General features: G+C 40.8%; 2 protein-coding genes and 1 long non-coding RNA gene across 4 annotated transcripts; 1 reads left to right on the top strand and 2 right to left on the bottom strand.

Moving 5' to 3' along the window:
• Window positions 1–6,301: 6,301 nt before the first annotated feature.
• On the bottom strand, window positions 6,302–7,158 carry LOC149323711 (uncharacterized). The gene is made up of 3 exons (XR_016280228.1): window positions 7,026–7,158; window positions 6,476–6,583; window positions 6,302–6,371 (listed from the first exon to the last, which is right to left on the bottom strand). It is a non-coding gene; the product is annotated as an uncharacterized LOC149323711 (long non-coding RNA).
• Window positions 7,159–42,632: 35,474 nt separating this feature from the next.
• Window positions 42,633–48,415, bottom strand: LOC149323710 (adenosine 5'-monophosphoramidase HINT1). Its single transcript, XM_089512154.1, has 3 exons — window positions 48,267–48,415; window positions 45,218–45,322; window positions 42,633–42,963 (listed from the first exon to the last, which is right to left on the bottom strand). The coding sequence occupies exons 1-3, from the start codon at window positions 48,375–48,377 to the stop codon at window positions 42,799–42,801; spliced, it is 381 nt and encodes a 126-aa protein (XP_089368280.1). The 5' UTR covers window positions 48,378–48,415; the 3' UTR covers window positions 42,633–42,798.
• Window positions 48,416–49,773: 1,358 nt separating this feature from the next.
• On the top strand, window positions 49,774–64,304 carry LOC149323709 (complex III assembly factor LYRM7-like). 2 transcript variants are annotated; one of them, XM_089491291.1, is made up of 5 exons: window positions 49,774–49,875; window positions 56,866–56,938; window positions 58,166–58,236; window positions 62,135–62,216; window positions 64,204–64,304. In XM_089491291.1, the coding sequence occupies exons 1-5, from the start codon at window positions 49,777–49,779 to the stop codon at window positions 64,272–64,274; spliced, it is 396 nt and encodes a 131-aa protein (XP_089347417.1). In that variant the 5' UTR covers window positions 49,774–49,776; the 3' UTR covers window positions 64,275–64,304. The 2 variants fall into 2 exon arrangements, with proteins under 2 accessions (XP_089347417.1, XP_089347419.1); XM_089491293.1 differs by lacking the exon at window positions 49,774–49,875 and adding an exon at window positions 49,958–50,007.
• The last annotated feature ends 7,785 nt before the right edge of the window (window positions 64,305–72,089 follow it).

The following is a 72,089-nucleotide window of genomic DNA, read 5'->3' as shown; positions in this document are numbered from 1 at the left end:
GCATGACATGACAGGACTCTGTAATGAAAAGAAGTCAATTTCAAGTCAAGTCTCTAAGGAAGTGTGCCTTCCCTGTAAAATACAATAGGCATGATTCATAGACAATAGCCCAAAATCTCTTGAAATTTTTTATCACTCTTTCAACACAAGAGAGCCCTTCCAGACCAGTTACACAGATTTCTTTATAATCCGGTCACGAGGCTAAATGACATCTTACATACAGTTGCCTGTTTCTTTTTCTCTGCTTTTTTAACTGAAATTTCTTGCAGTATGTAATCAAGAGTTTAGTGGTACTAAGGTCTCCTATAGCATGTGTACAACCAAGTTGTGCAACTTCTTTACTGCTTGAGTAAAAGCACAACTGCTTGAGTAAAAGCATATTCCAGTAACCTATCCTAGCAAGGATCTTTATTCAACTAGAACTGGATTTTTGATTTATATCTATATCCCTGTTAGTACAGATTAGATGGATAGTTTTGAATAGGTAAATTGGAAAGGAAAAGGGTTATTCCATTTTTGTCAGCCTACCATTGTTTTCCACTCCCAGCTTCAGCTTTTGTTTTGCTTGGTTGGCTGTTTTTTAACTGCTTTAAAGAATGAAACATGCAACTGCATGTAGCCCACACAGTCAAATACTTCTAATATTTTGTAATGGGTATAAATTGAATTGCTAGTGCCAATTGGAGTAGATCCATTTAATCAACTGCTGAGTAGTAATTGACATGAAGTTAAATCCCATTGATTCAATGAGTCTACAGTTCCACACCATTCCCTACACTGGGTAGATATTGTACCCCAACAACATCTGGTGGGCTCCTTGATTCCTGGCTCTGTTTTGAGTGTCTTTGGGGCTGTACAGACTGGCTTGAAGCACGGGCATGGGGGCAGCATGGGGGTGTGGCGTTTGGTCAATGGCATCACACTACCCAAATATCTGCATGGCGGGTGTCATCATGGCACTCCTTTGGGGTGGTGTTTATGTACTACACACCAAAAGGAGCACTGAAAAGTGCTGCCATGACCTCAAGGGTGACTTTTTGCCAGCTCTAAAAGGAGTGGCATTTTGCCGTTTCTTTTAGAGCTGGCAAAGCACCAGATCAGAGCCACAGTATTCAGTTGCCATGGCTCTGATCCGGTGTTGAAAGGTGCAGTGAGACACCGCTCTATCGTGGCAGTCTGTAGAGCCCCTTTGTCTCCTAATCCCAATAACAACCCACTTCCAAAATAACAACCATTTTCCTGTTCTTTAAAAGGTCTGGGAGAAGCCCAGATCAGGTACGGGATGAGTACTGTCCGGGAACGGAGCTATGCGATAGAATCCATCCCTGTGTGTTTACATCCCGTGGCTGGCACCAGAATAAAAGCCAGTGTGATTATCTCCTCTGATTTATAGTAACTCTGTTGAAAGGTTTTCTTGTCAAGATTTATTCAAGTTTGCTATTGTCTTTCTCTGAGGCCAACAGGGAGTGACTGGCTCAGTCATGCTCATACTCTTACTCAGCCATAGCTGAGTAAGAATTTGAATCCTGTTTTCCTAGCACTCAAATCACTCTACATTGGTTCTTCATTATAAAATACATTTTGAAAATACATGAAGTAACCATCAAATTTGATTTCCCAAAAGAATGTCATGACTTTTATTTGGCCTTCATTCTCGTAATATTGTCATTTTGTATTTAATGTCAACAGCCACCTGCCCTTTTTATTTCTGGTTCAGGCATCCAATAATTTGCTTATGTGAATGAGATCACTGATCAGACAGAAAATTCTATAACTCAGAATCCAAGCTAGGTGGGAGAATTCTGCATGTTGCCATCCAATACAGTAATTTTTCCAAGCTCTGCTTAGTACCACCTCAACCTCTCCACTTTTCTGTGGAATTACCTTACAATATTCAGAAACACGTGTAGATACCTGCTTCTAAAGCATTCTGAATATTTGCCATCTTAGATGTCAGTTACTTTGCACTGTACAGGACCTTAGATTTACAAATGTTTAAAACTCAGCTAGACTTCAGATGCTGGAAACTTGTTTCTTCCACTAATCAAAACTCCTTCATGGACTGTCAGCCTGTTTTGCTAGATGCACCATTTTGCTAAGTACAGTCATTTTAACTAATCGAGGCAAGAGCAGGATTGATCAGTCTTTTTTTGGCTGCAATACAATGGCATTTTAACTGTAGCTCCCAAAATATTACTGTCATTGCTCACTTATATCCTATTATGCCTGTAGCAAAGTGCAAGTTCCAAAGCACCAGATGGCAGCTCTGTTTCACATCGGGAGGCCACTAAAAGTCTTGGGGAGAGGGGGGGGGAGAGAAAGAGAAATGCTGGACTTATCTTCAGAATCAGTGTTGAATTCTACATGAACCACATCATTTATTTCTCCTTCCTGGGAAGTCCATTCCTCTTAGTCTAGAAAGAAAGCCAGTCACTTCAGTCACTTGAATGTGAGCAGAAGCTTTGATAAGACTGGATGTCATTTTATCAAATAAATTATCAAATAAATTATCAGTTATGCAAAGGATTCTATTCTTATTCAAGTAGAAACCCACTGCAGACCTCCCCATTCAAAGAGTTTGGGGACTGAAGGAGAAGGATTTAGTGCACATAGAATGCTGGGGTGTGGCTGGTTTTCATGACCATGGTCCTCTACTGCCAAGGAGCCAATAAACTGTTCCATCAGTTTGTTGTTGTGCACCTTCAATTTGTTTCTGATTTATGGTGAGGCTAAGGTGAACCTTTCACAGGGTTTTCTGGGCAATTTGTTCAGAGAGGGTTTGCCTTTGCCTACCAAGGGCCAACATGTTGTAGTGGTTTGAGCATTGACTATGACTCTGGAGACCAGGATTCAAATTCTTAATCAGCAAGGGAAACCCACTGGGTGATCTTGAACCCATCATACTCTCTCAGGCATAGAAGAAAGCAAAGGCACACTTCCTCTAAACAAAGCTTGCCAAGAAAAACCCATGATAGGTTCTCCTTAGGGTTGCCATAAGTCAAAAATGATTTAAAGGCTCATAGCAAGAAGAGAAGAAAATAAAAGCCTCTTCTGAAATGTGAAACCCATGTATTTTCTCAGACATGCATTACCCTGAGGATAAAAATGAAAAGCATGTTTTTCCCACTCCACTCTCAAGCCTGTGGCTCTGTCTCCCTCTCAACAGAAGAGATGAATAACAGCTGAATAGCATATTCCATGCAACAGAAGTGGGTAGCAGGTGTAAGTCCACCCCTTTGGAAAGCAGCCATACTTTCTTGTTGCTTCTGGGCTTGTCACCAAAATGGGTGGGTCTGAAAAGCATCCCTGAAAGTTATCAAGTGCCTACAGCTGCTCTGCCTGGTTTATTTGCTTTTTTCAGACAAATCAGTGACTGAAAGATCTCAAACTCAAAGGCTAAATCAGGTATTCTGCCACTTCTACCCACAGTAATGATGCTTACTGTCCATTCTAAGAAGAGCCCGTGACATGTTTTAGAGCATCTGACAAGTGTCCATTACTTTCCTAAGCAATGTGCATGAAGACATAATCTGTGGCTGAAGGTCAGTGGTGAAAGGCAAGACAAGAGCAAAGCTTAAAGTAACATGGGAGAAGATCACAGCTCCTTCATTTTTTCTGTGTTGTGGCCATTTGTGTAACACCAAAAAAGGGGATTTAAAAAGCCAGAGATTTACATTATATTGCTAGTTTATGGGTGTATAATTTTGATGGCAAGGGCTAGTAACAAGATAGTACAAATAATCAGAGCCAGGCAATCCAGAAGGGAACTTGGAATCCAACTATGTTGTACATATTTTTGTTTTTAGAAAAGAACAGCCCCCAATCATGTATTATTATTTTTTGAACTGGTGAAAGTACGAAGAGTGGGTGCCAACTGTATTTACAATAAACTGACCTGTGGGCATTTTACATGCAGGAAAACCACCTCAGATTGTATTCCATATAAAGAGGTCTATCTTTCTCTTCCTGTCCTCAGTTCTACAGACCCAGGGGGCTGAAGTAAGTAACACCTCAGGCAGGTCTATAAAGAGTTCCATACGAGGAGGGACTCTGAAGAGAGTTCCCAGCTTCTACAAGATCTCTAATGACCCAGGAGACTGGAACTCATATTGAGACACTTGAAGCAGGGTTTAGGTAGGCTGCCTCACACACACAGGCCAGTCTTAAGACGGCCTAGTAGTGTGCATCACTGTCCTTACTCCTGTTTGAAAAATCTGACAAACCGAGCTGGCCAGCGGCGGGGGGCGGGGAGGTTCACTGCAGGTTGAATCTGGCTTTGCCATTCCTACAGCTCAACATACTGGGGAAAACTCTACACACTATGTGCTTGTTGAGTTTGCTACCCACTTTCAAGACTTCTGCACTTCCATTTATTTATTTATTTTTGGTTCTTTCTCATTTATCCAGACTTTGACTAGAGAAACCTTCAAATAAAGGGCACAACTGAATACATAACTGTCTTCTAAAAGCTTTTCAAAAAGAGAAGTGACTTCTAAAACAAGAGACACGGCCACTGCTTTTGTGTAGAGTCCTATTACTTCCTTTTTTTAAAAAAAAAAGCGGTGGTAGGCATATTTTAACAACACACTTGGAAGGAACCAAGTGGAGGGGCTTGTGAATTTAATTTATTTCTCTTCCACCACAATTCATTACTGGAGAAGAGAACATTCATTAGTTCCCAGATTATATTTACTTGCCTATGAAAGAAGCTTTTGTTCTATATTACGTGCAATGGCAACAATGATAACAGGAACAACACTTTTGCAGAACATGTGTTCTGGAAGCTTCTCATTAAGATGATTAATTCAGTACTAATAGTTACTGTTTATATTAAAGCTATTACTTCAAGCTGCCTTTGAGTGCCTTTCTAGCTGTAGAGTAGGCTATCAATGTGACTAATAAATAGACCTCTGAACAAATCTTGCCAAGAAACCCAATGGGGTTTTCTTAGGGTTACTGTAAGTCAGAAATGACTTGAAGGCACACAACAACAGCAACAGCAACAACAGACATCACAACTGTCATATCCAAAACAGAGAAGCCATCAATAGATCTGTCAGCAGACTTGTAGCTCTGCTCAAAACAGAATTTGACTGGATTGAGGATCTGTTAGGATGCATAAGTCTTGGAATGCTGTGTGATGTCACATCAATGCAAGAGTGTTTTAAGTATAAGCTCCAAAAGCCACTTGAAGGTGTTAGATTCTAGGGAAACTCTCAGACAGTGAAAGGAAATTCTAGATAACTTTCCAGTATATTTCTGGATTTGCTGTGAAACCCAGTGACTGCTGGTGGGTTCCATGTCAGTGGCATGATGGATTCTCCTGGGGTTTAGTCTGGTCACCTAGAGGAGCTATCCAAGGTATTTGACCCATACTCAAAAAAGTTCAGCACTTTGGATAATACGTTCAAATCAGTACTAAAATCTACAGTGGATACACTACTCCACTGACACAGGACCCAGCAACTGCCACTGATGAAACCAAAGTGGTCCACCCATTTGTAGGAAAAGCAGATCCCTTTTCTTTGGACAGCTTACAGCTGTTGTTGTTGTTTTGTTGTTGTTGTTGTTGTTCTTGTGTGCCTTTAAGTTGTTTCTGACTTATGGTGACCCTAAGATGAATCTATCATGGAGTTTTCTTGGCAAGATTTGTTCAGAGAAGGTTGCATTACCCTTGCATTACCCTGAGGCTGAGAGCATGTGACTTGCCCAAGGTCACCCAGAAGGTTTTGTGGCTGAGTTGGGAAACGAACCCTGTTCTCCAGATTCATAGAAATTTTGCCTGCCCTTTTTCTTTTCTATTTCTAAATTTTCTATTTCTTTTTTTATTAATAATCATTTATGGGGGGGTGGGGAACATAGTTAAATTTTCTATTTCTAAATGCTCAAGTGAAGTTTTAAGTCATTGCAATGCTAGAAATTTTGGAACTGATGGATTTTCTCGGGGAGAGAGAGAATTCTTAAGGCGGGGCATCCCCAAGCTCCCCCACTGCTACAACTGGTATACTGTGTTATTGATCCAGAAACCATTCTGGAGGATGTTCTAGGTGATGAGTGGACTATAAATGCAATAACTGAAGAAATAATATTTGTGATGATGTGCATGCCTGTGTCATAGGCTGAATTCTCTCTGAAGTACTATAAGATAATACTTAGTAATCTTGTGGTTCTGTAGTGGCAAGAATGTCACTTTTCTGTGCAGCGGAGCAAGTCTAAGGGTAGGACCATTAGCTAGTAAACTACAGACTTTTATTAAGAGTACTGTGGTATAAAGCTCTTACATTCAAGCTGCAAACTGAATCCTAGTCTCCAAAATTGTAGTCCAACACTCAAAGTACTATGCCACACTGGTTCTCCAACAGTTTTACAAGCTATTAAAGAAAGAAGAGGTGGGATGAAAAAGAGCAGAATTATTTAATGAGTATGTAGTTGCCATATGTTTAGAGTGCCTCTGATATAGTCAAACTGGACTTACAAATGCTCCGAGCTGGGCATATGGTTGTTCCTCATCCATATTCTCCAAAACTGGAGATGAAAGCACAAAGTGCATTACTCCAAGAAAGTTGGGTCAACTCCAAAGAGACTGAAGAAAAATGAGATAATACATTAGGCCTCACCATGTTTACCACTTGCATATGGAGCAAGTTAACAACTATGAATATACTTAATGTGTTATAAAGATATCTGTCCTGCCTTTTAAAAAATCCTGATGCCCTCTAGGACTAAGTATGCTGATCTATCAGAACATACTGAAGAAAGTGGTCCGATGAAAAGGTCAACAGGACTGCCTACCCATCCTTAGGCCCATCTTATACTTTCAGAAACATAGCTCTGAATTAATGCTTCAAACAGACAAATGACCAAACAAACATGAGGAGGTGTGCAGGTATATGATATTGGACACCTGTCCTGTTCATATTTAGAGACAGTAAAGATGTGCAAATTAGAGTGAATAACCCATTCCCTCCCCAGGAAAGACAAGGAGAGGTGAAGGACAAAAGATTTTCTATTATACAAACAAGCACCTGTTAAGTAGTATGACCTCCTGCTAATGATAGGGTTTTCAAGCTGTTTGTTTGCAGACAAAGTCTGGCCAAATTATATTCCATTCAGAGCTCATTAAAAAGTTGATTAATGGAAGAGATCTTTGTGGCAAAGCAATGCCATAGCTACAACAGAAGAAAATATGTGTATTAGTCAAAGAAGGCAAACATTTTCCCCTTGACAAATGGTATATAGTCATTTATAGCAGTATTTATCCACAGTGGTAAAATATTTCATTTGGCACAAATATAACAAAACTAAAATGTCATGCATTTAGCAAATCAGCATCCTTCTCCACCATGTCAATGGTTATGTCACCCTGCTCATATAGGCAGCCAAGAAGTTAACTATGGCCCATGGTCTATATGCACTACCTATGAGTTCCACCACCTGCTACCTAATTTGCTATATGCTTGGCAAACATGACTCTCCCATCCCCATAACAAAGAACCAAACAAACACACAGGTATCTCCCCTCGCCCCCTTTAAAATAAAATGTACAGTCCACACATACTTTGTTTCTGGCAAAATGTCCTCCTTGTGTTGTTCCTGTAACCATCTCACACATGCTGTTTACTAGGGCTGTTCAACAGGGGCCTAACTTGGCAAAATGGATCTGAACACAACTGAGAATGGATTGATCCAAATCCAATTCATTCTAATCTGAATCAAGACTCAGGAATCCAGATTGTTAATCCTCTCTATTTCAGCGGTGGGGGGGGGGAATGAATATAACTTTTTAAAGAAATAATATTACACATCTTCATACAATTGGAAGGAACAGTAGACTTCAGACGTATAATCCCAAGGTGGTGGTAGTGATGGTGGTGGTGGTTCTTTGTGCTAAGAATTGGTAAAAATGTTCTGTTTTCAAACACCAAAAAACAGTTTTTAAAAGAAATTATTGACTGCTCATGGTTGGCAATTCATTTCATACTGCTTTTGGCCTGGCACTGTTCTTGCTAGAGCAATCAGCTAAGTCTGTTAAAGTTTTATCAATATATATGATTATGACCATGATAATAGTGACAGAATACTTAAAACAGGCTACATGTTTGTTTTAATCTACCAACACACCAACTAGTGAGACAGAATGGCACAACATAAAGAAGAAGGTAGATAATTGTGACATGCTTTAGTTATTATTACCAGCAGTACAAGTGGTGAGATCCCCTGATTATTTCACTCTTCTCCTCAAGATATTAGGTGAGCAAGGCTGATGTTTGGAACTTGCTTTTCTACTCCTCCTTCCCATCTCATCTAGAATTGCCTGCATAAGATTCTTACACATGAGTGGGGGGGGGGGGGGCTGATAGCTGCTCCCACTGCCATCATCCTTCTCTATGAAACTTTGCCTGTGCCACCTGGTTGCTTTTTCTTCTGCCTATGCCAAGAGCAAGGGTACAAGGTGTTACTTCTTAAAGTGCTGTAGCAGGCTGGTGATACTGTAATATTGTATATCCCAGTCATTTGCTGTCAACAGTGAATGCAGTTAGCAATCCTGTGATCATCTCCCACTTGAGAATGGTTCCATGTCATGTTCCCAAGCTCAGACTATCTGCTTCCCATCCAACATCTAAGTAACAGCAAAAAAAACCCCAAGGAACAATTGAGAGGTGGGGAGAGAATTTCACTGCATAAAACACACTTGGACTCTTTAAAGAGTCACATTAACAAGACAGACAAGCAAGAGGTTAAGGCAGGCTGTTCAACAAAAGAAAAGAAAGATCCACCAAAATTAACTACTACCCACTTCTCCCCACAGCTCTTTCATGATCTACTAATGACACATAAAAAAATATCACTGGAGGAGGCTGACTGTACATCATCAAGGATCTTCTCCCGCCCCTTAACACTGATTGGAGAGTGGTGGTGAGATTCACATCTTAGACTGCACACTACAGCTGTGAATGAATACAGCTGCACTTCCCTTTTCCAATTCCACACCCCACCATCTTATATATTCATGTTGGAGACACACTTTGATATCCAATATGGTGGTGGTGATCATAGAGTTGGAAGAGACCACAAGGGCCATCCAGTCCAACCCCCTGCCATGCAGGAACTCACAATAAAAGCATCCCTGACAGATGGTCATCCAGCCTCTGTTTAAAAGCAAATATCTAATAAAAATAATGTGTCCAGGAGTCTTGACATCTGAAGCTAGCTGTGTAAGGTCACCAGGCTAGAATCCTTCTTTGGGTCCATATGTATCTTATCATTATTTATGCATGCTAAATAACAGAACTCCCATCTACACCTGCTTTGAAGATACAGGTGCATCCCAATTCTGGAAAGGGTCTACAAAAGCCATATCCAGTTCACCCCTCAAGCTGAGTGACAAATTGTGAAGGATAATATGCCATAATCCCTTTCTCCAGCATACTGATTTTGTTGCCTGATAGAGTGCCTTTCTGATCTATTAGATGCTGCTTTGTGTGTCACATAGTATTTATTAGTTGTTTGCAGCCAGCATCTGGCATCCTTACCTTTTAGTTACGATACCTGTTAAACCCAAACACAATTTATTGCCTGCTGTCATTTTGTCTTTGATTTTTATTGTCCTGTATAGCAATTTGAAGCAGGGCTTCCTGCTGTTCCATGGGGAATAAAGTGGCAGACACTTTAGTCATGCCAATTAATATATTTTGGGCTAATGGCAGAAGGACAAAAAATCTGTTGGGGTTTTGGGAAATGTTTTTCTTTCTTTACTCAGGCATTTCTCTTGTTTCATGGTTTAGCTTGAATTACTGACTTCCCTGAGGAAAAAATATGAAGAACATACAAGGTTACCTTATACCCAGAGTACTGATCCATCCACCCAGAGTCAGCCTAAGATGTTTTGCTGCCCTCTACCTATTCCAGATGCAGAGCCAGGCCTCAGATTGTCTTGAGGGTCAAGGCAGGCCAAGTGGCCAGACACAGATCTCTCCTCCAGCAGAAGGAAAAGGCTGGGAAGTTCACAAAGTAATAGGTACTGCAGCATCTCCTCTCTGAGGTGAGTACCTCAGTTTAACTAATGGTAAGGCCAACACCATCCAGCTCAACAGCATTTACCAGCAGTTGTCTAGTTTTGTATATATCATTCCAGCCTTATCTGGAGATGTCATAGTTTAATTTATATAGCTGGTCACTATCTACAACTGCGGCATGCTGACGACGTGCTAGGGTTGCGGGGTGTGTGCACGCGCCACCCTGAGGCAACCCTAGCACGTTGTGGACATGCTGCAAAGGGCCCATCTATACAGGGCCAAAGAGAAGGGGGAAAAGCCCTTCACTTCCTCAAATTCCTCTCAATTTGAGATTTGGAATTCCATTAAGGAGCTATATTCTGTGCTGCAAGGCTTAGGAAACTACTTTTCTAGATAGCAACCAAGAAACCCCCGGATGAGAGTTTGTAGTAGAAACAGTAACTTTACCAGACTCTGGTTTGTGTTGTTTTTCTGAAGTTTATTATTTCTTTTAGTCATCAGAAATGCACCACCATCCCACAATAATCAATGTTTGTTGGTGTCTGAATACTCTGTGACAATAAATAAGACAAATATGAATAGTGAACAGCTTAGTTGTCTACCCAATAGAATTATTTTTTGGACATAAATTAAGAAAATATATTCTTAAAAGGTGTGGTGCCGACAGCAAATGTCTTTATGATTGAACATGTTTTGTACTTCTTTAATGACTGGGCTAAGGTACATAGTCACCCTAGACATGAAGTTGTCACATCAGACAGCAGGTTTAAAGGGCAGCATAGCTGAGAGAGTTGTATGTGCCATGTAACCACAGTTACATTTTTGGATACAGTTTTCAGAATCTCCGAACCATTGTGTCCACTGGAACTGTACATCAGAAGAGTAACTTTTTTACTCCAGATTCTGCATGTTATCTAAACTCTGCCTCTTAAGTTAGCCTTGCAGCAATCGGGTACAATGTTGGAGGAGAAGAGTAAGAGGAGGATAGATTAATTTCTATCCTGCCTTTTTCCCAATACTGGGATTCAAGGTGACTTACAAAATAAATACAAATTAGATTTAATACATAAATATGAATAAAAACATGAACAAGTTGTTTTGAAATGCAATGAAACAATTTATAGAATTAATCACATTTAAAAAATAGTTGAAAAAACAGAAGATTAAACCAGCCCATTTTACTCAATTCCTAAAAGCCTGTTGGAATAAAAATGTTTTCACTTGCTAGTGGAAGGACAGCAAGGAAGGAACCATCCTAGCCTCCATAGCAAGGGAGTTCCAAAGTTCAGGAGCAACCACCAATTAAATTACTACAATAATTAAAACAAATTCAATGCTAAAATCAAGTTTAAAAAAATTTAAATGCTTAAAATACATTAAAACAATATAACAATATCCCATGACATGCCTTAAAAACTTTCTGTTATAAAAGCCTGTCTAAACAAGTCGGTCTTAGCCTGCCCCATATAATCCGCCCCACTCACTCAGATCGGCCGGGAAGCATTTGCTGAGAGTTCCAGACTCGAAATATGCCACAACATCGCGTAGGGCCTTTACCATCTCGGCCCCTCAGCTCTGGAACTCGCTTCCCGATGAGCTCCGCGCGGCCACCTCCCTTGATCGGTTCAGGAAGGAGTTAAAAACCTTCCTGTTCCAACAAGCCTTCCCCTAATTGTTCCCTTGTTAGCCTCCCTCTTCTCCCCTCACTGTTACTGTTGTTGTACATTCTAAGCTAGCTGGATATTGTTATATTATTGATTGTATTTAGTGATTGCTATTTTAATGTATATTTACTGTGTTTTTATTTTGTAATGGCACTTTCTGTAACCCGCCTTGATCTGAGGAAAGGCGGGCTATAAATAAATATTTTATTATTTATTTATTATAACAGGAAAGGGCCCATTCTGGCCTCCCTAGACAGGGAGTTCCAGAGTCTAGGGGCAGCCATGGAAAAGGCCCTCTCTCATGTTCCCACCAGCCGTGCTTGTGATGGCGGTGGGATGTAGAGAAGGGCCTCCCCTGAGGATCTCAGAGCCTGGGCCAGTACATATAGAGAGATACAGTCTGCCAAATAGCCTGGAATTGAGCCATATAGGGTTTTATAGGTCATCACTAGCACTTTGAATTGTGCCTGAAAATGGACTGGCAGCCAATTGAGCTGTCTCAACACGAGTGTTGTGTGATCTCTATAACCTGCCCCTGTTAGCAGCCTGGCTGCAGCTCTGTGGACCAGCTGAAGTTTCTGAACACTCTTCAAAGGCAGCCCCATGTAGAGCACATTACAGTAGTCCAGACATGATATACTGTAGTCCAAATGTGACCAGGTTTATATAAAATTAAAAAGGGGGGCCTTTCTCACTTGTTAAATGTACACCTCTCCTATTCTTATTTGCTATTATCAGCAAATCATGCTTCTGCTGTTAACTTTATCAAGGTCAAGCAAACAGACAGTCCTGGGGGAGAAAAAGAAAATCTTGGCATGCAAGATATAAATTAAAGCTGCATATTATTATTATTATTATTACTGCATCCCACTGGAAAAACATGATCATGCTGTATGTTCTTATAGACTACCAAAATGCAAGCAAAAACATTGGCAATGGAAGAGCTCAAACAACTACAACTACATACAGAACAGTATCAGAGCTTTCAAAAAGTTACTTATTTGGACTACAACTTCCAGATGGCCCCACCTATCATGGCCAGTGGGGGCTTCTAAGAATTGTAGTCAAGCTGAACTTAGTATGCACAATCTTACAGTGAGCATTGCTGCTGGCAATTATCCCATTGCCTCAAGCAATGGGTGTCAGATCATCATCATCATCATCATCATCATCATCATCATCATCATCATCATCATTTTTTACCTGTCTCTCCCTATAGCAGGGAACAACAACAGAACAACAAATATGTTTCAATAAAAACACAACTTGTTAAAACATGCATCAGTTCAAAAGAACAAACAAAACACATATGTATTAAAACAATCTACATTTAAAATTCATTGTTTAAAATTTATAGTTTTAAAAATCATCTGGATAGGCCTGCCAAAAGAGGTTAGTCTTCAATGTTGTTTTAAATTCAGACAGTGTATTCAGCTATCTAATCTCTTCCAGCAGGTCATTCCACAATATAGGGGTGGCTGCAGAAACAGTGCAGTAGGCTACTGTTTCGCCAAAGAAGACTGAGGCAGTTTGGCTAGAATAGCTGACAAGTGAGGGCTTGTCTTCACTGGCCAGAATGTTCTGGGCTGCCCCAGGAGTATTCTGACCCTGAACTTTCCCTGAATTTCCCCATTACCTGTGCTCTCTCTGTAGCAAAGATGGGCAGCTGCCTTCCAATGTGATTCCCATTTGTCAGCCAGTGCCTCCACTGAGGTCACAAAGAATCACCCGGCCATACTTTCAAAACTGGGCACCTTGTTCTGACCTCAGAGCAACTCGTACCCACAGGAGCAACACAGGGTGGCTCGTAGGAACCACATGGAAAGGTAGCCATCCATTGTCACTGCAGAGAGATTGGAAAACCTGGTGCAAATGGTAAGGTTTCTAAATTTGGGTTAAGTGGAGGAAAGGCTGAATTGGGTGTGGATGTCATGATGACAGTCCTCACCCAATTCAGGGATTTGGCCCTGGATTATTTAAACAAGATACAGCAAGACCAGGGGGAATTCAGAGTAAATAACCCATATAGACAAGCCCTCAAGAGATAACTCCAGGCACTCCTTGGCTGGGTGGCAGCCACTAGTAGCCTGTGGTCCAAGGGGAAGTGCTTCATTTCACAGAGTGATATAAGACATCCTCCATGTGCCTGACCATAAACCATCCATCATGAGAACGGGACCCAATGGCAAATAGTCTAAGGATTCTTCCAGACTACATAGTTGTTATATTTTTATTCCATTTTAACTGCCATGGCTGATTCCTATGGAACCCTACGGTTTGTAGTCTGATGAGGTGCTAGAGCTCTTTGGCTGAGAATTTTAAACACTCCTCCCTAAACTACAGATCCCAGGATCCCATAGGGTGTTGTCATCACAATTAAAATGGAATCAAAGTGGTATAACAGTGTCTTTTCAAAGGGACCTAGACTGAGATAGAATCTTGATCAGTTGCCTAGGTCACTGGGACACAATCCCACACTTAGCAGGAAGAGCTTATCCATTTGTTGCAGTGATGAGCACATCACCCCTCGTCTTCAGAGACCTGGTTGGGAAGAACAAAGGAGCAGGCATGGCACTCTAAGCTTCACCAAAAGGCTGGGAAGCAGTAAACCAAGGAAAATTCCTTCGTAATTTGGCAAGGCATCAGTGGCATTAACCCCAATAAGGAGGTAAATATGAGTTAGAAATGCCAACCTGTCTCCTCTCTGAGACCACTATAAATTGCTCTGATCTCCTGCTATGCCCCTTCCTGCATCGTCCATTGACATAATTCATAATGTATTTTAATCATTCTAATTTATTTACAATTCACTTATACAATCATAGCAACAAATGTGCCCCCCAAACCTATCTTTTAAGCCATGCAGCCCCAGAGGAATCTCCAAGGTGCTGGAAAATGGGGTGGTAAGTGAGGATGCCTCCAGTCCTCTCCCACTAACAGGATACACTGCAACATCATCTTCAGAGCTACATCTCCTGATGCAGGCTCTCAGCCAATAAATCCTGTTAACTGTCTGTTCCTTTTATGTGACTGTTTGAAAATAGTTATAAATACACCCTTTTGAGCATGGATACTGAGGTTGTCAGGCTGCTTTTACTGTTGCTATGGGAAAAGAAGGAAGAAAGGGTGAGAAAGAGGAGGAGAACAAAGTGCAATCAGCATTGCTAGAGCATCCTCGTGCTGCATAATGAAGAAAAACAGCAACATTTTGAGTGACAAGGAAACTCCATCAGTTTTCAGCCATGGGCCTCTTTTTGTTTCCTTCCCTACCTTTCTTTGACTCTCTCTCTCTCTCTCTCTCTCTCTCACACACACACACACACACACACACACAGAGTCATACAATTGATTCATGTGATAATTGCAATGACAGGACACTAAAATTTAAATGAAGCAGAAAATGAAGCTTGCTCAAACCCAAATTTTCTATGGCTGAGAGTAACTACTGCTATGTAAGGGTTTATTCTCTCAGACAAAAATATAGCTGTTGTGACAACAGGAAAAGGACAAGCACTGGCACTTGTCACAGTTTTCCAAACTAATGAGCCAATTTGAATCACCATTCATATTCATGATTATCATCTTGATAGTAATTTATCATTCTTCATTGTTAGCCGTCAATGTCAAGAATTCTCTCCATACAGTTCAAAATGCATTCAGAAGTTTATCAGATGAATACATAGTGTGATCCGATATAAGACCACACAGAGCTCCCATGAAAAAAATCTTACTTTATTAGGCATAAAAACCATTATTTTCAAAAGTTAATCTATTTCTTCCTAATTAATATGATTTTTACTCAGCTTTTGTAAAAAAGTGACTTGAGAATACCAAAATGCAATCCATACTGCCCTACTATTTTAATATTCATTCATTCATTCCTTTTTGTTGTGAAGTAATATGTACAATTCATATTGCCTCAAGAAACAGGAAAACCAGCACTCACTTATCTCAATAACTCAGTCCTTGGCTGTTCTGGAATCTTCCCTGATTCTATTTATCTGGAAGGTATTTCTGAAGGAATAAATTGTAGATACATGCTTTTGAATCTGGCCCAAGAGTAAGCAGAAATTGCCATAAACTCGTTTTAAGCTGCTGTGAACTCTAGGGGAAGGAAATAAAGAATAGGAAAGAATTGGCTGTGACATCTAAAGCTACACATTTTTAAAGGGCAGCCAATGTACTTTGCAGCCCTATGTGCTGGCAAGATGAAGTAAGACAGCCGTTCATTAAATAAAGGTTCATAATGCTGTGAATGCACACAACTCTCTTTCATTGTTTCTGTGGCTGTGGCATACTAGGGAATTAAATGCTGATGCTACAGTTGCTAGTTGACTTCTTGGGTCACATCTGCACTGTATGAATAATACAGTTTGACACCACATTAATACCATGACACAATGCTATGGAATTCTAGGATTTCTGGATTTGTTTAGTTTTAGATATTTAGCCTTCTCTCTCAGACAGCTCTGGTGCCTCACCAAATTACATTTGCCAAAATTCCATAACATTGAGCCATGCCAGTTAAAGTAGTATCAAACTGATTATTTCTGCAGTGCAGGTGCAGCCTCAGTTAGTGCCACTGCCTCCTATTAGGAAGCAAAGGGTTCCACTATCAGTTGGCCAACAGGGAGGAGAAGATTGCATTACTCCCTGTCTCAAGCATTCAGCTACAGGAGGGGAGTCTTCTCCAGAACCATTAAGAAGAATGGTGATGGAAACAGTAGCATTTTTCAGAGGGCTCTGAATAAGATGCTTTCTCAGGGAGCACCCCACTTCACCCCACAAACACACACTATTCTGATCACTTACATTGCACCCCCACCCAAAAGAAGTGGTAGCTACACTGCTTCAGCCAGCCTTGCCTCAGCAACCCAGTTATTCTGGCCAGATGTATATTCTGGAAGAGTCCCAAGGTCTCAGGTGCCAATGCACTGGTGGCCAGGATGCACTGCTTCCACCAAAACTGGTCACTCTTCCTCCATTCTTTAGTCCCTTAAATCAGCAATGCTTCCTTCCTCTTGGCACCTTAAAACCTGTTCTGTCCAAGGGGTTACCAGCTTTAGAGGACTGGAAAGCTCCCTGGAACATGGTTTTGGCACTATGGAGGGCTGTTGTAGGAAGGGGAGTTGAAAAAATTTCCAGTTCCACTGATGTTGAATACCAAAGTGCACCATGAGTTCTTGGCTGCTGACAGCACAACCACTTTGCAAGAGCATCACTAAGAAAGTCTCGTCTCTTTGTCGGAGTGGTTGTCTCAAGGAAGGTTCATATTTGCATATGTCAGTTCCTTGTGATTATGTCTATACTTACTGGAGGACCATCCTTAACATTATTTCTAGTATCACTTCCCAAAATACTGCCTTTTGCCCATCTTTCTTACTGTTAGCAATTTTTATGTAGGACAATGTACATCTAAAATATAAATAATTAATCTGTTACCTTTTAGCTAATACAACACTAGAAATAGCCCAAGATTGGAAATCAGGCTAATGGACTCTAGATAAATGGTGAAATAATTTATGGGATACTTTATTAATGGAAAAATTGGCAATGAAAATGAACACACTACGGGCATGAAACAGATCACTGAGGGGGAAATGGTCCCTGCTCCTAAAGCATGGCAACAGTCTACCTCAAACAACATTACAGCTATAGGACTGTTACAATCTTTGGAAGATGTACTTTGTGATTTAAAAATGCTTTAGTCCAAGATGATTTTCATCATTATCCTGCAATGTTTTAATTGTTTACATTCTCCCATATTCATATATTTAGTAACTCCCCTCATTATCTTCCTTGTTTTTTGGGGGGGAATAAAATTTATTTTAAAAAATTAAAATAAACTTGAGGAACAATGTGTCATGTGCGTCAAACTTCAGGGTGAATGTGTGGAATAGCATGTAAATTTCATAGCTCTAGGTCAATCCCTTCTTGGTCAGGCCAAGAACTTTTCAGTATCCCTTCATATTATTATTTAGTTTGTCCTGGGCATTGCAGCAACTCAGGAATCAATATAACCCAACATAAGCTTCTATTTGCTGGCACAGCAAGTCTGGGGGGCTGGCTTGTAACCCAATAATTAAATAGAAAACATTTCCTTCAGAAGAAATCCGTCATAGAAATTTCCCCTGGGACCCTTTTGTTGTGTTTGATAAAGAATTTTAATTTTCCTTTCCATTCAAAAACTGGCTTGTTATACGCAAAATAAATCAATATTGCAGACGTCTGGTTGCTGAATGCTCTGAAAGCAATAATATAATGCCAATACTGCACCCAAGGCTTGGATTTTAAGTACCAGAACTAGTACAGAAAGAAATAGCATGACACAATTGGAGTCCTAAGCAGAGTAATGGGGGACAGGGAACTGTGATTTTTAAACCTTCTGATTATTATATAACAAACGAAAATCTCATTGTTTTGATGAATGATATGTGCTAATTTATTATTTTGGCAAGATGAGCCTTATTTATCCCAATTTTTAAAAATGTGGTGCTTTTCACAGCGCCAAACTACCAACATCTTGCATTTTATATATGGAGTTCCTAGTAGCTCAACATTATCACATCAAGACATTCTATTCTTACTTTGGAAATTTAGACATGTCAGAAATCCTCTTTTTTTATAGCTGCGTTTTGGGAGGGATGCTTATTTTCTAGCATCAGTCTTTCCATAATCAATAGCACTTCAATGCAGGAAGCTGAATTTCTTGGCTACCCAAATTGATAAGCTGATGTCTTCTTGTAAAGTAATCCCTTACTCTATTTATCTGAATGTGTAGAGATTTGACTAACCATTTAATCTTCATCAAAGTGATTCCACTTTAACAGCCATAGCTGAATCCTATGGAATCCTAGGATTTGCAGTTTAGGGAGGGGTATTTGGAATTTGGAGTTCCAGTATCTCACCAAACTACAAACCCCAGGATCCCATAGGATGCAACCATGGAAGTTAAAGTGGAATCTGTGCTATATTTGTGTGTGTGACATGTCTCTCAAAGTTCAGCCTTGTCTTTAGATCAAAGTAACACAATTGTGTTCTGATTGCTTCATTCTCACATAAGTCAACAAAGTGCTGTCAAAGAAGTAATCCAACTTCGGAAATCCAAGATCTGTTATCTCTGTTGCACGTTATTTTTAAATATTGTTTTACTAATTAGCAGCCCCATGCTATGACTTTGAAGAACAGGCAAGACCTGCAAACTACCCAACATAAATGTATATGGACTATGTGTGAGAAGGGAGAGGGAGCCTGAAGTCAATGCTTGCCTATTGGTAGTTTCTGGTGGATGGGGTAGAGCTAGTTAGTACATTCTTGCTTTCATACATATGCTTGGACTATTATTTTATTCATTTAAAGTCCAAATGGGGCAAAAGGAAAATTCTGTTCACAGAATTACTCCATCATGTCTTATTTGACCCTTCATTCCATTGACATGAGCAGGATTGACACCAAGATAGTGCCCTGTGAGCAGACTGGAAATCCTGAAGTCAAAATCGTAATGTTAGCATTAACTTGATGGTGTCTATGTCAGTTATTGTTGATGTTATTCATTTTTGTAATATTATAAAATGAATTCATGGTATTAATAAATTAATCCTACCTTTGGCAATGCATTCCTTTTACATTTTTAAGAAAATCAATCAAAATTCCATAAATGGCCACTAACAACCAAACTGCCTCCCCAAAGTAACAAATCAAAATAACACAAACTATTGACATGGTTGATGTCAAAACAATTAAAACAATTAAAGACACTTTGAAAATAATAGTTTAAAATCATAATGAACTGTGGTGAACTAATTAATTTCTAATGAACTAATTCTATGTTTTGACTTCCCACACCCAAATATGGATTTAAATTACACTGTGAACTAGAGATAAGTGAGCTTCATTCTTAATTAAAGCAGGAAGCAGATCCGATAAATATCTAATATTTTGCCTAGCACAGAGCTATAAATAAGCCATTTCATGAATGCTCTGAAGGCAGAGAAAACATTACTGCTATTTATATGATAGCTCTAATTTATCCTTTTTTTATTAAAAAGCACAAATCAATAACAGTTTACAGGGCAGCCTTGATTTACTTACCTCTTGTAAATGGAATGCTCTCTTTAAACCATGTTTTGCCAAATCAACTCACATTTTCTTTTCTTTTCCTTTTATCCAAGTAGATTTTTGTTATTTATCACAAGGATTGAACTTGTTTTTCCTTTTCATGTATGCATTATATTTCAACATGTGATGGGGCACATCCTTATACTGGTCACAGTGCCAGCTACAGCAGCAGCCCAGGAAAGGTAGACAGATGGCAGCTGCTGTAGCTGGCACTGTGACCAGTATAAGGTTGGTTGTATAGAAGAAGAAATTTTGTTAGATAGTATCATGGGTGTGTCTATTTTCTCAGTTCCTTCTATACATCTGGGCAGTCTTACTGATCACATGTTGAATGGGAGTGTAACTTTTTCCATGGTGGTTTTCCTCTGACCTTCCTTCCCTCGTTATATTTCCAGTTACCAGACTGAACATTTCCTCTTCTTCTCCACCACCTCCAGCTTTTCTTTTATGTTTATAGGCTGCTGCCACACTGCAGAATTATTGTAGTTTGAACCCACTTTACCTGTCATGGCTCCATCCTGGAATTTTCAGTTTGTTGTGGCACCAGTGCTCTCTGACAGAAAAAACTAAATATCTCACAGAACTACAATTCCATAGCACTGAACCATGGCAATCAAAGTGATGTCACACTGCTTTAATTCTGCAGTGTAGATACAGCCACAGGGAGCTTATTGCATTAACAAATAAGCTTCTTCCGACTTGAATTTAGGATCCAGGATGTCCCCAGATGTTATCATACCCAAACTGCCATCAATCTAGCCAGGATGCCGCCGCCTAAAAACAGGGGATTTCTATAATGTTTACAGCTGCTTCCTTACCTCCTAAATTTAAAACAGAGACAAGAGACAGGGAACAATCATGGATGGGCTTTTTCATCTCCACTGTTTCCATTGTAGGATAGTAACATTAATGTAAACACCAGGTTAGCATTAATAAAATTAAAATGAACACTCAATTTTCAAGATTAATATAATTAATGTAGATGTAATTAATGTGAACTGTTTAGGTTTTTTTTTTCTAGAGTAAACTAATATAATGGTGTTTTTTCGGTTACCTGTCCTATCTCATATTTATTTATATATCCCGCCTCTTCCACTTGAGGATCAAGGCGGGTAACAGCAAAGTTAATACAATAAAAACAACAAGCCCCACAAGACCCTGACCCAACCCTCCCTCCCAACTATAAAATTAAACAGTAAAAGATGGTTTAAAAGTACGTAACAGTACATCAGAATTAAAAAACAAACCACAAGGCCAAGACATCAGTTCTGATTTCAGTGTAGAGGGTGAAGTTCCAAGACTCATTTTTTGATGTATTTGTTACTAAATAGTGAAAGGAAAATCAGTATATTTTAAGAGCATGTTTCATGCTTCCTTTCAATGCTTTCCAGTAGCTATAGCAACATTTCTAATGAACAGTCCCACTGTTTTAAATAGTACAATTTATGCCTTTGGCATGCTACATAGTACACATATCTAATACATGGATTATAAGACTGAATGCGGGGAACTGTCAAATTAACAATTTGTAAGCTGCTCTGGGAGCCTTTTTGACTGAAGGATGGGGTATAAATACTCCAAATTTTTTTGAAAACTATCTGTTTTTCTATTTATAAGAACAGTTATTCAAGCTATGATTTTGTACTTGGAACTCAGAACCTCAGCAAAACCTGAGAAGAACTGGTGGCAAATGTCAGGTGCAAAAGCAGAACAACCAAATTAGAATGAAGTCATGGGCAAACAATGGGCAACACTTACTTCCAATCCTGTACCCATTCAGTCTACAGCCATGCACTCCATGGGGCAATATTTTTTATCCCATAGACTTCGATAGGAGTGATGCATTTTAAAAAATGCAATATTCATTCAAAACTGCCCTTCCTTCATTTTCGCAGTAGAGCATAGAATATGGTATAACTTAGCACCAATCACTGCCCTCCAACACCACTATATAAAACACTCTGAGAGGGCAGGGATTGGTGCTAAGTTATACCATATCTTATGCTCTTCTGTGAAAATGAGGGAAGGAAAGTTTTGAATTAGTATTGCATTTTTTTAAAAGTCAAGGTTCTTGGGGTCCATGTGCTGGGATTATTTATGAGCAGGGATGATGCTCATCTCCCACTCCTCTGATTTCATCTGATGGAGATGAAAACTCCTACAACTGGTTTGTGGCTGTAAACCAAGGGTGACAGATTCTAGGGTTTGAGGATACCAATGGTTAAGAAGGAGCCCAGAGGATCTTGGAGAGCTGCAACACCCTCCTGTGCGTCCATCCCCAACTTTAAAAAAGAAAATCCCCCAAATGCCTCCATATTCTCTGGGGAAGGGGTAATATCTGTGTATTTTCAGATGTGGTTTTGCTGTAGGGCCCTCAAAATAAATGGTGAGACACATGCAGCCATGAGCTTTACTCCCCTCTCCCTTAAACAATACTCCCTCATCAAGATTCATGTCCAGCCCTGGTATTATAGAGATTGCTATGTCATTAATTTATTGCTCTTTTCCTGTAAAAGAGCCTGTGAATTTTAGACCCAAGAGAGAGAGCTCTGTGTTTTCAAGGGCATGTTTTGTATCCTCATATGTTCTATTGTTTTTCCTTTGTAGCCTTTCTTGTTCTCAAAAAGCTCAGTGCCATTGGGGGAGTGGTTTCATGAGCCTAGTTTGATAGTTTACAGACCATTCCTCAAATACCATCTCAAGGCAACACATAGACTTTGTGATTCTGCCTTCATCATTTTTTGCCCTGCATATTTTTGAAACATGTTTCCCTAATTAAAAAAAAAAAGATTGCACAGAGGGTTATTTTGAAGATTGAACAGAGAGTTTTTTGTGCCTTTTTTGGAGCTCTAATAAACATATCACTGCAATATAAAGCATTTCTCCTTCTTGTTAGTATGGGAAACTCTCAAGATTATGGTCTCACACTTACCCTTGCTTATGCAATCTGAGGCCCCTGCAGCCCAAATCCAGCATGCTAACTACTACACTGCTGTCAACTCACTGATCTGTCATTGCTAATTGATCCTGATAGATGAGATATTATGCTATATACTTCTGTGCATGCACTCTCTGTATCGAGGCAAACCTACATACAAATGGAGAAATATGTATAGATAAGAACACAGAAGTTGATGTTTGTAGACTCTCCTTTGGGCTATGTCTGCAGAACTGTCCTTATGAGCACCTGCACATCAAAATGTACTACTCTGTCATGGACATGAAGTCCAGAACTCAGATAACAGGTATTGTGACATTGTCTATAAAGAGCTATAGACAACTATCACTTTATTCAAAACAGTCTGGCCTTAGAACAGACAGAGGAACTTAAGCATGCTGCTAATACTTTTCTTTATGGAAACTTAACAGGTACTTTGCATTTATTTATTTATTTATTTATTTATTTGTCTGTCTATTTTATATCCCACTTTTACCAAGCATGAGGTTCAAAGTGGCTTACAGTATAAATAAAAGAGAGTATCTAAAATCATAGGAATTAGAAAACTTTTAAAAACATTCAATACTACATTTAAGTAAAACATTGGTTGTAAAACAGTAAACACTTTTTAAAAACTTAAAATACACTTTGCAATTTAAAACAGCATATCCAGTTTCATATCACTCCACAATGACCAGCCAAACCTGCAAGCCTGTTTAAACATGAAAATCTTTGCCTGCAGGCAAAAAGACAACAAAGGGGGCAAATTGAACCTCCCTTGGGAGGGAGTTCCAAAGACTAAAAACAGCCACCAAGATCTCCCATGTCCTTACCAGCTAAGTATGGAAGTGTGGTGGGATGGAGAGAAAGCCTTCCCCTGAAAATACTAAGACAGGTTCATATGGAAAGATAATGGGCTTTTAGATAGTCTGGACATAAACTATATAGGGCTTCATAGGTCATAATGAACACTTTGAATTATGTTTGGACACAGACCAGCAGCCAGTGAAGCGGTTTCAGCAAGGGAGTTATATGCTTCCTATTATTCATCCAGTCAGCAGTCTAGATGCAGCATTTTGAACCTGCTGAAGTATCTGAATAGTTTCCAAAGTCCTACCTCAGAGAGGTGGCCCAGAAGGATAACATGGTCAAGGGTAGTGAAAGCTGCTGAGAGGTGCAGTAGAACCAACAGTTACACATTCCCCTTATCTAGTTAACTACGCAGGTCATTCACCACGGCAACTAAAGCTGTCTCTGTCCCATGGCCAGGTCTGATTGAAATAGATCCAGATAGTCGATTTAATCCTGGAATCTCTGGAGCTGGGAGGCTACCACATGCTCCAGAACATTACCCAAAAAGGGGATATTGGAGACAGGCCAATAATTGTCTAATAATAATAATAATAATAATAATAATAATAATAATATATTTATTTGTATACCGCCCTCTGGCAAACCAATCCGGGCGGTTAACAACAGTAAAATATAAAATATGACAATTAAAAACACTTTATCCCTCCCCCCCTTAAGACAGTATTAAACAGTATAACATATTAAAACACAATATCAATGCATAAAAACAACAATTAAAAACTAAAAACCCTGATATCCCTCTGTTGATCCTCAACCATCACTAAGATGGAATGAGGGAGTCAGGGAACCTGGGCCGGGATGGTTAATCTGGAAAGGCCTGTCGGAAGAGATCCATCTTGACCGCTTTTTTAAAGCTGTCTAATGATGTTATCTGACGGATCTCGTCCGGCAGGTCGTTCCAGAGTTTGGGGGCGACAGCAGAGAACGCCCTCTGGGAGGTCGCCGCAAGCCTAGGTTTTAAAGGCTGTAGTAAGTTCTTCCCAGAGGACCGGAGAGCGCGGGGAGGATTGTACGGGAGGAGGTGGTCCCTGAGATAGCTTGGACCCAAGCCATTTAGTGCTTTAAAGGTGATAACCAACACCTTGTACTGGGCCCGGAAGCTGATAGGCAGCCAGTGGAGGGACCTCAAAACCGGAGTAATGTGGTCCCTCCTAGATGTTCCTGAGACAAGCCTGGCTGCCATATTTTGAACCAGCTGTAATTTCCGAGTCAAGCACAGGGGTAGCCCCATGTAGAGTGCATTACAGAAGTCAAGGCGTGAGGTTACCAGCGCGTGCACAACCGTCTCGAGATCCCTTACTTCCAGAAAAGGGCGCAGCTGGCGTATCAGCCGAAGCTGATAACAGGCACTCCTGACCGTCGCATTTACCTGATTTGTCATCAGGAGCGACAAGTCAAGGAGCACCCCCAGACTGCGAACACAGTCACTGGAGGAGAGTGTGACCCCATCCAGGACTGGAGGTTGCAACCCAATTCTAGGTTTCGGGGCCGCTACCATGAGCACCTCCGTCTAATCTGGATTCAGTTTCAATCTGTTTTTCCTCATCCAGCCCATTACCGCCTGAAGACATTCATTGAGAGAAGAGATGTGGGATTTAGAAAGGGTTTTTTGTTTGTTTGTTATTTTTTTAGGAAAGCCTTAATCTCAACTTCCTCCATGCAAGACGGAATCCTGTCTTGCTGCTGCTTGAGGCACTCACCACTTTGCTTACCAACTCAGCCTCTCCCTTTGTGACTGCTTTAATAAGACAGGAAGGGCAAAGATCCAATATATATGTCTTGAGTGTATGCCTTGAGACTATGGAAAGAAACACCTAATACTGTTCCATCCCAGTAAGTGCAAATATCAGCACCGATCATCCCACACACTTGACCTTGTATAACTGCTGTCATTGTCTCCCATCTCTTTGCCCTTCAAAATTGAATTTGAAGAATCAGAAATTGCTTGCTGATTGACCCAAGGCCCAATCAGTCTGCACTGTGCCCAGCTCTATGCCAAGGGTTGGGGTATGACTGAGAAGAAGATTAGGAATTTCCGAACACCCAAGCCATCCAGCTTTACATTAGTTCAAAGGAGAAGGTATAGAAATGTGTTTTAAAATCACCAATAGCATGCTATAGAAATTGTCCCATTTTACTTACACCCAAGCACTTCAGAATAGGTAATTTGAGAGAGGTAGCCCTAATGGGCGTAAATTTCTCAATTTTGCATCTGCACAAAAGAGCCTCATTTGCAAGATCTTCCTAGAATATGCAATGAAAACTGTGTTGCAAAAAGTGAGGGTACTTTTTCAAGGACGCTTCTTATAGCAAGTGCTTTAACTCCCACTTTAGAAACAGCACAGAGATGTCTAACTCTGAGATAATTACCTGTCTCCTTTCCAAATCTCTGGAGGAGGGTTTTTTCCTGTTCACTTCTCTGTCAGTGAAGGAGGTAGTGTCAGGGAGATGCTAGTTACTTTCACTTACTGAACCGATTTTCTTTTCAACATCTGACCTTACTGGAAAGTGCTGTAAATCATATCAACAACCCCCATACAACCTTAATCACTATAAATGACCTGTGAATATCATACACAAAGGTGCTGATACCCCATAATTGAAGCCTCATGAAGACAGAAAAGGGGTATCATAGATTGAGTGGATTCTCATTGCAATTTCATCTCATCATCATGACCCGGTATTAAAAACAAAGGGAAAAAAAACCCAACCCCAGATCAAACAATAACAAAACTCCTCTAAAACTATCTTTAAAATGAACAGCCTTTGTATTCTTTGCAAGAATTTTAAACAGGGAGGGGAGAGGGGTGCAACCTGATTTTTGAAGACTGGTTGTTGCTATGGTGGAAATATGTTTTCCTTTATAGTCCTCTATGGGAAACACAAACTATGACATGTGTAGGCCAAAGTCCAGTGAAAACATATTTAATAATCACAAGAAGAGTGAGTCCTGAGGTTGCCCATCAACAATTACCAGCAGACTGAACAGGCACTCAAGTCACCAGCTCATCCTTCTCCGATAGTGTGAAATACATTCGACAATATTTCCATATTTGCCTGTATTAAATTAACATATGTAAATTTTATGCAACTCTATGCTTTAGTCCTTTAGTCCTTTTCCATTCTAGTGATGCATGTCCTCCTTCTTGGCAATGCATAAAGTACAACCTTATTACTGCTGAATGTTCCTAAAGATTCCCCAGTAGGTGATGGTACCAAGACCAGATTAAGGTTGTTGAGCCCCTGTAGCAGTTCCAAAAATAGCCCCACTTTGTGCTCACACTCCTACATTGGAGGGACAGCTTTATTCTGTATGGATTATGCTTGGCCGTGCTGCCAGGCCAAGAGGGTCTTTCCCTGAGGCCAGAGTCAGTCCTTTCAGACCCTGGAGGTGGCATTCTGGGTATCCCCCTTCCACCATTCCATTCCAACTGGCTTGACTAAAGCCACAGCCTCACAGCAACCTCAATGTGCCCTCTCACCTCTCCACTCACTCCACAGATGGTAAATGAGATCAGGGTGAGTGGTAAATACTATCAATCCTTGGGGTAAACAGAAGAGAGCATTATCCACAGGCATCCTTCTACTCGGTAATATTTCTCTTTTTAAAATGTCAACGTGTGTGTGTGTGTGTGTGTGTAGCACCTAGCCACATTTGCTCCACTTGCACCATTGATCATGCAGCCTGGATAACATATCACTGTGCAAGGATTCTTCTTTTATATTCTATAAATGCTGTACAATGAAGGAGAGTGGGATTATGCCTTTTAGCTTCAGCCCTGAACTGCTCACATCCAGCTGTGCCTTGAAGAGGACTCCTCTCCAGTTCAAGGCCTTTCAGTGATTGGAAATCATGTTGGCATCCCAGCTGTGTTGTCAGTTGTCAGCTACAAGAAGACTTTCCAAATGATGGTGGGTGATGAGGTGACCATCGTTAAGGAATACTCTCCCCTTGGATGGAGTGGGCACCCTTTAGAAGGCCAGCTGGCACCAACACTGGTCTCTTTTAGATGCCACATTAAAAGATGGCTTTTTATTTAAAACATTGTTTTTCTTATTACTTTGCAAAGTATACATGTACAGGGTTTTAACTGTTTTATCCTTTTCTGCTTTTTTAACCTGTTTATTTATTGAATATGCCTTTGTCCTAATTAAATTATTCTGCTACTTTTATCTGGAATTGTTTTAAACTTTTTATATTGTTTTTGATTATATGCTACCCTGTATTCTTGCAATAGTGGGTAGCAGAGAGAGGTTTTATCAAATAAATAAACAAATAAAGGGCAAAGCAATTTAAAACACCTAGAAATATAGGCTTGTCTGATACACTGAGAACCCCTCACCCAGCTTTAGATATTTAATTTGAGGCTACTCAGTAGGTTTTCCTTACATCCATATTTAGGATTACACTGTCAGACTGTCTAACTTAAATCAGGGGGAAAATGTGTCTCTAAAACTGCACTTAGCAGCCAGTAATCAAAGTGGTACAGCAATTGGTGTAATCAGATTGTAATTTTATAATCATCAAATCACTTGGTCTGAATAGTCCTCTGAATATTTGTTGTACCCCTCCACAGTATCTTGGCTTACACCTGGGATCAGAGCATTGTAGTTACCATTTTGGAAGGCTAAATTTGTTACTGGTATTTTCACTTAAGAATGATCTTATATAGAAACATATCTTCTAAAGTGTACTGGGACCTTTTTAAAATTCATAGCTGAGTTGAGGGTAGATTTGGATCTACAGATTGCTTAGAAATTTTATTATATCACATGGCATACATGTAATAATACAATAAAGTTTAAGTCCAATTATAGTCCCAGCTAGAGTGGACCATCAAATCAACAGAATTTAATTCAGTGTCCATGTATCATTCTGATGGGTTCAATGGGTCTATTCTAGTTGGAACTCACAATTGAATTTAAGTTTAAATCATCAGGATGGTCCGCCTCTTCTTCATCATTATTTCTAGCTGATTTGCAATAGATTGTATAAGAACAGCAGCAAAATAACGGTTCTTGCCTTAAATCAGGGGTGGGCAACTGTGGTCCTCCAGGGCTTTTTAGACTGCAACTCCATAATCCTGGCTAGGACTGATAAGAGTTGTAAACCAAAAATATGCAAAGGGCTATAGTTGCTAACTCCCCTAAATGTTACTGATGAAATGAAGTAAGTTTGGGATAAATAGGAATGCTTCTTCTTCTTTTTTTTATTTGCAGAGGACCATGAGTCTCAGGATATCTTTAATTCTAAGGGTCTGTCTTTGCATCAGCCATCAGTAGCTGGATCTTGAGGTTCTGTTAAAAGCACAGTAGTCTTCCCCTACAGGCACATGATGAAGAAAGACAATTTTAAAATTCACTTTTCAAATGTTATGTAGAGATATAGAAGGAAATGTACAGTTGATTCTCAAAGAAAGCTTGTTTTACCCAATCACTTGGAAAAATTGCTCCAGAAAGATAAATGCGGAAACTGTTTGTCCTGCAATTTTCACTTTGGCAATCTGAGGCAAGAGGAGAGGTTGCAACCTCTTTCACTGCAGTTCACTGAACAGCTTATTCCAAAGTGCACTCTTTTCCTGTAGAATCACAAATATTATTTAAAACTAAAGTGCCTTCATTTTCCGCAGATACTGAGGGGGGAAAAAACCTCAGTTGATGTTGGTTGTAAAGGCATTGTGTCTCACAGTGGGGGTAAAAGTCTCACAGTCACTTAGGTATGCATCTTCCAATGCAATTTCAGACTAGTCACAGTCATATCCTTTCATTTCTACTTTTCAGAGTCACTGAAAGAACACAAGAATTAATATTCTAAACCAAACCAGTGGTCAATATGGGGACTTTTTTTGCAAGACAGAGCTGTCCTTTACTGGGACAGAACAAACAATCTTTTCATTATGTAGTGACTTACTAACTCAAGCAGTTTCCATGGCTTCACAAAACAGAAAAAGCATACTAGTCTTCTTTCTGCAGTATATGTATGTCTGGAGAGAAGATTGGTTTCTTTTATTTGAAAATGTCACAGATGTGCATAGCTCCCAATTAAATTAAGACAGGAAGGGGTAATATGTAGCCTTCCGCAAAGTTGTTGGATTGCAGTTTTCATTGTCCATTACTATTGATTATGTCCATCAAGCCTGATGGAAATTGCTGTACAATAACATCTGGAGAGCTGCATGTTTTCCAACCCTGTTTTAAGACATATAAGGTAGATATTTTGAAGTAGTGTTACCAGAGTGAAAACTGAAGAGGGTTCCTGTACATTTAATGGTTGTATAGAAGGAGCAATTTCAGCAGGTGATTTTTTTTCATCTGTGACAAGCCACACCTGCTGAAATTCCCTCTTCTACACAACCATTAAAGTAGCAAGAACACTCTCCCATTTTTACTCTGGCAACTCTGTTTTGAAGTGCTGAATGAGGTGAAATGATAGCTTTGTTTGTTTGTTTATATAGCACTGTAGATATTTGAAGGAATGTCATATTGATCATAGAATCATAGAATCATAGAATTGTACAGTTGGAAGAGACCACTAGGGCCATCCAGTCCAACCCCCTGCCATGCAGGAAATCCAAATCAAAGCAGAGCAAGCTTGTTTTCTGCTACTCCAGAGACCAGAGAATGGGGCAATGGTTTCAAGCTACAGGAAAAGAAATTCCACTTCAGCATTAGGCAGAGCTTCCTGATAGTAAGGGCTGTTTGGAAGTGGAATATACTCTCTCAGAGAGTGGTGAAGTCTCCTTCTTTGGAGGTCTTCAAACAGATATAGGATGGCTATCTTTCAGGAGTGCTTTGATTGAGAGTTCCTGCATGGCAGGGGGGGTTGGACTGGGTGACCCTCAGGGAGTCTTCCAACTCTGTTATTCTATGGCAGAGCCAACAGTGGTAGAAAATAAGAGCAAAAGGTGCTTGTAGTCAGCTCTGGTGTTTAACAAGGCCTCCTTCAGACCTGGGGGCAATAGAAAGATGGCTGAATGGACATTACACTTCTTAAAGTAGGAATTCAAAAAGTGTGACCCTAGGTAGCATGTGGGATGCTTTTGTATCCCTCAGCACCTCCAGAATCCCCCAACCAACCTTTTTCTCACCCAAACAACACTGAATTGCTACTTTTGTAAGCCGCTAACTGCTACAGTTTATCTTTTAAATAGGTTGCAACACCTCCAAGTACTGCTTAACATGATAAAATATACCCAACCAGAAGTGGACTTCCAGTCACTTTCAGCTTTTGTTTTATTTGTCAGTAGTCCCAGGACATATGCCTGGCCTTCAGACTTGCAGTTGCTCACCCATTCCATAGAAGTTGCTGGAGGAATTTTGACTAAAAGAAGGGGGGAATTCTGACCCTCAGCAATTTTTCCCAACCCTTATCTAGTGAATGCTAAAGAATAGCATCTTTCTATACTACAACAGCACTTGTCAAATGTCAAGGGTATTGAGAGTAGCCTTTTGCAGAGTTCCCCTCATCCACATTCAGAACAGCCACTGGATTTTGAATGGGTCATATTCATCATTTTATTCCCAGCAGCTCCAATTTATATGTTATTTCACTTACTTATCATAGTGAATAATAATAAATGTGTGGCACATAAGTGGATATTGGGTACTGCAAAATTATTTTATTTATTTGGTAAGTCCATAATTGTTCTGGCATATTAAGGACATTTTCTCTAATACATGGTTGTGTTAGTTGATTACCAAATGTTGTGTACAGAATATCCAGGAGCGGTTTAATCTCCATAGTGGCACAAGAGTATAACTGAACAGCAGGAAGTCAGTTAAGCCAAAAGCTCAGGATTCATTATAAAAAGCTTCTAAAACAGGTGAAATGGAGCAGGTCCTAATCTGGGCTATCCACCAAAACAGATTCAAGGATGATATGATGAGACAAATCTGTGCATATCAAAGCAGATTTATTCGTGTTTTATTAATGCAGCAAATATTTATGGCAGAAAAGCCCAGGTTATCACAGCTGGACCCCATAAACTGGGGAATGGGATAGTATCTTATGTGCCACTAAGTCCCAAAGGATGTGTGTACATCTACCACTTTTAGCTAAGTCAAATTCATGCTTTAGTCTACTGGAATGTCAGGCTGAATATTGATGAGGTGCAATAGCCACTCACGCCTCAACTATGATCTGGCAGGGATAGTCCCAATTAATCTTCTATTGTTGCACTTTTTCAATGGCTTTTTAAATGTCCCAGGCCCAATAGATGGACCAAAAGTGCTGCCTTTGGACCAATCTGGGGGCATGGCACTCAGATGATGTGCACCCCTGGATTGGACCAAAGCCGTGCCATGGCCATCTAAAGTGGCCCAAATCCAGCCACAAATGCTGGTGAAACGTCAGAAATAAACTCTGCTAGAACATGGCCACATAGCCCGAAACCCCCACAAAAAAACTATAAACTGAGGGCAGTTAGTCACAACAATGTACCAAGGGAAGTTAACACTTGCTCCATTTCTTCTGATGGCCTTTGGTCCTTGAAACTGCTCTTGCTGTTTTAAATGTTTTGACTTTAGAATATTTTTAAGGCATACCTTTACTTTGTTTTTAAAAGGTTTTACCTATGTATTGCTTAAAATGTTCTAATTCATTAAGTGTCATCTGTGGAGGCCTAGCAAGCTGAGAGATGATGTACAAGCACAATAAATAAGTGTTATTTAAAATACAGTACAACCAATACAATTTTGTCAGGGGTTATGTAAAATCTTTGGTCCCTCTTGCCCTATTTCCCCACCTAATTGCCAAAATTGAAACTATGTGGATATGCTCTGAGGCACACTTACAATGCCATCCTGTTACGTGCCTGCAAAAGTTAGCCCCAATAAATTCAGTGGGACTTAATCCCAAATAAATATGTAAAGGAATGGAACCCTAATTGTGTGCTGGCAAGCACCCAGTATCAGCAACTTGAAGTAGATAGTTGGTAGAATAATAATTCTAAAAGGTCCAATTAAATAAGTGCATCTAGACAGGTTTGTGCCAGTCTCCCAAGGGTAGTACAAAGTCCTCAGAAATGCTGCTATACTTCCAGAGTGTATCAGGAATCAGCTTAAGAAGGCACAGCAAAAAATTCCAATTAGTCATTTTTATGCAAGCAGTCACTGGTTACATGCCCACAGAGTGCTATTGTTGATATAATAAGTACCAAAACTTACAGTTATTCAGATTGTAAGTTGAATCTGTTAGGCTGTCATTTTTGATTCCATAAGGGCTCTGATTTTGATCCAACAAACTAACTATGGCTGCATCTGCACTGCAGTTTGACACCGCTTTAACAAGCCATGGCTCAATGCTATGGAATTCGAGGCTTTGTAGTTTGGTGAGACATAGAGCCTTCTCTGTCAGAGGGCTGTAGTGCCAAAACAAACTACAATTCATAGAATTCTACAGCATTAACGATGGCAGTTAAAGTGATATCAAAGTGGATTATTTCTGAAGTGCGGATGTAGCCTATATAAAAATTAGAGATACAGTTGACCTAGATATCCATGGACTTGCCATCCACGGATTCAAGCATCTGCAGATGGCAAACCCACGTTGTCCCAAGTGGTGGCAAGTGCACATGGCCATGCTGCCAATAGGGACAATGGAAGCTTACCTGATGTCCCTTTGTCCCTAAATGGTGGCACGGCCACATATATGTGCCACCACTGGGGACAACAGGGCTTGAGCATCCACGGATTTTTGTATCCGCAGGGGAGTCCAGCATGCGAACACTGAAGTCCCCCTATACTTTGAAATCTGATAATACCAGGAAACTTCTGTTTAAATAACTTGTAACACAACTTCAGAATTACAAATTGTTATAGGTCATAGGGTATAGTAGTAATCTACATGATTGTTGTAATAGGATTAAATGAGAAAACATGATGATCCCATTCTATGCAAAGTTTCTGCCACAAGGAGTAAATAATGACTGTTTATCCTGACACATTATTTTCCTTATCTATCATGCATTTAGCATATTTTATTTTATCACTGGTCACTGGAAAGCCAACTTGGGTTTAACTTATAATTCTGATTTTTGAAGCATGTCTCTGAAGAAATTGAACCTGCCTGATGTAGTAGTTTGACCACAACTTTAGAGACCAGAGTTTGAGTCCCCACTCAGCCATGGAAACTCAGGAAGTGACCGTGGACAAGTAATACACTTTCAGCCTCAGAGGAAGGCAAAGACAAACCTCCCCTGAACAAATCTTACCAAGAAACCCCATGATAGGTTAGGGTCACCATAAATTGGAAACAACTGGAAGGCACACAAAAAGGGCAGATTAAAGGCCTGATATTTCGACAGCAACTGTGGCTGGCATCTTCAGCGAATGTTGGCATGGAAGAGAGTGGGGTATATTAACTGTTGGTTGAAAAGAAGTGATTTGCATGTTAATCTGTGTATTGTTCTGTTGCTGAATGGCAAGGCCTCAGGGTGTCTACTTAATTAATGAATCATTGGCGCGTTACAGACGGCCCAGAAGGGGCTGTCTCGCGCCGCCGCTGGTTGCAGCGTCCGGGAACCGCAGCAGCCAAACGGCGCAGTTCCCAGATGCTGCCAAGAAGGAGCGCGAAAATCACGCTCCTTCTTGCTCCCTGGAAGAGATGCCACGAGGCACTAGTCGCGCACTCGCGGTGTCATTTCCGGGGCGCGACATGCAGACGTAGAGCGTCCGTTATGTCAAGATGGCGGCAGCCATGTGGAACGGCCGCCACCATTTGTTACGGACTCAGTCCGTGCTAGGGTTAGGGGCCTCTGGAAGAGACGCCCCTTTCTAACCCTAGCACGGACTGAGTCCGTCCTAGGGTGCCCGTTTATAACGGGCCTAAGTCTGCTGGGAAACCTCTCTCACCCTGGGTGGTTTTCATTTGCATTTGCTGGGTCCTGAAAAACACCAAAATCAAAACCCAGCAAGTGCAAATTAAAGCCACCCAGGGTGAGGGAGGTTTCCCAGCAGACAATCGAGCATTAATTAAATAGATACCCTGAGACCTTGCCATTCAACCACAGAACAATACACAGATTAACATGCAAATCGCCTCCTCTCAACCAACATTTTATACACACACACACACACACCCCACTTTCTTTCATGCCAGCATTCTCTGAAGATGCCAGCCACAGCTGCTGATGAAATGTCAGGAATAAACTCTTCTAGAACACAGCCTCATAGCCTGAAAAACCCACAAAAAAACTATAATTAATTAATGTCCTTTCAACCCGCCAATAACTGAAACCCCAAAGGAGCCAATCATCCTTAATAGCCATTTCACATTATACAAAAGATGTCTGTGGACCTTCTTGTTTTCTCTGTAAGCAGTGAGAACATCATTCCTGTAATATTTGATGGAAGCTCCAAGGCTTTTGATGTACAAGGGCTCTGCCCCATTTTACAGACTTTCCAGAAGGACTCGTCTTTTATTTGTAATCTCCCCCTCCCGGTTTCCTACTGTTTCTTCAGTCTTTTTTCTTTCTTTCTGCAAAATAATCCATTAAGATGGTACAGAACAAGATTAAAAGACAGAACAGCACAATGTTCTTCGATTGGTCATGTTCCCAAGATTTGTCTGAAGCACCTGTAAACTGATAGCAAAACCACAAAAGATACGTACAGGAGCACATAAGCAAAGCCACAAACAAACAAAACCAGTAACCTGTTTTTTTCTGTAACCATGTGAAGTGTCCTCAGTGAGAAGACTTGCTCTTCTCATATGGTCTTTTTTCAGTCTGCCCTGTTAAGTTAACATATCCATAGAGATTTCGAGAGACAAAGATAGCCAAAGAATTACTGTCAGTAGTCTCATTCTGCCCTCATGTGGTCAACTTTGAAAAAGAACAATCAAGCAACAAAAAGTACTTCCAAATAAATTAGGTCAAGACAATGGAAAGGCAAATGAAAGATCAAACCATATTTTCTTGTATAGAAATACAAAAGGAACTTGAATAAATCTGAAGGACTGGCAAAGTGCAGAGGAACAACTTTTCCATTTGACCAACAATCTGTTAATATAATATAAAAACACTTATATTGGTTTTAAAAATCAAATAAACTACAATTGGATATCGTTCTACTCCCTAGCTAGAATAACTCTTATGCTAGATGCAATGGCATAAGTGTGTGCTTGGCACTACTATGGCAAAGATACAAACCTAAATCCAGCTGCTTTATTGAACTAGAGTAAACTGATTGCTTTGGTTGGTGAATGTTAGGCCAATACTTACGTAAATCCAATTGATTCACATAAGTAGAGTTACTCTAGGTGTGACTAAAAATTGAATTTAAGCCAGGAATACGAATTGTACAACCCTCCAGATGTTATTGAATGCTACAATGAAAGAAGCTTATGAAAACAAAAGTTTATGGTATTAAGAGTAAACTGTAAACAGTATAATACTGTATGTTTTATGGTATACAACGTACAGTACCAAATGACACATATGAGTATGAACTCTACCCTGGATCTCACATTTTTACAACTGACATCAATGTGTTCATGTTTCTACCCATATAAAGTGAAAACCCATTTGTTTTGCCTAAGGATGGTGTTGGTTTGAGTAACAGCTGGATTTTATTTTTTAAAATATTGGGGACAGTAAGGGATGAAACATAGCTTTTGTTTCCAGTAACTCTTGGGAGTCCCAGGGGCAACCTGAAACCATCCGAGTACCTGCTAACAGGGTAATTTAAATGTCAGTTGTAACCTCCATCCTGTCTTAAGAATCAGATCAGAGTAATAGCAATAGCAAGTAAATTTCTATACCACTTATCAGTGAACTAGCACTTCTTAAGCTGGGAGGCTGTTTTACTTAAATGAGATTTTTATAATGTCTTAGGGAGTGGAGAAGGACCTGTATTTTCAGATTTGTTACTTACAAAGTTTGTTGTCTTTGCCATTGTCTCTGCTGCCAAGGAAAGTCTATCTTCATCTGTTTCTCTGCTATAAAGGATTTTTGGTTTTCAAAATTGATGTGAGAGCTGGTCTGGGTTCTTTCTTTCTTTCTTTCTTTCTTTCTTTTGCCTTTGGGTGGCATTTTAAATTGCATGGAAATGATAAGGCCAGATAATGTTGGGAGTTTAACTCAACAGTTGTTAGTCCATTGCCATCTTGCCCTGCCAGCCTCTGAGACATATTAATCACAAGCAAAACACATTTCTCTTAATATCTCAGTTAAACTTGTGAGGCCTTTAGCAGACAGCCTTACATGCCAAGTTATCCCTTTTTATCTCCCAATAAACAAACAAAAATTGGAAGTGGGACTATCCAGTGTGATTTCCTTCTCCATTGAACATTTAGGCAGTGACTAAGCAGAAACAGCGAAAGGGATTGCGCCCTCCACTAATTTGTCTATTCCTTTCCAAAGGCATCTGGGATACTGCGAATTCAGTAGCAAGGAGTTCCATCTACTCACTATGTGGAAGAGGGTATTTTCTTTTCTGAAAGAATCTCAATTTCATTTAATGATCCTGAGTTGTCATCACATATGAAATTTTTATTTTTCTAATAAAAATATGTCATGTTAATCCTTCACTGAACTGTTTCTATTACAAATTTTCTGTGATCACAAGATGAAAATACTCCCAAACTGGTATTCTAGAAAATGGCCTGATTGATGTCAAACCAATTTGGAAACAGGTTTTTCAGGCTGTGTCCTGAGATTCAGAAATCCAAAGGTCCATGCCTGCCATGATCGCTGGAATTATTTTAAAAAAGACGAGTGTATTGCCCCTCCCACCTTCTTTATCAAAATTGGATGAAATTTGAGAGACAGTATCTCTTTAGGAAAAATTCCTTCTTGTTAAACCGCAGAAAAATAAGTGCAGATCTTTTTTTTTATTCCTGTTTTAAAAGTCAGAATAACATTTTTTTTAAAGAAACACTTTCTATTTCTTGGCATAAATGAAAGACATTTGCAGGAACAGTTGGTTCTGCTGAGAGAATCAAGGCTGCTGTGTTTCAGATTAATTACCAATGAATATAGCATAATAAAGATCCTCACTGCGCTTCCTTCATTTCCACCTGTCCAGTCTATTTCAGTATGTAACCAAATGCACAAACAATTGTCTAGCACAGTGTTTCTCAGGCTTACTAATAGGTGAGACCAGCAATTTCCCCCCTAATGTGCCAGGGACTGGTACCACATTTGTGCCCATTGGCTGCAATTAATTCGCTCTTCCTGGAAACCTGACAGGGACTGGTGGTCAATGGATCTCAGTCTGGCATTGGTTCATGGACCACCACTTGGAATAGCACTGGCCAAGGATTCATTAGTGGACCCTTTAGAGCAGGGTAAGTTTTCTCTTATTAGACACCACCATAAACATGACTAATATGTTTATAGAAGTGATGCTTGGTATTACTGTACAATGCCATCTAAGATGGTGCCACCTGTTTAAAGCAGAACTAGACAAACCTGCCAAGCTGCCCCAATGCCACTGCTGCCACCACCACACTATTAGAATTCAGTAGTTCAGTGACAAAAAAAGCCACAATGTGCTTTAAAACAAAGTATATGGGAAACAAATAAAAATGGTTTTATCTGTGGTCCAGTGCCTTGGGAGCCTGGTGGGATGAGAAGCAATGCATAAATGCCTTAAACAGAGAAACAGGACCAACAAATTTATTTGAAAGCAAACTGCATGTGGGGGAAAATTGGCTCTTTTTTTCCAACCACCAGATGTGCACAGCAACAAATTTAACCAGGGGAGTAGATGCGTGGGCGGACCATCTTTTGCTCACTGCTGCTTTAATGAACATGAGTGGAAAAGGCTAGAAACCCATCCCATGAACTTTATATTGTGGGAAAGGGTGTCATGGAAACTAGGGTATTTCAGTCATTCTGTCTATACTGCAGACAAGGAAATATTGGCCTAACTTAGAGGTCTGGTCTCAGAATCGCCATGCTAACAATTGCAGATATAAGCAAAATACAGAAAACAACTGTAGAGCAGTTTTGATTGGTTTGCCTGGTCCAAGCAATGCAACTCCATGTGGGATGGAGGAATACAGAGACACTTTCAATTGATCTCTTGGGTGGCAAGACAACAATTCATTTCCCCCCACATACTGTTGTTCCTTGTCTTACCTTTTCCTTGCACACTGTTCAACAAAGTGGCCAGTGACTTCTCTTGTTTATGACACAATTATTCACTTACATTTATGTCTCACCTTCTTAAATCCAATGAATTCAAAGTAACCTACATGGCTGTCTCCCTCTCCACTTTATTCTGACCTCATACATGTGATGTTCATCAGACTGAAGAGGGAACAAGGCAAAAGACCATGCAGTGGGTTTCGGTCAATCTTAGCAGAGATTTGAATGTGGATCACTTAAATCCACTCTTAACAATGTCAGGAGTGAGGAAACTTTTGCTCCCCTGGAGACCCACCAAAGATCGCATCATTTCTAGATGTGTGGCTCCCCCCCAAAAAACAACAACCTGGAAGTGAATCACTTACTTCCAGTTTCAGGAGGGGAAGGCTTAAAAACCCATTTCCGCAGTTAGTAAAGCAAAGCTCTGAGCTTCTGGAGGCTTCCAGGGCAGAATTGCCACATTCTGGCTCCCCCACCCCACCCCCCAAAAATCAGGTGGGGAGGTTCTGAGGGCTGTTAAAACTAGTGGGTGTGCAGATGGTCCACAGGGTTTCTATCCTTGCACTTCTCTACAGAAGCTAAACAGTTCAAGCATTGAATGGTTCTTCTTCAGCATGTGAGATAAAATCATAAGTCCCAAATATCCTCCAGCCATACTCTTACCGCTAGATTTCAAGTCATTCCACACTCCCGTTCAAAATAAAATCCTGTCAATAAACCAGGGATAATATTTGGCAACATTAAAACAGCTTCAAAGAGATAGCACTGATCTATCACAGCAGAATCAGGAATCAGAATGTAGCAGAATACAGAAAAATTAAAATTGTGACCTTGGCCATAAAACTTCAAAGAGCCATGAACAGTAATACAAGCCTTTCAAGTGGCTGGTCTGTTGTACTGAAGTGTGAAAGTGGATCCTACTCAAACAACTATGGGTCACTGTGCTTAAACACCTGGTTTTAGTATTGTTCTGTCAGCCCTTGGTATCCACTGGGGTTTGGTTCCAGGACCCCCTATGGATACCAAAATCCATGTATGCTCAAGTCCCATTCTGTTGTCCCATTTTGTTATGTGCCTTCAAGTCATTCCTGACTTATGGTGACCCTAAGGCAAACTTATAATTGGATTTACTTGGCAAAATTTGTTCAAAGGTGGTTGGCCATTGCCATCCCCTGAGGCTGAGGCTACAATTTGCCCAAATTCACCCATTGGGTTTCATGGCCAAGCTGGGAATCGAACCCTGGTGTTCAAAGTTGTAGGCTAACACTCAAACCATTATATACAATGGGGTAGAAAATGGCACCCCCTATATAAAATGGCAAAATCAAGTTTTGCTTTTGGGATTTTATTTTTTAAAAGAAAAATTTTAAGCCATGGACAACTGAGTTCATGGATGCAGAATTCATGAATACAGCAGGCTGACTGTACTTCATTGGTGCACATAAAACAGTGGGTTGATATCCATAAGAATTCATGCTAAAATTAGTCTTAAAGCAGTTACTTAAAGCAGTTACTGGGTTCCTTCTCTAGCCTTCCCCACCCCCTTCAAGAATTGCATTTGTTGGGTTTTTCACTTCTCTTGGCTGCTGGAAAATGTTATTACTTTGGTCCCAGGGCTATGCACAGAGGTTATTTTCTTAAACAGAAAGATATTGTAGCCTGAGGCTGAGAAGACTTGCTCTCAAATACTACATGTAGAAACTACCTTCTAACTTTACCTTAAACTCTCTTCTTTCTACACTCTGAAGTTTCATCCATGACAGCTAGCCTGCAGCAGATTCACCTCCAAAGAATTGGGACAATAGCAGGCAAGCTTATCTACCCAGGCATAAAGACAACTGATTATTAAGCAAATCTGGAATCTCTAGATCAAACAGTACCTCTGCTCAATTGAACACAAGGAAACCGCCATAGGCACACTCAAGATCACCATTCCATTTCGGACTGGGTATAGCACATACATAGAGGGTTGCTACACACAAGGCTTCCTCCAGATCCACCTGGCTATAAGCCCCATGATTTCCAGCCACACTGACTAAATAACACTTGATATTTGCAACTCTGGTTTGTGGAAGGATTCCTCAGACATTACAAAATGTCACCCATCAGGCACCCAAGCACTAAAATAGGAGTGGAAGAACTGTGGCACTCTATATTTGTATCATAGTTCCCATAATCACTCAGCATTGGACTGTTTGGGACTATCTGACCAAAACTATCTGCCTAACACATTTCTCACTAAGCAAATACTTTGAGTCAACCTGGATCTAAATATCCTAAAGCCGTGGTGGCAAACCTATGGCACGCATGCCCTATCCAGCATGGGAAGCAATTTCTCAGGGCATGCAGAGAGATGGGGGGGTGGGGGAGAGGAGGGACAGGTGAGAGCCTGTTCCCCCCTCTTCCCCCGCCCTCTCAGGCATTCAGCTTTCTCCGGGGAAGTCCCACCACCAAAAAGCAGAATTTCCACCCCCAGAAGGCAGAGGTCTCACCCCCAAAAGTCCCCTCCCAGAAGTCCCCCCCCCGCACCAGGTAACACCCCATGCGGGAAGACCTTTGAGTTTGGGCACTTGGTCTCTAAATGGTTCGCCATCACTGCCCTAAAGGCAGCAGATCCCACCTGATCTTGGCAGCTAAGCAGGCTCAGCTGTGTTCAGTACCTGAATGAGAAAGTGCCTACAAATACCAGTTGTATGCTATATTTCAGAAGAACAAACAGGCAAAACCACCTCCAAGTATTCCTTTCCTAAGAAGATCCTATAGAATTCATGGGGTCGCTATAAGTCAACAGGCAACTTGAAGACACATGCACACACTCTCATATGTAGCAGTTTAGCATCAGAAGAAACTAATGCACTATCAGCAAAAAAGAGGAAACAACAGAGTAAGCATTTTTAATGTAATTGAACGTATCAAATAGCTATGATTCCTATTTTTTAACTATCTAACAAATCCTATCAAAATTAGTAAAGCTAAATTATCATCCCACCTGCTTGGGTTTATGTCATTCCACAAGGGCTATGTTTTATCAGATTTGTCTGATATATTTCTAAGACTTTCCCAACCCTATCAATTCATTTTTTGTGTTGCAGCAACCAAGGAAACATTAAGGAACCTTTGCCCCAGCTGTTACCGAGTATGTTCCTTAGTCCAGGGGGAAAAAAGCTACTGAATGGATGCCTCTTACATATAGAGCTTCAGTTACATTACCACAGTCTACAAATAATGATGCCCATGCATTTCCAGCTCCTAGGACAGATGGGTGGGAAGACGCTACCATGCTCATGCCCTCTTTGTGGGTCTTCCATACCACCTTGGGAACCATATATTTAACAAAACTTTCACCTGCACAGCACTGCACAGCAATTCCCAGCCAACAGTGAAACTGCTGATCAGAAAAGACCAAGGCTGCATCCACACTGCAGAAATAATCCAGATTGACACCACTTTAACTGCCATGGCTCAGTGCTACAGAATTTTGGGAACTGTGGTTTTAGGAGACACTTAGCCTTCTCTGTCAGAGGGCTCTGGTGCCACAAGAAACTACAATTCTCAGAATACCTTAGGATAGAGACATTGCAATTAAAGAGGAGTCAACCTGGTTTGTTTCTGCAGTGAGAATGCAGCCTATGATTCCAACTTTGGGATCAGAATCCAAGCCCTTTTCCATTCACATTCATTCCCTGAGCAAGTCAGTATAATTACCATCTCATCTGTAAAATGTAAACATCCACACATTTCACAAGTGTGTTGTGAAGAAAGAAAAATAGATACACTAAACTGAAAAATGGCTGGATACAAGAAAATAAAAAGTAAGAATCCTATGTGTGCCAGCTTGAATTCCAAGGACAAAAAAAAGGGCAACAAATAATATATTAAAGCTCTGTAGAACCACCAATACCCATTTCAAAAGAAGACCACAAAAAGATGATTCAACATGCTTGTAACTTTATTAACATGGATTGAACAAACTCTTTATTCTCCTCAAGAAAGGTTAAATGGCTGAAGGTTATTGACAGTGGTTGCATTCTTCAAGACAGGTATTCACTAAATTCAAGAGATGGTTTGAGGACAATATTCTCCCTTTCCCCTAGTTCTTAGCCTGGGGGCCAACCCAGCTGACGGCCGCCAAGGACATGGAGGTGTACATGGTATACAGACTGACCACCATCTGGACCTTCATTTATCACCATTCGGAACCCCCTGGTCAAACCCAAATCAGCTGCACATTTCTTGCCCACAATGATTAAGTGTCCAAGAAGCTGAAAAAGAATAGAGAAGCCACTTCATTCCACAGTCATTAAAGCAGCATGCAAGATTTTAGTGACCAAAGCAAAAGCAATTTGTGTAAATAAAGCAGCATAAGTTGCATATCCAATGGGTCTTAAGCAGTGTCCAAAACAGGATGTGATGTATGAGCTTCAGTTTGATCCAGCAGGTCTTACTGCTTTTATATGTCTATAATACTGCTTGAGGAACATCTAAATCATGCCCCATCCACCAACTCCTTTATTTCTCAAATGAATGAAGAAAAGTTTCAATTCATATATAGGGCCAGATTTTGCAGATTCTTACTTCATTTTTCAAGAATTTGAGGGTATTCTCTGTGCTCCTAGTCAAATTACGAAGCCGTTATGCATTCAATAACTATGTTACATCAATGTGCTTTCCTTTCTTTTCTTTTTTTAAAAATCACATCATTTTCTGCTATTTTGGTTACAAAAGAGCCACAATTATTTCTCAGAACACCCAAGTACTGGGGAAATGTGTTCCATCCAAATGCTCCTCTGCTCTGCTTCATTCTTGGAGCTGGAATGTAAACTTGAGCTTTACTGATCCTTCTTGTTACTGCTGGGGATTTTAATAAGAACTTCCACATTTGTCATCCCCTGATAATTTTGGATAATAATAATAATACAGACCTTTGGAAATTACCCTTAAAATTAATTAGTTATAGTTACCATTCCAGGCCTTACCCCAGCATCTATTGTAACTTTGTTAAAAACAGCCCTTTGCATCCTTATTACATTGCAGTCATAACGTTATGCCAGGGTTGGCTAATGTACACGTCACCATGGGAATAACAATCATTTCTGGTCACTTCCAGTTTTAAAGTTACTTTTCTCACAGCTACTCTAAGCGGGATGGGAGCTCTCCTGGCACTCGACTGTATTCTTCAGAGATTCAGCACTGGGGGAACTCTCATAGAACATGGCACAGCTGTGGAAGGAACTGGCCCTATGTCAACGGATCCACTGTCTGCCTCAAGTACTGATTATAGGCAAGTTATTATTTGGTTACTTCTAAGATCTGCACGTAAACTTTATTCAGATTTACATAGTTCTGATTCATCCCACTAAGGAATTAAGCAAAGTTGATAATCTAGAATTATCATTTGCTAACTTTAAAAGACTCCATATGACTGTGCTCTAGTAATGCTTTGTATTAATGCTACTGTTATATCATGGTCCCACATACAAACAATTACAGTTTAAGTATCTCTTATCTGAAATTCTGAAATCCAGAATACTCCAAAATGCAAAATTGTCCACACTGGTGGCTGAGATAGTGACACCTTTGCTTTCTGGTGGTTCAATGTACACAAATTTTGTTTCATGCAAAAGAGTATTTTAAAGATTGTGTATAAATTTACCTTCAAGCTAAGTGCATGAGGTGTATATGAAACATAAGTGAATTTCATTTTAGACTTGGATTCCATCTCCAAGATAATGAATTATGTATAAACACATCTTCCAAAATATTCCAAAATAAAAATAAATAAATAGATAGATAGATAGATAGATAGATAGATAGATAGATAGATAAATAAACCCCAAATCCAAACCATTGGTCTCAACCATTTCAGATAAGGGAGACTCAACTTGTAGTTGTTTCTGAGCCTTGGGCTAGTGACAGCAAAGAGTAATCACTTGAGCTACACACAATTTCATATAGTTATGCATCAATCATTGCGAAAAGCAACTTAGTGTTTCTGACTGGCTACTTCCAAATTTGTAAAATAAAATATTTTGTACTCCAAGTTTGTTTATACTTTTGTTCCTGGGCCATGTAATATACATTTTAATAGAAAACACCGATTTCAAAGACAATTTAAGATCAACTTCATGTGCTTATGACCATTGTATCACTTACTGAGACAAACCATGATTTATTTGGTTTATCCCACCTTTCCAGAAATGTACAGAATCATTGTATGACTTCAAACAACAGAAGTTTCAACTGAGGAACATTCAGGGGAAACCAAGTACTTTTGCATCAGGCAGCTGTCATTTCATGTTACTTGATTTATGACAGCACTGCATATTACGCCATTAAAATTGTACTAGTCACTATTTCCAAGAGAGAAACGCCCCTCAAAACTCTGGCATTTTTAAAAAAAACAAGACAAAGGGGAAAGATCAAAACGGGTCTGAGGCAGACCAAAAAATCAATTTAACACCTATGTGAAAAACTTGGAAAGAAGTGGTTAGCTGTAGAATTTATCCTCATACTTACAGCTTCATCAGAATCTTGTACTTGAGAGAGCTGAGCAATAGGTTTCTTAGGGACCACTAGGAAATGTGTTGGAGCTTGTGGAGAAATGTCATGGAACGCAAGGCACTGAAAAGAGGGAAAAGTCACTATTTTTTAGTAAATTCTTCTAAACACCAACAATAACATTCATTTTTAAACTCCAAATTAAAAACATTTTCCTGGAAACTCTGTATAAAATTAGGATGAGCATGTTTTGTCCCTCTAGATGTCATTGAACTGCAACTCCCATCAGTCCAGGCTACCGTAGCCATGATGGAGGATGATAGAAGTTACAGCACAACGTCACTTAGAGGCTCTCATGTTGCCCACTTATTGTACAAAGAATTCCTGGAACTCACTGTGTGAGCAATAGTGATGGTCTCTCGAAACAAATTTATTAATTCAAACAAAACTATTTTATAGGATAAGGATTTACAGGCCAATTTAAATCAAAAAGAAATTATTAAACTGAAGTCTATTAAACCACTCTTTAAAATAATCCGTTACAATGATATCCCTTCTCATAACAGGCAGCAGAAGCCAACAAAACTGTTGCCAAAATGGGGACACTAAGAAGAAGAAAAAGCTTGAAAGAAGAAACCTTCAGGTTTGCCAGTTATAGCCAAAAAATGCAACATCCCACTAGGAATGTTGGTCTGTCATTTTTCCAACGTCCCAGAATTACAAATCAGTTGGTTCTTATTTTACAGTTGCCAGCTTGTTTGAAAATGACAAGCGAAGAGTATAATTCAGACATAACCTAAGCCTTTATCTGTGTTTTATGGTTTATTTAACTGCTTCCCCAGGTGAGAGGTGGAAAGTGGGAGTAATCAAGTAGCATGAGCCATATTATAAATCAATATTCTCCCCTGTTAACTGCTGTATATAAACTTGCCCACTTCCATCCTATGCAGGGATAGATGTATAGTTGCTGTAACGATGACTAAGTCTGCAATCCTGTACCTACTTTCCTGGGAGTAAGCCCCATCAGACTTGTGTCAGGCCTACTTCTGGAAGAGGGATCTATAGGACTGCACTGTTATTTCTACTGGAAGGAGAAGGCTTCAGTACCGTAGCAAAACCAGAACCCATATGTAAGGTTCAAACATAGAACAGAGTTAGCAACATAACCTCGAGTTCCAGAAATACTACAGGCTACTTCAGTATCTGATTTCTAGTTTACCACATAGTTACTTATTACATCCAGCTGACAAGAATTAGTGAATCTTTATTTTAATACCAATCAAGAGTAATTTCATAATTAGACAGGAAAATCTCTTCCATTTATCTAGCAAATAAATAAATAAACCATTTGACATGCAAATATTAGAGAAGGCTTCAAAAAACCATCAGTTCATTCACTCCCTATTACCACTTCTACTACGCTTTTTATACTTTACTCCAGTGGTTCCCAAACATTGGTCCTCTAGGTGATTTGGACTTCAACTCCCAAAAACCCCAGCAAGCTTAACCCATAGTCAAGGAGTCTGGGATCTGGAGTCCAAAAATCTGGAGGGCCAAAGATTGGAAACCACTGCTTGTTTACTTCTTTGTATGCAATCGTTGGTTCACACAAAATAGATATATTCTCTAGGAATAGTCAACTCATGTGCAGGTTGTATTCTGTACAAGTTGAACAGGAAAAAGATTAACTTTCACTCCTCACCCACTAACTTGGCTCTCAAACAAGATCCAAATGACTGAAAAAAGAAAGCGAAAGTAGTCTCATTTCCATCTTTTGTTCTGAAGCCATCTGGGACAATTAAGAGAAACGGGTTGAAAAGGGAGTGAACACAATCTCAACATTTTCTTCTATTACCACAAACCTGAATATTTCAATGCTTCAGGCAACTGAATAATGGTCTGAGCACAGTTATGTTTCACAACACCAGGAAGGCCACCTGACACTTAGAGTGTTAGGAAATAATGCACTTTAACTGCCAGGGCTCCATCCTACAGAAACCTGGGATTTATAGTTTTGAGGCACCAGTGCTCTTTAGCAGAGAAGGCCGAACACCTTGTAAAGCTACAAATCCCAAGTTTTCATAGGATGGAGCTACAGCACTTCAAGTGGTGTCAAACTGCAATATATTCACAATGTCGATACACCCTGAGGCCACACATCCTTCTTTATGGACTAGTCAAGGTTGAGTGCAAGGAGTGGAAAAGTTGCATTCTGTACTACAACTCCCAGAAGCCCCAAGTCATCATGCCCCCACCAAAAGGGGGGGGGGGCTATTTTGTTAAGATTTATCAGCCATCTTCCTCAATAAGTAGAACCTCCAAGTCCAGGGCCAATGTATCTCGCAATAACATTCAAGCAGGCATTTACTGTGCAACCATGGGAGGGCTTTTTTTTCATATGGAGTGCTTTCTGTGTGGGATGAGTATTGTGGTTTTATTGTGCTTTTAATGTTTATAATTATTGTATTTGAGGGATGTTTTATGGAAGCGATTATTGTATTTTATGGCTGTTTTTGCTATTATCCCCTTCGATCCTCTGGAGAAGCAGAATATAAATACATTTTATTATTATTGTTGTTGTTATTATTTCATTGCTGTTGTTTTGTTGTTGTTGTTTTATGCAATGGTTTAACTGTTTTATTGTGATGCATTTTTAAAGAGCTATTATTTGTGAGCCGCCTTGAGCCCCTTTCTGGGAGAAAGGCAGCATAGAAATTGAATAAGTAAATACTGTAAATGCCAAGCACTAGAAACGAGACATCGATGGGAATGGGCCACGAAAGCTCTCTCTGCAAACGGTGCCCTTTAAGAGATTTTGGACTACAGCTCCCAGAAGCCTCAGCCATGTTGGCCAATGCCTTGGGGTTCTGGGAGATGGAGTCCAAATGCCAAATGTTGAGACGAAAGGAGAGCGTTTGGACGGGGAAGACAAGAGAAGAGAAGGACGCGGAAAGCATAGAGGGAGGACGAGGTCTGAAAGTGAAGGCGGGAACGAGAAAGATTTTAATAGCACTAATAGGGACTGGAGCCCTCAGGGGACCTCAGCAGCCGCAGGGTCTCCCTTTACCTTCTCGTCCTCGAAGATGACTTTGGCGGGGATCTCCTTGCGGATGATCTTGCCGAAGATGGTGTCTCCGCCCGGCTGGGCCACCTGAGCCTTGCTGATCTCGTCGGCCATCTTGGCCTTGCTCTCCTTACCTAATGCGCATGCGCACCTCTGCCCGCCCAACGTTCCATATCTCTGTTCCCCGCCCCTCCCTCCCTCTCGACCAATAGCGAGCTAGAATGGGCCGTTCACTCCCGGTCTGAGTCTTATTGGCCCGCCCTGCTGTCCGTCATTCCCCTGCCAGTCAGGCTCCTGCAAAACTGCTCAATAGGCAGCCTTCAGTTGGTTAGAGAAGAGGGAAAGGTGGCTTCAGGCAAACTGGGCCCTTTAAGAGATTTTGGACTTCAGCTCCCAGAAGCCTCAGCCATGTTGGCCAATAGACTGAGATTCTGGGAGCTGAAGTCCAAAATCCCTTAAAGAGCATAGTTTGGGGACCACTGCCTGAAAGAGATTTTGGACTACAGCTCCCAGAAGCCTCAGTCGTGTTGGCTAATAGACTGGCATTCTGGGAGCTGAAGTCCAAAATCCCTTAATAAAGAGCACAGTTCGGGGACCACTGTTTTGCAGCAACATACAGAGTCACTGTACTGCGGTAGTAATGCGACGTCTCTGTCTGTCTTCGGGTTTCACTGAGGAATAATTCAATTTGACACCGCTTTAATTTCCGTGGCTCCATCCTACAGAGACCTGGGATTTGTAGATTTGTGGGACACCAGCCCTTTTTGGCAGAGAAGGGTACAGATCCCAGGATTCCATAGGATGGAGCTGCAGCACTTAAAGCGGTGTCAAAGTGCATTATGTCCACAGTGTGGATGCACCCTTGGAGGCAGAACAAGTTAGGTAAGGCGCCCCCTGTATATATTTCTATAGATGTCTATATTCTCGTTGTAAAAACCTCGAATTTACCAAGAAAGATGTCCTGTCAGGTCGCTAATCTTCAAAGTGAAAAGATAACTGTGCTATTGGAAATCTAAGAGAGCCGGCATGTGAGTGGAAATTACTGTGCTACACTCTTATAGTGCTGCTAATTGCTCTGGCTGCCTCCTCCTGTTGCATTCTGGGACTTGTAGTTTAGGAAGGGGTATTTTGAACATTCAGCCAGAGAGCTCCTAGGCCTCAGTGGACTACAAATCCCAGGATGGAACAGGAGGCAGCCAGAGCAGTAAATGTAGAATATCTGCGCTATAAAAGTGTCGTGTGATAATGTCTGGAGACATTAGTGTGATAATGTCTGACGTTCAATCCTATTATAGTTTGGACTACAGCTCCCAGGATCCCAGACTATTGGCCAACATGGCTGAAGCTTCTGGGAGATGAAGTCCAAAATCTCTTAAAGGGTACCGTTTGAGGACCAACTGTCGGCCGTAGTTCTATCATCACGACTGAGCTCTACGTGCGCGAGGAGGCGGCTGGATAGGCAAGAAAAGAGCTGATTGGTCGTTTCCCTCAAGGCGACGTTTCCTATTGGTTCATGCCGAGGCCGGGAAGAGGGAGTGGGCGTGGTTCCAGGCTGTGTCCTCCTCAGGATCGGAGGCTGGAGCGCCCGGCTGCGGCGATGGGGAAGAGGGAGGTCAGTGGCGCCTGGAGGAGGAAGGCCAATGGCCACGCAGTGGGAGGTGGTCACAGAGGGGCAGGGATATAGATAGGGAAGGGATAGTGGTTTGAGCAAATAATCCCCTCTTCAATGTTTCCCTATGGGCAGGTATTCCCCTATGTTTCCCTATAGACACGTATTCCCCTATGTTTCCCTATGGGCAGGTATTCCCCTATGTTTCCCTATGGGCAGGTATTCCCCTATGTTTCCCTATAGACACGTATTCCCCTATGTTTCCCTATGGGCAGGTATTCCCCTATGTTTCCCTATGGGCAGGTATTCCCCTATGTTTCCCTATAGACACGTATTCCCCTATGTTTCCCTATGGGCAGGTATTCCCCTATGTTTCCCTATAGACACGTATTCCCCTATGTTTCCCTATGGGCAGGTATTCCCCTATGTTTCCCTATGGGCAGGTATTCCCCTATGTTTCCCTATAGACACGTATTCCCCTATGTTTCCCTATGGGCAGGTATTCCCCTATGTTTCCCTATGGGCAGGTATTCCCCTATGTTTCCCTATAGACACGTATTCCCCTATGTTTCCCTATGGACACGTATTCCCCTATGTTTCCCTATAGACACGTATTCCCCTATGTTTCCCTATGGGCAGGTATTCCCCTATGTTTCCCTATGGGCAGGTATTCCCCTATGTTTCCCTATAGACACGTATTCCCCTATGTTTCCCTATAGACACGTATTCCCCTATGTTTCCCTATGGGCAGGTATTCCCCTATGTTTCCCTATAGACACGTATTCCCCTATGTTTCCCTATGGGCAGGTATTCCCCTATGTTTCCCTATGGGCAGGTATTCCCCTATGTTTCCCTATAGACACGTATTCCCCTATGTTTCCCTATGGGCAGGTATTCCCCTATGTTTCCCTATGGGCAGGTATTCCCCTATGTTTCCCTATGGGCAGGTATTCCCCTATGTTTCCCTATGGGCAGGTATTCCCCTATGTTTCCCTATGGGCAGGTATTCCCCTATGTTTCCCTATGGGCAGGTATTCCCCTATGTTTCCCTATGGACACGTATTCCCCTATGTTTCCCTATGGGCAGGTATTCCCCTATGTTTCCCTATGGGCAGGTATTCCCCTATGTTTCCCTATGGACACGTATTCCCCTATGTTTCCCTATGGACACGTATCCCCCTATGTTTCCCTATGGACACGTATTCCCCTATGTTTCCGTATGGGCAAGTGTTCCCCTATGTTTCCCTATGGACACGTATTCCCCTATGTTTCCCTATGGACACGTATTCCCCTAGCTTTCCCTATGGGCAAGTGTTCCCCTATGTTTCCCTATGGACACGTATTCCCCTATGTTTCCCTATGTTCAGGTATTCCCCTATGTTTCCCTATGGGCAGGTATTCCCCAATGGTTCCTATGGGCAGATATTCCCCAATGGTTCCCAATGGGCAGGTATTCCCCTATGTTTCCCTATGGGCAGGTATTCCCCTATGTTTCCCTATGGACACGTATTCCCCTATGTTTCCCTATGGACACGTATTCCCCTATGTTTCCCTATGGGCAAGTGTTCCCCTATGTTCCCCTATGGACACGTATTCCCCTATGTTTCCCTATGGGCAAGTATGTTTTTCCTATGTTTCCCATGGGAAAGTATTTTCCAATGATTCTCTATGGGCAAGTATAATAATATAATAATGTTTATTTATTTATACCCTACTCTAGCCAAAAGGCTGTCAGAGCAGCTTACAAATTGTTAATTAGACATCTCCCTAAGGGCAAGTACAGTACTGTCATTTGTTTTGGTTCGTCCTGTTTTTAGCATCTAGATCAGTGGTCCCCAAACTGTGCCCTTTAAGGGGTTTTGGATTTCAGTTCCCAGAATCCCAGACTATTGGCCAACATGGCTGAGGCTTCTGGGAGATGAACCCCTGGCAAAATCTGGAGAGCCCAGAGTGGCCAACCCATAATCCAGTGACTCCCAAACTTTGGTCCTTTTCTCTTATTTATTTATTTATTTATTGTAATTGAAACATCCAAATACATCACAAATTACTCTTAAACATCCATAAACACCCAAAAGCAACACAAAACAAAACACAATAAGAAACAAAAACAAAATCACATTCATACCTTTATACCTTTATACACATTACACCCATATTCTTATATTCCTTAATATTTAAATAAATAAATAAAATTTTTATTTGTACCCCGCCCTTCCGAGTGATCAGGGCGGCTAACAAAATGCACCGAAGCGCAAACAAGATACAAGATTAAAAACATACAATAACAATAATAACAATCCTTAAAAACAATAAAAAACCCCTAAGCCCAACCTCACGGCCACGAGAGAGGAGGGAGGCCCACAGGATGTTTAGTCGGGGAATGCCTGATTAAATAGGAAGGTTTTTAAGCCCTTCCTAAATTGGGCCAGGGTGGTAGATGAGCGGAGCTCCGTGGGCAACATGTTCCAGAGGGCTGGGGCAGCTGTGGAAAAGGATCTTCTGGCAGTAGCAGCCAACCTAGCCCCAGGCACCTTCAGGAGTTGCTGCCCAGATGTTCTGAGGGTGCGAGGCGGAATGTACGGGGAGAGGCGGTCCTTCAGGAATCCTGGGCCCAAGCCATTTAGGGCTTTATAGGTAATAACCAACACCTTATATTGCGCTCGGAAGCGAATGGGCAGCCAATGGAGATCTTTAAGCACGGGTGTTATGTGGCTGGTCCTGGGAGCACCAGTGACCAGTCGCGCTGCCATGTTCTGCACCAGTTGCAGCTTCCGAGTTTGGTATAAGGGTTGCCCCATGTAGAGTATGTTACAGAAATCCAGTCTCGAAGTTACCAGAGCGTGTACAACAGTTTCAAGGTCCCTCTGAGCCAGGTATGGGCGCAGCTGGCGAATCAGCCGAAGCTGATAACAGGTGCTCTTGACCGTCGCATTCACCTGAGCAGTCAGGTGAAGGGAAGAGTCAAGAAGCACCCCCAGACTGCGCACGGAGTCCTTCACGGGGAGCGTGACCCCATTCAGGACAGGTGGAACCACCGTCATTCCTGGTCCAGGGGAACCTATCACTAGTACCTCCGTTTTTTCTGGATTAAGCTTGAGTCGGTTTTCCCTCATCCAGCCCATTACTGACTCCAGACAGGCCACGAGAGGAGAGACGCCATCCCTGGTCACTGCATCAGTCGGAGACATAGAGAAAATGATTTGGGTGTCATCAGCGTACTGATAACCCCGCGCCCCATATCTCCGGATGATCTCTCCCAGCGGTTTCATGTAAATGTTAAATAGCATGGGGGACAAAATGGCTCCTTGAGGGACCCCAGTTTTAAGGGCCCGCTCACTGGAGCACACGTCCCCCAGCTGCACCATCTGGGACCTCCCAGAGAGGTAGGAACGGAACCACTGGAGCGCAGTGCCCCCGATTCCCACCTCAGCCAGGCGCCCCAGAAGGATACCATGGTCTATGGTATCGAAAGCCGCTGAGATGTCCAAGAGCACCAACAGGGACACGCTCCCCCTGTCAATGCCCAGACGGAGATCATCGACCAAGGCGACCATGGCCGTCTCAACCCCGTGACCCGCCCGGAAGCCAGTTTGAAATGGGTCCAGATAATCCGTTTCATCCAAGACCGCCTGAAGCTGGATCGCAACCGCCCTCTCAATCACCTTCCCCAAAAATGGTAGCAGCGACACCGGCCGATAATTATTATGAACCAGGGGGTCAAGGGAGGGCTTTTTTAGGATCGGTCTTACTATGGCCAATTTAAGATCCGATGGAAATCGCCCATCCCTGAAAGATGTATTAATTATCCGGCGTAACAAGAGTGTCACCGCCGGTCCCCCCTGGGCCGCTAACCATGAGGGACAGGGATCAAGAGAGCAGGTTGTTTTCCAAACACTTCCGAGGATCTTGTCCACATCCTCGGTACTCACCGACTCAAACTGATCCAGTATAATATAGTCCACGGAGGCTCTGGACGCTTCTACCCTAGGTTCTGCCATAATGTCGGTGTTCAGACCTTCGCTTATACGAGAAGTTTTATCCACGAAAAAGTCGTTAAACAAGTCGCAGCAGGCCTTAGAGGGTTCAAGGATCTGGTTCAGGGCGGGAGGGAGCTGAGTTAGCTCCCTGACCACCCTGAACAACTCTGCTGGACGCGACTCCGCGGACGCAATACGAGCACCATAGAACGAATTCTTTGTTGCTCGTATTGCCTCTCCATAGTCCTCTAACAGTCGGTCTAGGAGAGTCTTGTCGCTTAAGCGAAGGTATAATATTTCCATATTATACCCAATTTTATTATCTCTCCACCTATCTCTTCATTCTCCTGTCTTTCATTCTTCCCTTCCTCACTTCAATTTCTTCGTTTCCCTTCCCCCCCCCCCTCCCTTTGGTGTTAGAATTCCCTATATACACCGTATAATCATGCCATTTGTATTTTCCTTAATCTCTCCTAGTAGCTAATACTATAAACTTTTCATAAACTTATAATTTCTTTGCTACCTGTTTCACTGTTTACCTCTTTTTTGTTATTATTATCCTGTTATTGTTGCTATTATCTCATTGATTCCAAAAGAGGAGAAGGAGAGCAACAAACCACCACACTTTGGTCCTTTTTGACTTCCACTCCCAGAAGCCCCAGCTAGCTTGGCCAACAGTCAAGAATTCTGGGAACTGAAGTCCAAAACATCTGGAGGACCAAAGGTTAGGAGCCATTGCTTAAGTGCACTGATAAGCAGTATAGGAATGTACTTGCTATTGCCCTAAGCCAAACATATCCCATTACATTATTGTTGTTGTGTGCCTTCGAGTCCTTTCTGATTTATAGTGGTCCTAAGGCAAACACATCATGGGGTTTTGTGAGGCTGAGTGTGTGTGAGTCGCCCAAGGATGCCTAGTGGGTTTTCATGGCCAGGTCCTAGTCCTACTCTCAAACCATTACACCACACTGGCTTTTACTCCTGCTTCAGTGTTTTCATCATTAGTTCCTCCAGCTGCATTGCAGCGTTTTGTGGGATATTAAATGCAAGGCAGAGATGCTCATTTCTGTGACTGTTTTGTTGGCTGCCATAAATTCTAGATGCATTTATTCAGAAACGTGGCAGAGTGGTTTGAGTATTGGATTACCAGGGTTCAATTCCCACTTGGCCATGGAAACTCACTGGATGGCCTTGGGCATGTCACACTGTCTCAGCTTCACACAAGCCAAAGGCAAACCTCCTCTGAACAAATTTTGCCAAGAAAACCCCATCATAGGATCACTTTAGGATCGCCATAAATTGGAAGCAACTTGAAGAGACACAGCACACACACAAATTCAAGGAAGGCAGTATTGGACTGTGGCCTAGGATTACCTGTTTCACTTACTAGTGTGACCAATGGAAAGTGGCAGCATCTTCTTTGCAAAGTCACTGCAACGTGAAGAGTATGATCCCATAGAGGTTTCACTGTGTTCACTAGTGCCTTAATTCCAAGCAGGTGTGTCTGTCAGTTTTATGGAGACTAAAGTCCAAACCACCCTGCAAAAATAATCCAGTTTGAGACCACTTTAACTGCCCTGGCTCAGTGGTAGGGAATCCTGGGAATTGTGATTTATTGTGGCACTACAGCTCTCTGACAGAGAAGGCTAAATGTTTCACAAAACTAAAGTTCCCAGAAATCCCTAGCATTGAGCCAGGGCAGTTAAAGCCATCTCAAACTGAAGTATTTCTGCAGTGTGTTTTGGACCTATGGGTGCATCTGCACTATACAGTTATAGCAGTTAACAGTCACGACTATTTTGTGGAATCTTGGGATTTGTAGTTTGATGGAGTACTACATCAAACTGCTATACTACTCTATATTGTGCTGTTGTTTCAGAAAGTGCAGTCGAACTCCCTAGCAGAGAATTGTAAGTACCCCTTCCTGCATTACAAATTCCAGCCGTCCATTGGATGGACCATGACAGCTGGAATGCTATTAAAATACTGTAACACTGTAGTGTAGATCAGTACTCCTCAACCTTGGGTCCTCCAGATGTTTTGGACTTCAGCTCCTAGCTCCATGGCCATTGACCACGCTGGCTGGGGGATTTAAAAAACTGCAATACCTGGGCAACTGAAGGTGTATCCACACTGCAGAAATAAAGCAGCTTGATACCATATTATCTGCCATGACTGTATACTATAGAATCCTGGGATTTGTAGTTTAGTGATGCACCAAGGCTCTCTGATAGAACAGGCTGAATACCTCACCAAACTACAAATCCAATGATTCCACAGGATGGAACCATGACAGTTAAAAGTGTTGTCAAACTGCTTCATTTTTGCAGTGTGGGTTGATTGAGAGATATGCAAGACTAAGCCCTGCTGAAGGACTGAGTAGTATTTTAAAGCTCCTATGAGTTGTCTGTCTGTATTTAAAGACTACCCTGCTGAAATGTTTTAAAGTTTGCTAATGCATAGTATGTTAGTTGTTAACATGCCTTTTTCCCTTTTTAAAAAATATACATATGACAAATATTTGGAGCTTTTGCCTGTCTTGTAAACTGTGGCAGCTTTTTGTCCTAAAAATGTTGGCTGGCTATGTATTTTATACAGTCAGCTTATGTGAGTAGGACCATTCCAGCCAGTTCAAGCAGGCTAATACCCCCAAGTCTTTGTTTTTGCCTGTCCAATATTGTTTACTTCTCCCCTTTTTGGCTGGCCTCTTAAATGAGAACACATCTCAATTGTACAAATGATGGGATCCATCCTAGCAGCTGTGGATTTGTATTACCACACTGCTATAAACTGTGCTCTTGATTTTGTATATATTGTGGAGGACTGGCTGGGAAAGTCTCAGTAGTGCTCTCTTACATATTTGTAAAACTTGAAGTTGTTACTTTGTCTTTCTTTCTTTCTTTTTTGATCTGTTTAGAAAAGATCTGTGATACTGAGTTTTGCAAGATACAAGTGGGGTGAGAACGCTAAAAAGGAACTACATACAATTCTTAATGTTCTCTTCCATTGATAGGTCTTGAAACTTTTCAAATCTTTGCACAGGACAAGGCAACAGGTTTTCCAAAATGACTCCAGAGCCCTAGAAGGTAAAAATCCTTTGTGTGTGTGTGTGTATGTGTTGTGTATGTGGTAAAAACAAGTCTTGTAGTTAGTTAATAGGGCAATAGACTGACATAACTTCATTCTTCAAAGCAGTTATTTAGTGTGCTACTGCATCTTTGCCCAAAGCAGCAGACTTCCTTAAAACAAAAAGTCCATAAAGATACTAACCTGCTGTTACTGTTTTGGATGGTGGAAGGAGGGACAGAAAGCTCCATCCCTCTTTCTTCAGTCTTTTGCATGTCTATGGAGAAAAGATTGATGTTCTGTGCCTTGTTCCAGTCAAGGCAATTTCTTATCATTACTGGTCATAAACAGTGCATATATATTCTTTGTCTTTTATGTGTGTCCAAGAGAACATTGGTCCTTTAATTTTAGTCCATTAACTCCATGGACTTATCGTTGCATTTCACGAAACCATAGTCCATAGGTCACACATTATCCCTCCTGCATAATCTCCTCAAATTCTTCACAACAACATAAACAAGCAAACTCACATCCCTTCCAAGCACATTGGGAAGCAGTTAGTGACAGTTTCACTGGTGTGGAGTTGTATTCATTTGAATTGTTGCCCAATCAAAGTATCTGTAGAATCATCACAAAACTTTTTTAAATTTAAGCTGGTGCTAGTACTGAAAAGGGTGGAGTATCTTAGAAGACTACCTTATAATTATCAGATGCCTAATACAAAATTGTTTGTTCTCTTTTATTACCTATTTAAAATGGGATTTAACAGAATGAGCTTCTTTAACTGATATTTATACTATGTCTCATTTAAACTGAGATAGTTCTTGCCTGGTTTTGCATAGATCACGTGCAACAATGGTTTCTTCTAATGCTGCCTGTAAGGATGTTTTATGTTCAGTTTGTTCCACATGCTGCACAACAGTTATTTAGTTAGAAGAGATTTATCGTGTTGTGAAATCTCTTGCTAGACATAAACCTGAACACTGCGAAGAGCAGCATTTTGAGTTTCAAGAAACAAATCATAGTAGCGTACATTGCTGGGAAAACACTCCCCCCCTCCATTGCCCCAGCCTCAGTGTTTGCAAATGTGAGGGTGGCAATAGAAATATGAAGTTGTTGTTTGCTATCTGGGTTCAGTAATCTGCTATAGATTTGTATGCTGTTTGCCAAATCTACTTTAAATGGTATGCTAAAAATATAAAAGATAAATTAATCTCCTCCCCCCTCTTTTCTTCCCCTTCATTCAGCTGCAAGACTTAAGATAAATGAAGAATTCAAAAACAGTAAAGATGAGAGTTCTTCTGAAAGAATATCTGAGGTACTTTCATAAGAATATTTTCCTGCTGCTGAGGGCAGGTCTGTGTAATTTATCACGGGATCTCTTGTCCTTTCCCCAAAGATGCTTGAAAGTTGGGAGGAAGCCAGGGCTCAGTCCCCTTGTAAAACTACAGTTCTACAGTCTTTCTACAAGGAAGAAGCAGCAGTGAACACAATTTAAACCACACTATAAATGTGTAGCATGGTTGTGTTCTGAGCTTGCATGTCAAGACACCATATATTTAAAAGTCAAAGCCCAGGGAAAAGGTCATTTCTCACTGGTATAGATGTGGAAATCTCTCTGGGTATATGCAGTTCTTAGTCCCATCTTGAATCAGTGGAACTTGCATATGTGTTGATTTAACATATCCAGTTTGTTCAGTGGGGTTGTTCTTCAAGGGACAAAGCTTTAGATACAGTCCATACTCTAAATTTTGCTTCATTTCTCTTAATTCAATCTATAACTTCTTTATGTTGTTTAATATCAGATTGTGAGACTTTATAGTTTGTTTTGTTGGGGGGGGGGGGTTACCAAGATTAATCCATGTGTATTATGGTATGCCCCTTTAAATGCATTTTTCCAAACGTATGGAATTTTTCCCCATTGAGTAAAGCATGTTTGTGCACAGTTTACAAAAATATACCTTTTCAGTTGGTATGCATTTATTTGCATATAATCTGGAAAGAAAAAAAAAGATTGTACACTTGCCGTTTCTTCCTGTTGCAAAGATATGTGAACATGTATATTAGCAGTTTCTCAAACTATGAATTGAAAAGTTCTGTTGTAAAAAACAAGGTTTATGTGAATTTCTTTTCCAATCTGGCTGTGGCCATTCTCCTTGTCACAGCTTGAAATGAAAACTGGGAAAGGAACAGCCAGTTTGTTCTTGAAAGGCAGATGAGAAATGCATCCAGTACACAAAAAGGATCTCAGTTGCCCTTTGGCCATTAGCAGAGGCAGTAGTGTTGCTCCACAAAAATAGTTTATTTATAGTTCTTATACAACACTTGATATAACTATGGGTGGAAATCATGTTACATACCAAGGCCCTCACTGGCACTATCCAGATCATCTATGCCCCCCCCAACAAAAATTCCAGCCCAAAAGTGATGAGTTGTGCTCCCAGAAGACTCCAGGCAAAGGGGTATTTCAGGGGTAATTGGCCTGTTTTAACCTTCCAGAGATTTATAGGGTTTTGCGTTTTGATTTGGTTTTTGTTTTGTTTTTAGAAGGGGAGGACTGATGATGCCTTCTAGTCTCCTGTATGTAAAACGGGAGCTGTTCCCCAAATATTTTCCATTAACGTGTGTGTGTGTGTGTGTGTGTGTGTGTACACATATAGTACAATATGTAGTCTAAATATTCTAAAGGTACCAGATCTTGTCTGATCTTTCAAGCTACGTAAGTTAGGCCTGGATAGTATGTGGAAAGGAGACTAGCATGGAATACCAGGTGGTGTTGGCTATATTCAGAGGAAGATAGTGGCAACCCTTTTCTGAATCAATCTTGCCAAGAAAACTATTAAAGGGTTCATTTTTTGTGGGTTTTTTGGGCTATGTGGCCATGTTCTAGAAGAGTTTATTCCTGACATTTCGCCAGCATCTGTGGCTGGCATCTTCAGGGAATGCTTGCCTGGAAAGGAGTTGGGGAGTTGGGTGCTGGCGAAACGTCAGTAATAAACTCTTCTAGAACATGGCCACATAGCCTGAAAACCCACAAAAAACTATGGATGCCGGCCATGAAAGCCTTCGACTTAAAGCGTTGTCATAATTCAGAGGGGCCATTCACACTACGGAAATAAACTGGTTTGGAACTGGTTTAAATCCATGACATTCATACTGTTACGTCGATGCAGTTTGGGTGGGGGGACAGCCAAAATGCCCATTTAAACTGGTGCATTTAGCACCAGACCCCTTAGCTATTATTCTTTTAAGAGCTAAAATATTGCACTGTATCATTACTGGAAATGGAAGTGCTTCCTTTTTAAATTGATAAGGAGGCAAATGTGAATAGCAACAGGGTTAAAATGGCACTGAGAGATTCGATCATGGTAAACGTAGCAGGAACACCAAACCGATTCTGAATCTGTTCTGGATTGGCGCGGAGATGTGAATCTCTTCAGTCAAAAAAGTAAGTACGAATGACCCCAGAGCCTACTTGAAGGGAAATAATAAACGTCCTGACAGTAAGGGCTGTTGGACAGTAGGACACACTTCCTTGGAGAGCGGTGGCGTCTCCTTCCTTGGAGGTCTTTAAACAGAGGCTGGATGGCTATCTGTCAGGGATGTTTTCACTGAGAGTTCCTGCATGGCAGGGGGTTGGACTGGATGGCCCTTGTGGTCTCTTCCAACTCTATGATTCTATGTAGTGCAATATGGAAAACCATGGAAAACATTTTTAAAAAATTAAATCTAATTAAAATAATTTCTTTGGACTTGTTTAAAATCTTTAGACGCTCTTCCTTGAAGCCCTCCATCTTCTTGTGTGGGGACCATGATGGATTTCATTTTCAGCCATCTTGAAATGGAATACTGTACTTTCATCTCTTAACATTCTTCCCTTCACTTGCCCTATTGTGGCTGCTAATATCTTTTGTTTCTTGCCACTGGAGGAAAAAACAGATGAATAGAAGGTGAGGGAGTGAAATCACAGTTTAGATTCTCCATATGCTTAGGAGACACATTTCTAAATAAAGTATTTCTTCTGTAACTGAAGTATTGAATTCTGTTGGCACAGCAAAGGTAGGTGTTCTGTTTTGCCACCTGTGCAGAACAAAACATGTGAATAAGCTTTTGTTGTGTTTCCTTTTCAGAAAATCTTCCATGTAGAATTCTTTACTTGTAACCACTGTTATGTGTATAAGTACACCAATTATGGGAGTCTATAAAGAAGAGGGCTTAGGCAGAATGGCATTCCTGAAGGGTCTGTTGAAGAGACTAAGCAAATGAAGAAAACCATTTAATCTGTCTATGCAGTGATTTGCATGTAATACTAGGACACATACTATCTCTCTCAGGCAGAGAGAGAGACACACACACACCTGAAGTGATTTCTTTCATAGAATGAATCCTTGGTACAGGAATTTGCTTGTAGACATTAGTGCAGGAGGAGAAAAAATCAAATAATTTAATTTGTGATCACTACTTCTGTAGTGAAATGTAATCCCTTTAAGAATTGCTGTTTTAGTTTTCTAGCCTGAAAGAAACAACTTTGCTTAAATCCAGCCACTGAGGATACATATGAGAGTGTTAAAATTCCAGTTTTATTTTTATTTTTAAAAGTGATTTAACTGTGCAGATTTCAGAAAATGTTAAAAGATTGGGACCAGTTGACTATCACCATCCTCTCATGCTCATGTTTTCAAGGGTTGTGTTTGAATTTATCGAGTTGTTTTTTATAGCCAGTTTAGTTTCCCCTAGATTTACAGATAGTCATTTGTAAGTGCCACATGTCTACTACACCAGTACTGTTTTCGGATGCTTGGTCACATTACAAGTAATATAAGTAAATTACTCTGACTTTGAAATGAATAGTATATTTATCCAGCAAGCCTCAAATTATGAGGTCATTATATGACATTTCTGGGCAGTAGCTTTAAAAAAGATTGAACTGAAACAGCACCATTTTCTTTGTTCTGAATATGGTGGTTCACTGTCAAAAATTCTCTCCAAGGAGCATTCTGAATATTATTTGCTAGTTCTAGAAAATCAAAGTTGATTTTGTAGACACTATAGTCCTTTCAGTACTGGAAATTACATCCTTTGAATGATTCAAAGACAGAAGTCATTGCAGTACTGTAAGAAAACCAGTGCTTTCTTGTACTGTACAATGGTGGAAAATGTCTTCAAGAATAATTACGTATCATTCAATCAAATTATTTTGTTTTCTCTCTTTACAGCTTATGAAAATTGGTTCGGATGTAGAAGTTATACTCAGAACATCTGTTGTCCAAGGTGTTCACACAGACACCAACAAATTGTGTAAGCAAAAAAATCTCGACTTTGAAAAGTTTTAAATGTTAAAGCAGGCATCTAGCATTGGCTATTTGAAACTTTGTATGCAGACATTTTGTATGCAGTTTATTTTATTGCATTAGAATTTGGTTTCCTTCACATAGAATAGTCTGGAATGAAGAAAACATCCCAACGAACCCTTGAAAAGACCAAATTTTTGCCTTAGATTTCACAGTGATAGGAAAGATTCAGAAGTAACATGAAGAAAATCAATGAAATACCATTTTTTTCATTCTGTTTCCAGATCTTTGAAGCCTATGCATGCCCCTGCTTAAGGCATGAACACCAGGTTAAGAACCCCTGCACTATCTCATTGGGATATCATTTTGTGCCAATTTTGGGACAAAAAAATGTCCCATGCCATTTTTCAGTGAACTGTGTCATACTCTAGTTGTCAGTTGTTCAGTCCCATTCAGGAGTGGAGATACTGGAATTCTCACTTAGGCTGAGGAAATTCCCTGTTGCTAACCCTCAAATAGGATCAGAAAATGCCCCACAGTTCACTCAGTGCAATTTTTTTTTAATTGAACAGAACCCTGGTTCAAATGGGTTAAGTCACTGTAGGACAAATTAACTAGAGATGTAGCAATAAATCCAAGTTTGCCTTTTCTACCCCCAAACTATGCACTCCAACTAGTTTATGGCACATCTGAATAAGATTTGAAATTTATAATTGAACTTGGGAATCATTATAATTTTGAAAAACTTTAATTTATCTTCAACATTTTTTTCTTAAACAAGTCCATTCTTCTCCTCATTTGTTGCTGCTCACCCTTTTCTCCTTAAAAACAAACCCCACAACAACCTACATTTTAAAAAGTAATGGCAGGGATGGGGGGGGGGGGGCGGGATGAGGGCAGTGTCCTGATATAGTCCAACTCAGGATGTGAGTCATATCTGCCATGTGAAGACTAAGGTACAGAGATTCATATAGAATTACCTATAGGAACATAAAAAGAGACCTCATACCAGGTTAGAGTATTTGCCCATCTTTCTATTGTTGCCTGTGCAGAGGGACTCAGCCAGGCATTTTTCCTATCGGCTGCTATGTGACCCTTTCCTAACTGGCAGTATCAAGAGCTGAGGCTGGGGCCATCTGTATACAAACGATGTGTTGTACAACAAAGCCTATGTTCCTGTCTCCTGCTATCTTGAGCTTAACAGAGATTTCTAGGCCTTTTGATTTGTACACACTGCCCTTCTGCCCCCATTAAAGAGTGGGTGTATGCTAGGATTGTAGCCTTTGTCTCTAGGCTTTTAGATAGGGCTACTTAAACTAATCTGACAGCCTTGAGGAGCACAGCTCTCAAGTGGGTGCTTAAGGTACCATATGGTCAGAACTTTGGATGAGTCAAGGACTGATAAAAAAAAAAAACTTGCAGTTAAACCCCAGGTGGCTGGTCTTTCCCTTTTTTTCCTTTTTAAGAAAACCTGCACAGTAAATAATGACACTATAGAAAGAAACATGTTATGTACCGGCGAAAATTGTTCCTTATTATAGTGGGGGGGAGGGGGAGTCTAGAAAGTGAAAAATAGTGGACTACAACCACAGGAACATGTTGTTAAGGTTCTTGCTAATTATGATGGATGCTTATGGCTCCTATCAGATACTATAAATCAAAAGATGTTACGCAGATACTCTGTTTTTCCTTTCTTAATGGGTTTACACAAGAGGATTGATAGTAGAATATCTTTTGTCCTAGTGCATGATTCTGTCAATGACATGTTGTGAGGTGATTGTACATTAAAAGTTTCATTTAGAAGCACCCATTATTACTGCATCAAAAAGGGAAATGGATTGTTCTTTTCAGTTAGTAAGACATAAAGCTTTGTAAGCTGGTATAATTAACATTAGGCAAAAAGAATGTTTGCAACCTCTTTCATTGTCCAGGTCATGGAAACGTGATTGATCTCTCTTTGTAAAAATCTAACAGATCATGTTCTTCTCTTCCAGTGCTGATACCAAGAAAAGACCTGCTGCTAGACAACGTCCCTTTCTCTGAAACACCAACGCAAAAGACATGAGTTGGGGGGAATAAACATTCATGTTGTTAACCCTGCTATGTGACTTTTTCTTTTTCTTCTTGTGCACTAATATTTTATTTCTGTAATATTGCTCCTAAAAGTCCTTAACAAATATTTCTTTTATTTGTGTTTATACTAAAAACAAAAAGTACTGACTTTTGTTGATGCCTACAGGAAATTCTTTCAATTCTTTTGTTTACTCATGCAGAAGAACATACATTGAACAGTTTAATTAATGTTATTGTCAAATCTTTCTATAGGTTTAAGTGAAATAAAATCATTTTTCACTGGAAACTGAAGGTGTATCGACATTGCAGAAATAACACAGTTTGACACCGCATTAATTGCAATGACTTTATCCTACAGAATTCTGGGATTTATAGTTTGGTATAGCACCACAGTGCTCTAACAGACAAGGCTGAATATCTCACCACACTACAAATCCTAAGATACTACAGGATGGAGCCATGGCAAATTAGTGTCAAACTTCTTTACTTCTTCAGTCTGGATATATCATTAGACTCTTTCCACACCAATTTATTAGTAATCTTTCTTAAAAATCAAAAATTTTGTTACTGATGGTTTATTTTTTTAAATTGGACAAATTTGTTTTTGAAAGGATGATATGTAATTTCTGTTCCCCATCGCAAACTTTTATATATAACAGTTAATGGATATGAAAGGGAGCAAAAAGTCCCATAAATTTTTTAAAGGTTTTTAGATATTATTTGATACTTTTATGCTTGAAGACAGAAATGTTGGTAGGTGCTGTAAATATATATTGAAAATATTTAATATAAATATGTAGCATATACATATTCATATAGAAGTAGATCCCCTTGAATTTTATGAGGCTTACTTCTAGGCAGTTGGATATGTAGCCGAAATTTGGTCATTTGAGCAATTAACAAAGTTCCAAGCTGTTTCAGAAGTTGATTGTAAGAATGGGAGAAGGGTTTGAAAGCATGCTACAAATGAAAATGTTTAGAAAATGTTAAGAGGTGGGGGGCAGCTTTTTCAAAAGCTAGTCAAATGTGTGCTTCTGTTGTGTACTGAAATTATCTAATGTGTTTCTGTCCCCTAGTTTGATTGAATACTTTCTGTTAGTTTTGTCTCACAGGCACTGTGCAGACCGCCCCTGAAGGGGCAGCCTGCAATCATCGCCATCTTCCCCAGATCAGGGCTGCAGCAACTGCACATCACGGCTCTGATCTGGCCTTTCCAGGGTGCAAAAAGGAGCCACAAAAAGTGCAATAGCCACAGCATCATGGCTTAAAGGCGCTTATTTGGCACTGCATTGTGTAAATGCAGCACCAGAGGAACACCATTATGCCAAGCACCATGTGGAGCAGTGTGCAGTGTCATGCCACCATGGGGGCAAAGGCAGGACATGTGTCATATGGACGCTACACCCCAGCTCTGCCCCCAAGCTGGCCTTAATGGCCGGTCTGCACAGCCCCTTAGTGTCAGGATTGCAGGGGTCCCAACTTGCATAGTTAAAACAATCCTGAGTAGACCTAACTCATTTTTACTAGAATCCTGAGGTCCATCAACTGGAGACAAATACAAAGCATGTCCAATAATAATAAATAATAAATAAAACTTTTATTTATATACTGCCCTTCCACTGATCAGGGCGGTGAACAACATGATACAAATAACACATACAATAAAACATTTTAAAACAATCATAAAACCCCCGGTCAGCCCTCCAAATTGCCGTCAGCAAAGAGAGAGAGGCCATCTAGGACTTCACTCGGGGAATGCAGTTCGAAATAGGAGGGTCTTTAAATCCCTCCTAAACTGAGCCAGGGAGGTGGCCAAGCGGAGCTCTGTGGGCAGCGTGTTCCAAAGGGCCGGGGCAACGATGGAATACGTCCTCCTCGATGTAGAGGAGAGTTTAGCCCCAGGTACCCTAAGTATGAAGCCAATTACCTGCTGCAGCCTCTATGCCTGATTCTAGGATCTAATTCTTAAAACTGTTTAACAGAGGTGCACAAAAACTTGGTCAAAACCAGCTAGGTGATATTTAGCTGATTACTAGGACACCCTGGCAATGAAGTTTTTTCCAAGTTTTTGCTATTGAAAGATTGAAAATTTTGGAGATCCTCATCTATTTTCCTTCCAGCCCTACTAAAAATCTTGCATTCTCACTGCATTTTAACATTTAGGGGTTGAATTTAACAGCATACTCATTTCTGTTTACTGTACTAAAAGTGCAATAGAAGCTAGTTGACTTTGGTGGGACTTACATGCAAGTAAATGGGTACAACTTTACAACTTAAAACTTTCCCCACTTCTGTGGTGTGTTTTTTATGTACTGTATTAATGTTATTGGTATCTGCCCACAGAGATGGCTGGGCAAGACAAAAATCTTTGCAATGTCATCAGCAGATGGTGCTCTTCCAAGTTCACAGCAAAAAAAAAAAAAACCCTTAGGAATAGGATGAAAACTGCATGTTTTATATTCAAAGGAAAGATAACTTTAATTCAAAAGCTGAATATATGTATATTTTGTCAAAGTAGAAGTCAGACCATCTATGTTCCCAAGTAAATATGTGTCTTTATTCCATTTATTCTTTACTTTTTTGTAATGATATGCTTACAAGACAATCTGATGGAATGTTGCATGTTTGCAAACAAATGTTAATGACTTAAGTTTATCCTATTTTATCTCACTTTTCTCCAAAGGTTGGGATACTAGTCAGCTTACATTTTATTAAATTTTAATGAGTCTAGCATGTTCATTTAGAAGATCTAGGTAGTTATTAAAAGCCAAAGAACTGCTGCCAAACATATGTCTGTGTCTTGCTCTTCACGTGTGGAATTAAGAGACCAAAGGAAATTCATACACTTCTTTAAATGATAAATCGTATGTTACCAAGTCCCAGTTTAAGGGATATCTAACAGTGCAAAATTGTGCATGGTGATTCAGAAGTATATTAGATTAAAATCAGTGAGACTGATCCCCAGGTAAGTGTGTCTAGGATGATATCCCTTAGCCTTCCTCTTGTCTTGGCTCAGAGCGTTAATAATTGTAGCATTTTTAAAAAGAAATGCAGAATTCATGTTTTGTGGGCTCCATCCATGGGTGTAGTCATGGGGGCAAAACAAGGTCACTGCCCTCTACATAAGAATTTTGCCAAGGGGAAAAAACCCTGAAATTTTCTTTTAGTCCTCCTGTTTCTAGTATTGCATAGAGTGAGATAATGAAAACCAGTCACATATAGAACTCATATTTGGTGTGTTTGCATTGCTTTGGTAACTTTGCCTGCCCCCCTAAACTATTTCTAAACGCTGAAGTGAAGTTTTAAATTAATCCAATGTTAACAATTTGGGGACAGTTTTTTCTGCTTCAAAAACACTGGATTAGTTTCAACCTTAAAAAGTGTTATTCTAACAGCCTGCATCATATTAGATCTGTAAATAAGGTAATTTAATTTTTGGTACTGGCAGTTCCTAATACTTCCTCTGTAAAAGGGGGAAAATATTGACACTGGAAAACTAAAAATAAGGCCAACCAACCTTTTCAGGAAGAACAGAGTTCTTCCCTTTCCCTGCCTGAGGCAACTCTTTCCAAAAGATTTTCTAGAGCTTAGCAAAAAAACAGTTCAGTCTGTTATGATGAATGGAAAATGCATAGTCATTAATGTGATTCAGTATTTGTTTAACCTTATTACTTGTGATCACAATACACTGGAAATGTCTCTTGCACAACTCTCCATTGAAAAAAATGGGATCCATATACAAGCAATGGGATGTGCCTAGGATTTATTTGTTGGGTGGGGTGTGTTCTGTGTCCCTTGTGTACAGGTAGCCACCAACCTTATTCCATCTATCTATCATGCTGACTGGGGATGATGTAGGTTGTTGTCTTATGCATCTGGAGAATGCTAGGATGCTAAAGGTTGATGTAGCCCTAACACTCTCTAGTAATGCAGTTACATAAATAACATTCAGCAATAAACACATGAGGTTAGATTATAAAACAAGTCTAGTTTTGAAGTTAGTCAATTCACCACCTGATTTCCTTTCTGAACTAGTTACTCTTTTCTTGCGTAGGCACCAAACCTTAGGAATGTTAAGGAAAAATGCAACATGGGATATACAGTGAAAGAAATAAAACATGTATGTGAGAGTCAGGATGACTCAGCAAAAGCAATTAGGAGCCACACAGGTGTAAAAGGTAATGTAATTAACAAGTCCTACATGCCAAGGACAGAAATGCAAAGTGAATAATTGAACACACCTGAAAATTGTTAAGTGAACAAGGTGAGATGATGAAATCATTAATTGTGGGATGAACCAAAAGAACCAATGAAAATGGATGTACACGCCCACTGACAAGAGTGGGTGGTGTTTTCCAAGGGCTATAATAATGGCTATGAATCCCAATATATTTTGTGGGTAGTAGTGGAGGAATATTGGAGTTGTGTTGGATAGTTTTGGAGCTGTATATAGTAGAATAAAGTAGATCTTTTATATAAGACTACTGAGTTGTCTGGGGTCTTGGGTGAAGATACAAGAGCCAGCTGGATCCTGAAGAAGTGGGAAGACTTCTGTGGAAGCAAGAGTGAGAAGGCTTGGAGAGTTTGTCAGGGTCTTCAGCCTATTCTCTGTAACTCTGCTGCTTTAGAGCAAAGCTTTAACCACTGGCCAAAACTGGTCAGCGCCGGTGCGTAACAAGGTGGTGAGTTCGAGCCAGAGGTGAAGAGCTACAACTCCCATCATCCCTGACAAGGAAGGCATCCTGTTTCCTAGCAAAAGTAGGACCCAGACGCAATGGGAGTAGTCTATCTATTAATGTCTCATAGCTGTTGTGAAAGAGAATAAGTTGTCCTACACTAAGTTGGACCACAGGACCATGTAGGTCACTATTGTCTAACTGGAAGCTGCTCTCCAGAGTTTCAAGCAAAAGCTTTTCCCATTCCTACTTGGAAGTGCCAGGGATTGAACCCAGAGTTGTGTGCATGTTAAGCATGTGCTTTACCACAGTGTTAATGGGATTCTTATGGCACATTGGGTTTTGCTGCACTGGCTCCCTGCTCCAAACGCACCTGGCCAGAGCACATGTATCACTGCATCTCCCCACATTTCCCAACACTCTTTTAGAACATTCAAGTGGAAATGACGAATATGTCCACTTCTGCATTTGGAAAGCAATTTGAAGAAAAACATAATCCTAGGCTTAAGGAGGCAAGCAGTGGGCCCTCCTGAGAAAAAAACCGAAACTGAGAGCCACTTAATGGCCAAGACCATAGTTAACATTAGTAGAGCATAAGGTGCCACCAGTGAAATGGCTGCCAACTGGGCAACAGTCCTCCCAGCTCATGTGCTCCCTCATTCACCACTGCCACGACTAACCAGTGGACAATTCAGTTGGAGCACTGAGCAATACTTGACACCACCTGGCTACTTTTGCCTACACAACTGAATAAATCCACAGAAGAAAAATGCACAGTACATTTCCTTGTGCGACATCTGTAAAAACACTCACACTGGCATAACTCCCTCTGGGGGTTTTCCAACCCTTTATCCCACCAACTGTGAGGTCTTCTACTTGGGCAATCCCACCAGTGCCACCAGCTGTGAGAGTTACTCTCAGGCAATCCCACCACTGTGGCCAAATATGGGGTTTCTACGTTTTTCTACCTTTTATTCCATCAAATGTGAAGACTTCACAGTGCTCACTGAAAGGTTTAGGGCTTTCCTTGATCTCCACCTCTGCCACGCTGTAAAAATTCCTCCTGTCCCACCTGTGTGACCCCAACGATGGGGAATGTCTAAATGTCCCCAAGGTACATATGAGGATTTATGCAACTTCTGTCCTTAAATGATACTGTTACAGACACCTTGTCTGAATTCAAGCTCTCAAATAGTGTTTTCAGAGGCCAAAATTCTATAAAAACAAAAACAATTATTTCTTTACAGAAGATAAACAACAAAGCAGATTAATTATATTTTAGAACACCACACATCCTCTCTCACATTCCTCTCAAGCTAACCCAGGCCAACCAAACTAAACCAAACCTACTTTCTCTCCTTCCAACCCTACAGGTAAAGGTAAAGGTTTCCCCTTGACATGACTGTCTAGTTGTAGCTGACTTGGGGGGGGGGGGTACTCATCTGTGTCACTAAGCCGAAGAGCCAGCGTTGTCTGAAGATGGATGGCTCCAGCTGTCATGTGGCCAGCATGACTGCACAGAACACTGCTATCTTGCTACTAAAGTGGCATCTATTTATCTACTTGCATTTGCATGCTTTCAAACTGCTAGGTTGGCAGAAGCAGGGACTAGTGACATGCAGCACTTGGGCCTTGAACTGCCAACCTTTTGATCATCATAATTGGTGTCTTAACCACTAAGCCATCAGATCTAACTGGCGCATTACAGACCGCTCCTTTGGGGCGGCCTGTAGGTGCTCCTTTCCCCGGTGTATCGGGGCCTCAGCTGCCAGAACGGCAGCCTCCGAGGCCCCGATCCGCCGCTTTTCAGGCCACGGGGAAGCGGCAAAAGGCCGCTTCCCCACGGCCTGGAAAGGGGTGTCCTTGGGGCTTCAAGCCCCAAGGACACTCCGCGGCAGCGGGGAGGAGGAGAAAGGGGCCGCTTGGCCTCTTTCTCCTCTGCATCACTTGACGCAAAGCTGGAAGGAGCTCCGAAACGGAGCTCCTTCAGGGGCCGCGGAAAGGGCGCACTAGGCGCCCTCGCGCGGCCCCACTATGTCACAACTGCGCTGCCTCATTTGGAGGTGGCGTGGCCGTGACGTAGTCATGGCGGCGGCCATGTGGAACGGCCGCGGCCATTTTGTACGTGCTGAGCACGTACTAGGGTTGGGGGTGTGCGGAAGCGCCGCTGCTTCCTAACCCTAGTACATGCTCAGCACGTACTTAGAGGCCCGTCTGTAATGGGCCTGAACTGAACTCCCAACTGTCATTCACAAACTTGTTATTCACCAGCATTATGCAAATCTCTTCAAGCATTCCACCTCTGACTCCTTTTTACAAAATCTTTTACAAAGCCTACCTAGCCCACCTTTTCTTGCTTGATCTCTGTCTAGCTGGACATATGTTTGTCTTTGTTTTACCAGCATTGGCATTGTCAGAATGGTGAAGGAGGCCAAGAAACACAGGCTTTCATTGCTGGGTTGTATAAACAATGCAATAAACCTGAGCTGGGGGAGTAAATGCAATTCTATCCTAGCTGGTCCTATTGTAGCTACATGTGCCTGCCTACAAGGAAAGGTAAACAGCAGCTATCTTCAGAAATCCTTACTGTAGGTGCATTAACAGCAAAATAGAGAAAGAAGAGGAAAGCAGATAAGCCTACCTCACCAGCTATCTCCTATAGATCTCCAAGTTTGGCCACCAAAATGGCTACCATGAGAAAGGTAGAACTTGTGGAAGCAAAAGTTATCCCAGAATGCATTTTGGAAGAAGCCTTTAAATGGTATCTGAAAGGTCAAACTGTTCTTGTTTACCTTTGCAAGGTTTCCCTGACCTTGTTGTATTGTTAGGAGAATGTCACATGGGGAAAATCAGGGGATTAAAAAGGCATTTTCCCAGGAAAGTCACACAATTGCAGTGAAGATTGTCAGATGACATCGCGATCTAAGAGGATTTATCCCTGGAAGAACCATGCTCCAGTAACAAATCATTCATGGGATTTGCTCTCAGATTGCTATGTGTGTGAAAATCTTTGCTGTGATTGCGCAACTTTCCCCAGGAAAATGCCTTTTTTATCTCCTGATTTTCCCCCATGTGATAGTCTCCCTAGTTTTGAACAAAACATTTGGTGAAACATGTTGAATTGCTTTTTT

The sequence above is a fragment of the Sceloporus occidentalis genome, unplaced genomic scaffold (assembly GCF_023333645.1).
Source record: "Sceloporus occidentalis isolate IW3139 unplaced genomic scaffold, rSceOcc1.0.p SCAF_1, whole genome shotgun sequence".
In the NCBI taxonomy this organism is placed as follows: Eukaryota; Metazoa; Chordata; class Lepidosauria; order Squamata; family Phrynosomatidae; genus Sceloporus; species Sceloporus occidentalis.
This window is presented reverse-complemented; position numbering and strand designations above follow the sequence as displayed.

Coding starts and splice junctions, on each gene's coding strand:
- LOC149323710 (XM_089512154.1), bottom strand. CDS start 48,377: ATGGCCGACGAGATCAGCAAGGCTCAGGTGGCCCAGCCGGGCGGAGAC. Junction 45,323..48,266: donor TCATCTTCGAGGACGAGAAG/GTAAAGGGAGAC, acceptor CCCTCTTTTCAG/TGCCTTGCGTTCCATGACAT. Junction 42,964..45,217: donor TACAAGATTCTGATGAAGCT/GTAAGTATGAGG, acceptor ATTCTTTTTCAG/CTTCTTGGACACTTAATCAT.
- LOC149323709 (XM_089491291.1), top strand. CDS start 49,777: ATGCCGAGGCCGGGAAGAGGGAGTGGGCGTGGTTCCAGGCTGTGTCCT. Junction 49,876..56,865: donor CGGCGATGGGGAAGAGGGAG/GTCAGTGGCGCC, acceptor TTCCATTGATAG/GTCTTGAAACTTTTCAAATC. Junction 56,939..58,165: donor TGACTCCAGAGCCCTAGAAG/GTAAAAATCCTT, acceptor CCCTTCATTCAG/CTGCAAGACTTAAGATAAAT.